This window comes from Ranitomeya variabilis, chromosome 1, assembly GCF_051348905.1.
Source record: "Ranitomeya variabilis isolate aRanVar5 chromosome 1, aRanVar5.hap1, whole genome shotgun sequence".
Taxonomy (NCBI): domain Eukaryota; kingdom Metazoa; phylum Chordata; class Amphibia; order Anura; family Dendrobatidae; genus Ranitomeya; species Ranitomeya variabilis.
The window spans coordinates 1,120,282,834-1,120,354,922 of NC_135232.1; positions in this window are offsets into that span (position 1 = coordinate 1,120,282,834).

Consider the following 72,089-nt stretch of genomic DNA (forward strand, 5'->3'; position numbering starts at 1 on the left):
ATGCACTTCCCCAGACGATCAGACTGATACCTAGCCCTGACCTATTCAAGCGCGCTTTGAAAACCCATCTCTTCAAACAAGCCTACCACATCAACTTCTCAGTAAACTAACTTTGCCCTGTTCCCTCCTTCCAAATATTATTCTGAATCTGCCCCCTACTATTCATCTGTCTCCACACCCTCCATGCACACGATTAACTGCACTTGATACTTGACTATTGCACTTAAACACACGGGCTGATGACCGGATCATGCAGCTTTATATGAAAATCCCTATGTATTATAATTGCCAGACCTGAAATAACAAGCACTTTTCACCTATTGTGTCCCCCCATTTCCTTGTAGATTGTAAGCTTGCGAGCAGGGACCTCACTCCTAATGTCACTGTTTAAATTGTCTTAAATTGTATTGAATTTATTGTCTGTACATGTCCCCGCTTAATTGTAAAGTGCTGCGGAATAATAAAAATCATTATTATTATTATTATTATTATAATTATTAATCATAATCAAACTAAATTTTTGGTCCAACACTCCTTGTCTGGGAAGGTGAACGCTTCGTTGAGTTTCCATTGTTCCAGAATGACGTTTTATGGGACATATATTGCTCCCCTAATTGATTTGATCTTAGATTGTTCTCTTATTAGGGCATTTATCACTGATTAATGCAGATTTAATAAGCCTGATTCCAGAAGTTCACATATATCTTCAGCCCTAACTTCACCACTAAGTGTCTCCATCAGTAAATCCTTCTCTACACAATCAATATTTATTTATTCAAACTGTCTACACAATTTCCTCGCTCACTGTCGTGATTTTTTCAGATGTATTTGCACTTTGCAAGAGTTTTTACACATTTTTATGCAACCGCTTAATTTTCACTATATTGTATTATTTCTATAACACTGCGACTCCGTGTACTTGTGTCTCTTCATCGGTTTGTCTCACGTTTTGCTTCTCTGTGTTTTGATTCACTTATTTTGCATTTACAGAATTTGTATTTTATTTTTTTATGTTTACGTTTTGCTTTTTGGTGACACATCTCTTGCGTAACAAATAAAGATCTTTGATCTAGCATTGTGCAAAAAATACAAAGAGCATGTGAGGCTAATATTACTTAGTATCATGTCATGTAGTTCTTGACTTATGCCCAGAGTAGCATGATCTTCGTTGAGCACAAGCTTGCATGCACCATTACATATTACTACAACTATGTAGGGTAGGGATAAATATTTAAATATTGCAAAAAAAAAAAAAGGTTTAATTAGTGTTTAGACTAATATTTACCTCCTTATCTTACTTGGAGTCTTCACATTTCAAAAAATTGTTTGTAACATCAGCAGCCGTAGCAACAGTAGGCACATAAGCCACGACAAAGACAGACTGCAATAACGCGAGATCAATACATGACACTAAAAATGAGAACCATCGCCTAGTCGGCCTAATCTGCAACTGGGATGCAAAAGTCATCGGACATCCATGACTTGTTCATTTTTATGAAAGTTAGGCAGTCTAGACTTTGAGGGGACAGCCAGATTTGCTTATCCATCGGGATGCCACCAACAGTGCTGAAGACACGTTTTGAGAGAATGCTGGCTGCCGGACATGACAAAATCTCCAAGGCGTGACAGGCAAGCCCAGGCCACTCTTCTATTTTTGAAGACCAAAATGGAAAAGGGTCTAAACCCCTCCCCTATGGCATTGATATTGAGCTCCAGATACTTCTGCACCATCCTCTCCTGTTGTGGCATAGGGCCACCACCAGGTTTGCACCATTATCGCACACGGCCTAACTCGACCTGGATACCTGTCCATAACTCTTGTCCTGTGTGACTGAGATCTCCAAGGCATATTAATTTAAACATTGCCTGATTGTGGTGAGCCATGGCTGCGCAGTATGGAGCTGAGGGAAATTCTATATGCACTGTTGGAACGTGTGTCTGCTAAAGGGAGAGTTGAGGGCACAGGTGAAGGCTGTAGAGGAGTTGGAGGAGGCAGGAGCAGAGAACGGTGTTTTGAAAACTTTGAATGGTGATGGAGGAGGAAGAAGCAGTAGATGGTGTTGATGGGACAGCCGGTGGTTGGTGAGGCCTACTAGTCCACATTTTAGCGCAGTGAGATTCCCACACTAAGGCATGATGATCGCATATGTGTCGGTTCATGCATGTAGTTGTCAAATTATTAGTTAGCAAAATATTTGCATCTACTGAGTTTTTTTTTCACAAATTCGACCAATAATGTATGTTGGGTCATCTTTTGCGATCTCACAAACACCCAGGTTAGGCAACCCTTGCCATCCTTGTGAACTGCACACTCGCAATCTGTGTTGGCCACAGCTATAGTTTGGGCTGAAGATGCGGTGCTTGTCTTGGTTGCATCACTTCGTGTCTGCGTGGCAAGCTGCAACATTACCTCCTCATCTTCCTCCTCCATTTCCTCTGTTCAGCTGCTTAGCTGCATACCTCTAGGATCTACAACCCTATTGTCATTCTTTGTTCTCACACTCCTCACCGTGAGAGTCACCCTCCTCCTCCTCTTCCTGCCCTGACACCACAGTATAGTCCACATGCGCCTCTGGTATCTGAGTCTCATCAGGATCACCTTCACTCTTCGTGGTTAATGACTGGTGACGAGGGTCTGGATTCTGCTTTTACCCTATTTCGTCCAGCCTGGGATTCAACATGAACAAATTTTGGGCATTGGTGCAGACACTTTCCTCCTCTGGATTCTGATTCTTTGGAGCAGACCTCTGATACCCATGGAATACAAAGTGTGATCAGCTCTTCAGAATGGCCCATCTGAGGTTCCCCATAGTCAGTTGGGCATTTGGAAATTTTTGGCATGGGGGGAAATGAGGGTAATTGGGGTGCCACCTCTGAGGATTGTACTGTGTGTGATGTTAAGATGGAGGAAAAGGAGGAGAGGCCACTTGATGCAGCGCTTAACATCCACTCGAGCACATGCTCTTTCTGAGCCTCATCTACATGTTGTACCGCTGTGCGGCTGCTAAAGAAATCGAGTCCATGTAGGCCGGTCTTAGCAGATGTTGTCAGTGGTCTTTGGATAGGATGAGACGGTGTTTGTTCAGTTGAGTTATCATTCACATTAACACCTAACCCACATACATGTCAAACACCAAGCCTATTCCCCCTTCCACCTCGACCTCGCTTTTTCCCCCACTCATGTTGTAAGTAGCCTTCCCCTCTTGTACCCTGCTGTTTCACAACCTTAGGCCCACAGCTGTCAGTTACCTGCCACCAAATGAACAATCACTATTTATTTTCTTTGTAATAATGTGCCTGAACCACACTATTATGCCTAACGATTTTTAAGTGGAAATCTGGCCTTTTGATTTGACACTGAAACAGTTTTAGCACAAACGATTAGGAGTAGCAAATGGGACCTCCAGAGAGTGCCACACAGTAGCTACACAATCTACTTTGATGCTGGAAGATCGATTTCACAAAGGACAAGATCCTATTAATTTTCCTTTGTTTCATCTCGCATTACCACCAGTGCTGCCCTTTTAATATCTTATGATCATGTTTAACCATGATATCTTTTATTATTATTTTATTATTTTTAATAAAGATAGACATTTTTTATGACTCTTTCGCATTTTGCTGATTATATTATTATTGGTGATATATGTACCTTTTGAAACAGCTATTTCCACCCTCTAAGCAATACTGATTGGTGTTTATTAAAGGGCCAGCACATGTACTGGTATTTTTTTGCCCAGTCAATGCCCATATGCTTTTAAGGGGTCCTATCGAATGCTATTTAACCCCTTTCTGCCATTGGATGGAATAGTACGTCTGATGGAAGTACCCCCGCTTTGATGTGGGTTCCGGCGATGAGCCCACATCAAAGCTGGGACATGTCAGCAGTTTTGAACCGCTGACATGCCCGCAATAGGTGTTGGTGGAATCGTGATTCACCCGCCGCTATTAATTAGTTAAATGCCGCTGTCAAACTCTGACAGCGGCATTTAACAAGCACTTCCGACAATCCTGCCACAAATGCGTGCACCAGTGACCCCGTCATACGATCAGGGGTCATCGGTGAATCGGCATGACAACGAGAGGTCTCCTTGAGACCTCTGTGGTTGTTGATGCCGGAATGGTAAGAGCGCCACCTGGTGGTCGGCGCTCATAGCAATGCAGTCATTCTGCTACATAGAGGTGATCTGAGCATCGCCTCTATGTAGCAGAGCCGATCCAATTGTGGCAGCTTCTAGGCTATTGAAGCATGCCAAAAGTAAAAAAATAAATAAAGTTTTTAAAAATATGAAAAAAAATGAAAGTTTAAAAAACCCTCCTTTCGCCCCATTTAAAATAAAACAGTAAAAAAAAAATCAAACCTACACAAATTTGGTATAGCTGCATTCAGAATCACCCGATCTATCAATAAAAAAAGGATCAACCTGATCGCTAAACGGCATAGCGATAAAAAAAAAGTCAAAACACCAGAATTACATTTTTTTTGGTTGCTGTGACATTGCATTAAAATGTAGAATGTAAGCCCGCAAGGGCAGGGTCCTCTTCCCTCTGTATCAGTCTCTCATTTTTAGTTTTGTTTACTGTTAGTGATATTTGTATTTTGATGTAACCCCTTCTCATGTACAGCACCATGGAATTAATGGTGCTATATAAATAATAATAATAATAATAAAAATACAAATGCAATAACAGGTGATCAAAAGATTGTATCTGCACCAAAATGGTATAATTAAAAACGTCAGCTCGGCATGCAAAAAATAAGTCCTCACCCAACCCCAGATCACGAAAAATGGAGACGCTACAGGTATCGTAAAATAGCGCAATGTTTTTTTTTTAGCGAAGTTTGGAATTTTTTTTCACCACTTAGATAAAAAAAGAACCTACACATGTTTGGTGTGTATGAACTCGTAATCACTTGGAGAATCATAATGGCAGGTCAGTTTTAGCATTTAGTGAAACTAGCAAAACAGCCAAAGAAAAAATAAGTGTGGGATTGCACTTTTTTTGCAATTTCACGGCTCTTGGAATTTTTTTCCCATTTTTTAGTATATATTGCTCTGTGGGCTGTGCTGTATATATTGCTCTGTGGGCTGTGCTGTATATATTGCTCTGTGGGCTGTGCTGTATATATTACTCTGTGGGCTGTGCTGTATATATTGCTCTGTGGGCTGTGCTGTATATAGTACTCTGTGGGCTGTGCTGTATATAGTACTCTGTGGGCTGTGCTGTATATAGTACTCTGTGGGCTGTGCTGTATATATTACTCTGTGGGCTGTGCTGTATATAGTACTCTGTGGGCTGTGCTGTATATAGTACTCTGTGGGCTGTGCTGTATATAGTACTCTGTGGGCTGTGCTGTATATAGTGCTCTGTGGGCTGTGCTGTATATAGTACTCTGTGGGCTGTGCTGTATATAGTACTCTGTGGGCTGTGCTGTATATAGTACTCTGTGGGCTGTGCTGTATATAGTACTTTGTGGGCTGTGCTGTATATAGTTCTCTGTGGGCTGTGCTGTATATAGTGCTCTGTGGGCTGTGCTGTATATAGTGCTCTGTGGGCTGTGCTGTATATAGTACTCTGTGGGCTGTGCTGTATATAGTACTCTGTGGGCTGTGCTGTATATAGTGCTCTGTGGGCTGTGCTGTATATAGTGCTCTGTGGGCTGTGCTGTATGTAGTGCTCTGTGGGCTGTGCTGTATATAGTACTCTGTGGGCTGTGCTGTATATAGTGCTCTGTGGGCTGTGCTGTATATAGTGCTCTGTGGGCTGTGCTGTATATAGTACTCTGTGGGCTGTGCTGTATATAGTTCTCTGTGGGCTGTGCTGTATATAGTACTCTGTGGGCTGTGCTGTATATAGTACTCTGTGGGCTGTGCTGTATATAGTGCTCTGTGGGCTGTGCTGTATATAGTGCTCTGTGGGCTGTGCTATATATAGTTCTCTGTGGGCTGTGCTGTATATAGTACTCTGTGGGCTGTGCTGTATATAGTGCTCTGTGGGCTGTGCTGTATATATTACTCTGTGGGCTGTGCTGTATATAGTGCTCTGTGGGCTCTGCTGTATTTAGTGCTCTGTGGGCTGTGCTGTATATATTACTCTGTGGGCTCTGCTGTATATAGTGCTCTGTGGGCTGTGCTGTATATAGTACTCTGTGGGCTGTGCTGTATATAGTACTCTGTGGGCTGTGCTGTATATAGTACTCTGTGGGCTCTGCTGTATATAGTGCTCTGTGGGCTGTGCTGTATATAGTACTCTGTGGGCTGTGCTGTATATAGTTCTCTGTGGGCTGTGCTGTATATAGTACTCTGTGGGCTGTGCTGTATATAGTGCTCTGTGGGCTGTGCTTTATATAGTTCTCTGTGGGCTGTGCTGTATGTAGTGCTCTGTGGGCTGTGCTGTATATAGTACTATGTGGGCTGTGCTGTATATCGTGCTCTGTGGGCTGTGCTGTATATAGTACTCTGTGGGCTGTGCTGTATATATTACTCTGTGGGCTGTGCTGTATATAGTGCTCTGTGGGCTGTGCTGTATATAGTACTCTGTGGGCTGTGCTGTATATAGTGCTCTGTGGGCTGTGCTGTATATAGTGCTCTGTGGGCTGTGCTGTATATAGTACTCTGTGGGCTGTGCTGTATATAGTACTCTGTGGGCTGTGCTGTATATAGTACTCTGGGCTGTGCTGTATATATTGCTCTGTGGGCTGTGCTGTATATATTGCTCTGTGGGCTGTGCTGTATATAGTACTCTGTGGGCTGTGCTGTATGTAGTACTCTGTGGGCTGTGCTGTATATAGTGCTCTGTGGGCTGTGCTGTATATAGTGCTCTGTGGGCTGTGCTGTATATAGTGCTCTGTGGGCTGTGCTGTATATAGTGCTCTGTGGGCTGTGCTGTATATAGTGCTCTGTGGGCTGTGCTGTATATAGTACTCTGTGGGCTGTGCTGTATATAGTGCTCTGTGGGCTGTGCTGTATATAGTGCTCTGTGGGCTGTGCTGTATGTAGTGCTCTGTGGGCTGTGCTGTATATACTACTCTGGGCTGTGCTGTATATAGTGCTCTGTGGGCTGTGCTCTATATAGTACTCTGTGGGCTGTGCTGTATTAGTGCTCTGTGGGCTGTGCTGTATATAGTACTCTGTGGGCTGTGCTGTATATAGTACTCTGGGCTGTGCTGTATATATTGCTCTGTGGGCTGTGCTGTATATAGTACTCTGGGCTGTGCTGTATATAGTACTCTGTGGGCTGTGCTATATATAGTGCTCTGTGGGCTGTGCTGTATATAGTGCTCTGTGGGCTGTGCTGTATATAGTACTCTGGGCTGTGCTGTATATAGTACTCTGTGGGCTGTGCTATATATAGTGCTCTGTGGGCTGTGCTGTATATAGTGCTCTGTGGGCTGTGCTGTATATAGTGCTCTGTGGGCTGTGCTGTATATATTACTCTGTGGGCTGTGCTGTATATAGTACTCTGTGGGCTGTGCTGTATATAGTACTCTGGGCTGTGCTGTATATAGTGCTCTGTGGGCTGTGCTGTATATAGTACTCTGTGGGCTGTGCTGTATATAGTACTCTGTGGGCTGTGCTGTATATAGTTCTCTGTGGGCTGTGCTGTATATAGTGCTCTGTGGGCTGTGCTGTATATAGTACTCTGTGGGCTGTGCTGTATATAGTACTCTGTGGGCTGTGCTGTATATAGTACTCTGTGGGCTGTGCTGTATATAGTACTCTGTGGGCTGTGCTGTATATAGTGCTCTGTGGGCTGTGCTGTATATAGTACTCTGTGGGCTGTGCTGTATATAGTGCTCTGTGGGCTGTGCTGTATATAGTACTCTGTGGGCTGTGCTGTATATAGTGCTCTGTGGGCTGTGCTGTATATAGTACTCTGTGGGCTGTGCTGTATATAGTACTTTGTGGGCTGTGCTGTATATAGTTCTCTGTGGGCTGTGCTGTATATAGTGCTCTGTGGGCTGTGCTGTATATAGTGCTCTGTGGGCTGTGCTGTATATAGTACTCTGTGGGCTGTGCTGTATATAGTGCTCTGTGGGCTGTGCTGTATGTAGTGCTCTGTGGGCTGTGCTGTATATAGTACTCTGTGGGCTGTGCTGTATATAGTGCTCTGTGGGCTGTGCTGTATATAGTGCTCTGTGGGCTGTGCTGTATATAGTACTCTGTGGGCTGTGCTGTATATAGTTCTCTGTGGGCTGTGCTGTATATAGTACTCTGTGGGCTGTGCTGTATATAGTACTCTGTGGGCTGTGCTGTATATAGTGCTCTGTGGGCTGTGCTGTATATAGTGCTCTGTGGGCTGTGCTATATATAGTACTCTGTGGGCTCTGCTGTATTTAGTGCTCTGTGGGCTGTGCTGTATATATTACTCTGTGGGCTCTGCTGTATATAGTGCTCTGTGGGCTGTGCTGTATATAGTACTCTGTGGGCTGTGCTGTATATAGTGCTCTGTGGGCTGTGCTGTATATAGTACTCTGTGGGCTCTGCTGTATATAGTGCTCTGTGGGCTGTGCTGTATATAGTACTCTGTGGGCTGTGCTGTATATAGTTCTCTGTGGGCTGTGCTGTATATAGTACTCTGTGGGCTGTGCTGTATATAGTGCTCTGTGGGCTGTGCTTTATATAGTTCTCTGTGGGCTGTGCTGTATGTAGTGCTCTGTGGGCTGTGCTGTATATAGTACTCTGTGGGCTGTGCTGTATATAGTGCTCTGTGGGCTGTGCTGTATATAGTGCTCTGTGGGCTGTGCTGTATATAGTACTCTGTGGGCTGTGCTGTATATAGTTCTCTGTGGGCTGTGCTGTATATAGTACTCTGTGGGCTGTGCTGTATATAGTACTCTGTGGGCTGTGCTGTATATAGTGCTCTGTGGGCTGTGCTGTATATAGTGCTCTGTGGGCTGTGCTATATATAGTACTCTGTGGGCTCTGCTGTATTTAGTGCTCTGTGGGCTGTGCTGTATATATTACTCTGTGGGCTGTGCTGTATATATTGCTCTGTGGGCTGTGCTGTATATAGTGCTCTGTGGGCTGTGCTGTATATAGTGCTCTGTGGGCTGTGCTGTATATAGTGCTCTGTGGGCTGTGCTGTATATAGTGCTCTGTGGGCTGTGCTGTATATATTACTCTGTGGGCTGTGCTGTATATATTGCTCTGTGGGCTGTGCTGTATATAGTGCTCTGTGGGCTGTGCTGTATATAGTGCTCTGTGGGCTGTGCTGTATATAGTGCTCTGTGGGCTGTGCTGTATATAGTACTCTGTGGGCTGTGCTGTATATAGTGCTCTGTGGGCTGTGCTGTATATAGTACTCTGTGGGCTGTGCTGTATATAGTGCTCTGTGGGCTGTGCTGTATATAGTGCTCTGTGGGCTGTGCTGTATGTAGTGCTCTGTGGGCTGTGCTGTATATACTACTCTGTGGGCTGTGCTGTATATATTGCTCTGTGGGCTGTGCTGTATATAGTACTCTGTGGGCTGTGCTGTATATAGTACTCTGTGGGCTGTGCTGTATATAGTACTTTGTGGGCTGTGCTGTATATAGTACTCTGTGGGCTGTGCTGTATATAGTGCTCTGTGGGCTGTGCTGTATATAGTGCTCTGTGGGCTGTGCTGTATATATTACTCTGTGGGCTGTGCTGTATATAGTACTCTGTGGGCTGTGCTGTATATAGTACTCTGGGCTGTGCTGTATATAGTGCTCTGTGGGCTGTGCTGTATATAGTACTCTGTGGGCTGTGCTGTATATAGTACTCTGTGGGCTGTGCTGTATATAGTTCTCTGTGGGCTGTGCTGTATATAGTGCTCTGTGGGCTGTGCTGTATGTAGTGCTCTGTGGGCTGTGCTGTATATACTACTCTGTGGGCTGTGCTGTATATATTGCTCTGTGGGCTGTGCTGTATATAGTACTCTGTGGGCTGTGCTGTATATAGTGCTCTGTGGGCTGTGCTGTATATAGTGCTCTGTGGGCTGTGCTGTATATAGTACTCTGTGGGCTGTGCTGTATATAGTGCTCTGTGGGCTGTGCTGTATGTAGTGCTCTGTGGGCTGTGCTGTATATAGTACTCTGTGGGCTGTGCTGTATATAGTGCTCTGTGGGCTGTGCTGTATATAGTGCTCTGTGGGCTGTGCTGTATATAGTACTCTGTGGGCTGTGCTGTATATAGTTCTCTGTGGGCTGTGCTGTATATAGTACTCTGTGGGCTGTGCTGTATATAGTACTCTGTGGGCTGTGCTGTATATAGTGCTCTGTGGGCTGTGCTGTATATAGTGCTCTGTGGGCTGTGCTATATATAGTACTCTGTGGGCTCTGCTGTATTTAGTGCTCTGTGGGCTGTGCTGTATATATTACTCTGTGGGCTCTGCTGTATATAGTGCTCTGTGGGCTGTGCTGTATATAGTACTCTGTGGGCTGTGCTGTATATAGTGCTCTGTGGGCTGTGCTGTATATAGTACTCTGTGGGCTCTGCTGTATATAGTGCTCTGTGGGCTGTGCTGTATATAGTACTCTGTGGGCTGTGCTGTATATAGTTCTCTGTGGGCTGTGCTGTATATAGTACTCTGTGGGCTGTGCTGTATATAGTGCTCTGTGGGCTGTGCTTTATATAGTTCTCTGTGGGCTGTGCTGTATGTAGTGCTCTGTGGGCTGTGCTGTATATAGTACTCTGTGGGCTGTGCTGTATATAGTGCTCTGTGGGCTGTGCTGTATATAGTGCTCTGTGGGCTGTGCTGTATATAGTACTCTGTGGGCTGTGCTGTATATAGTTCTCTGTGGGCTGTGCTGTATATAGTACTCTGTGGGCTGTGCTGTATATAGTACTCTGTGGGCTGTGCTGTATATAGTGCTCTGTGGGCTGTGCTGTATATAGTGCTCTGTGGGCTGTGCTATATATAGTACTCTGTGGGCTCTGCTGTATTTAGTGCTCTGTGGGCTCTGCTGTATATAGTACTTTGGGCTGTGCTGTATTTAGTGCTCTGTGGGCTGTGCTGTATATAGTGCTCTGTGGGCTGTGCTGTATTTAGTGCTCTGTGGGCTGTGCTGTATATAGTGCTCTGTGGGCTGTGCTGTATATAGTGCTCTGTGGGCTGTGCTGTATATAGTGCTCTGGGCTGTGCTGTATACTGCTGTGTGGGCTGTGTTATCTACTACACGCGCTGTGCTATATTATGCAGGCTGTGCTATATACTATGGGGAGTATATTATATTTTATGGGGGAGGCCATGTTATGTACTATGTGGCTGTGTTATATACTATTGTGGGGGTATATTATATTCTATGGGGGAGGCGGTGTTATATACTATGGGGGGCTGCATTATATTCTATGGGGGCTACATTATATATTATGGGGAGGTGGGCTGTATTATATTCTATGGGGGGTTACATTATACTCTGTGGGGTGGCTGCATTATACTATATGTGGGCTTCATTATACTGTATCGAGGACTATGGGGAATACATTATACTATATGAAGAACTATGGGGTGCATTATACCATGGGAAGTGAATTGTAGTACATGGATGACTATGGCGGTGCATTATACTATATGGAGCACTATGAGGAGTGTATTATACTATGTGGAGGACTGAGTAGTGTATTTTAATATGGAGGACTATAGGGAGTGTATTATACTATATGGAGGACTGTGGGGCACATTATAATATATGGAGGACTATAGGGTGTATTTTACTAAACAAGTAAAATGCTGCATATTCAGATTGTTCTTGCTGGAACAAAAATCCTTGTTCTCAGCAGCACATCGCGGGTGTAAACTGTAGATGTGCTGCTGATAACATGATACTGTATGATATTCTGTTAGTGATCTATTAGTGATCGTTCTGTCCCATCATTATTCCTCAGTTGGTGGAAAGAGGCAGGGAAACAAGCGTTGAACAACTTCCGTATTGTCGATCAAACTCACTTAGCGGCCTGAACTCAGCGCACGTAAATACAACAGAAATGCTTTTGTGTGATGTGCAATATGTTAGCATTTGGGGCCCCATTTTAAACTTTACCTAGGGCCCCACTTTGCCTAAAACCGGCCCTGCCTACAAGTGTACAAAGATATTATACAGTCACCATGTGACAAGTGGGCCTGTGTAACTTCAAATGCCAGGGCTGAATTTTAGTCCCAGTCCGGCCCTGTGTACAACTGTACTTTAAAGAGCTCATCGCCCTAGGTGGCCACCCACTGCACCTTCCCCTTGTCCTGGCCTGATGGGCCCATACTTGCCCCTTGTTTGCCTTCTGTGCATTCACAGAAAATATTGAGTTGCATTCTACATCTACTTTACTGTGTCAATTTATATCTAAAATACATAAAAAAGGTAATTAAATGCACTAAATTATACACAACAACGAAAATTCTGCAAACTGTTTTTTTTTAAATGTAATTTAATCTGCACGCTGTGTTTTTAATATAATGCGCTCACTAGCTACAACTCAGCTCTGACAGTTCATTTTAATAACTTGATTAGGAAAATATGCAAAATTACACAAAATAAGTGTGATGATGATATGTAAATGAGCTGCTCCTGACTGCCTCATGATTAATGCAGAGGATGCGGCTTATGGCGCTTCAGTCATTAATATTCTGGTTTTCTAGGTTTTTGTTAAAATTCTTTAATGCATTTATTTTCCTCTAAGTTCTCTTTTCTTCTTTTTTTTTTTTTTAGGAATCCTTATGAATTTCAGCTTTGTCTTAACCCTCTTTATAACCTGGTTGGTCAATGATGCATATGGCGCATTCAAGGCACATAAACGTAGGGAAGTAATTATGGAACAGCCCATGGAAGCTATACAGCAGTGATTGTAAAAAAAAAAAAAAAAAAAAAGAGAAAGAGAGGGAAGAAGAAAAAGGAGGAAGTAGAGGGAGGGAGGGGAGACAGGGAAGGGAGGAAGGAAAGGAGGGGAGGAAGGAAAGGAGGGAGGTGAGACAGGGACTGGGGAATGGAGGAAGGGAAAGAAGGGGAGGGAGAGTAAGGAAGGAGGGATGGAGGGGCGGAAGAGGGAGGGGAGGGAAGGGGGATGGAAGGAAGGGAGGGGAGGGAGAGTAGGGAAGGTAAGGAAGGGTGGGAAAGGGGGAGGGAGTGGATGGAATGCAGGGCCGGCGTCAGCACCCGGCATACCCGGGCAAGTGCTGGGGCCCTGGCGAGACAGGGGGGCTCATTCAGGGCCGGCGTTAGGGGCAGGCTGCCCGCATGGGCCCCTGAGGCAGGCATCTGCGGCCCGAGGTGCACGCTAGAAGAGAGGAGGCAGCACAGAGCTCTACAACTTTTGCAGCTGCTGGAGAGCCCGCGGTGCACGTTAGAAGAGAGGAGGCGGCACAGAGCACTAGGACTTTCGCAGCTGCTGGAGAGCCGCCCACAATGCGTCGCCATGGATACACAGAGTGACTTCCGACCGTCCAGTGCGCAGAGAATGAGCCGTGCGTCGCCAAACAGGAAGTGTGCAGCACCTGCCACCTGGAGCAAATGATTGCGGGGGGGGGGATGCAGAGCCTGGCTGGGAGGACACGGTATGGGCTCTTATATACTGCGTGGGCTGTGTTATATACTATGTGCGCTGCTATATGCTACATGGGCTGATATTTACTATGTGGGCTGCTATATACTACGTGGGCTGCTATATACTACGTGGGCTCAGCTGCTATATACTACGTGGGCTGCTATATACTATGTGGGCTGCTATATACTACATGGGCTGCTATATGCTACGTGAGCTCAGCTTCTATATACTACGTGGGCTGCTATTTACTACGTGGGCTGCTATATACTACGTGGGCTGCTATATACTACGTGGGCTCAGCTGCTATATACTACGTGGGCTGCTATATACTATGTGGGCTGCTATATACTACGTCGGCTCAGCTTCTATACTACGTGGGCTGCTATTTACTATGTGGGCTGCTATATACTACGTGGGCTGCTATATACTACGTGGGCTCAGCTTCTATACACTACGTGGGCTGCTATATACTACGTGGGCTGCTATATACTATGTGGGCTGCTATATACTATGTGGGCTCAGCTCATATATACTACATGGGCTGCTATATACTACGTGGGCTGCTATTTACTATATGGGCATCTATTTACTACATGGGCTGTGTTATATACTGCGTGGGCTGCTGTATACTATGTGGGCTGTGTTACATACTGCGTGGGCTGCTATATGCTATGTGGGCTGCTATATACTATGTGTGCTGTGTTATATACTACATGGGCTGTGTTATATACTACGTGGGCTGCTATATACTACGTGGGCAGTGCTGTATACTACTATGTGGGCAGTGCTATATACTACTATGTGGGCAATGCTGTATACTACTGTGTGGGCTGTGCTATATACTACTGTGTGGGCTGTGCTATATACTACTGTGTGGGCTGTGCTCTATACTACTGTGTGGGCTGTGCTGTACACTACTGTGTGGGCAGTGCTGTATACTACTATGTGGGCTGTACTGTATACTACATGGCTGTTCTATAAACTACATGGGCCATGTTATATACTATTTGGCTGTGCTATATACTATATGGGCTGTTATATGCTACGTGGGCTGTGCTATATACTACGTGGCTGTGTTATATGCTACGTGGGCTGTTATATACTACATGGCTGTGTTATATGCTACGTGGCTGTGCTATGTACTACATGGGCTGTGTTATATACTACATGGGTGTGTTTATATGCGATCATGAATCGTGGTATGTGTTAAAGGGGGCCCACTGAGACTCTTTCGCCCGGTGCCCTCAAAAACCTGGAGCCGGCCCTGGATGGAAGGGTGGAGGGAGGGGATAGAATGGGGAATGGGAAGGAGGGGAGAAGGGGGCAACATGGGAGGAAGGAAAGAAATCTGACCTTTTGATTCCAAGAGTTTTTTCTATGTTGGCTCCAATACTTAAAAATGAGAAACATTGTAGGATTTTATTTTTAAAACAATAAAGATGGGGAAAAAAACAAGAAAAAAAAAAGACAAGAAAAAAAGAAAGGAAAGAAAAAGATGCAAAGAAAAGGAAAGAAAAAGAAAGAATGAGACAGAAAGAAGGAAAGAAAGAAAAGAAAAAACATTTCACATATTTACTGTCACATTTGCATGTCCATAATAAATTGGAGAAATGATTTTCAAGTGAACGTATTTTGGTAAATTTTTGACAACTGAAATTCAATTGTCAAAATCTGGTCGGATTTACAAATCTTTAAGTTTAGCTGACTGATGTCTATAGAAAGACAAGAGGGAGAACGTCTCAGTTTCCTGTGTTCAGAATGAGATCTTCTGGTGCTCGGCGACTTCTGACATATCAGTTATCATGTCCTATGTAGGTGCACTGAGAAGTCTCATTGATTTGTCTTAATGTCCAACTCCGCTCAGCAGATGAAGTCACCAAGAGAGAAATAAGTATAGTAACCATGATTGGACTGAAAAAAATCCAGAATATGTGGAAAAAAGTGTCTATTCCGTATATAAAATATGAAGGGTCCTGGGGCATCTTTCTTAGGGGGCCCTCACACATTTAGTGCTGGTGTAGGGAGGTGGACTGGGCTAACGCTCCCTTTTGCATTTCCTGGGCTGGAACTGTTGGGGCTGTCACCATTATTCCTGGGGGAAGAGATTTCTGACTGGAGCAGGCCAGGACACCTGACAGAGGGGGTGGGGCCTACTTAAATAGAGCTGAGCACAAGGAGACAAGACTTTTGGCGGGGAATCAGCGTGTGAGTACTGAGACGGTTGACTCCCTCTCTACTGACCCACGCCAGCTATAGGGGCCGCTTTACAAGGTTAACAATCCAATCCAGACGAACCTTGCTCAGCCCAGAGAGACCCGTGCACTGCACTGTGACCGAGATGGAGCCCACGACCCCGTTCCGCTCAACCTCGTAGAGGCCCCGCTCAGTAATATTCCGGCGTTGCACGTTGAGTGCTGGACTGTGCCTGCGGTTGCTGTCGCTGAACTATGTGGCCTTGACTGCTGAACTGTTTGCTTCACCCGCTGTGCCGCGTACTGCCCCCATACAGCACCTCGTACGACTGACAAGTTGAACCATTGTTTCCTCTTTACTGTTTTCCCCTACACCCGTGAATCTATATTTACCCCCCTGCTTTTCTCATTGTTTATTATAAAGAAACCTGTTAACCCTTGTTCTGCCTCCTGTGTGTCACTGCATTCTACGCACCTGCTAGTTTCCTACACTGCATCCCTACTTCATCATCTACACCTGCTCTTACGATATGTGGTTGGCTCCAGTACCTAAAAATGAAAAGCATTAGAGCATTTCTTTTTGAAAAAGAGAGAACGAGTGAGTGAGAAAGACAGAAACAGAGGGAGAGAGAAAGAAAGAATGAGTGAGAATGTGAGAAAGAAAGAGAGGAATAAAGACAAAGAGTGCAAAAGAGAAAGGAAAAAAAGGAAAACTAGGAAACAATTAAAGAAAAATAGAGGATGAAATAAAGAAAGAGAAATAATTATTTGAACCCTGAATGGACTCATAAAAAATCCAGAATATGTGGAAAAAGTGTCTTTTTCATACAACAAATCATAAAGGCCCTCTTAAATCATTTGAATAAGAGACCCGCACACTGCTATGGACAGCTCAGTCATAGAGTGATATTTTATTTCTATTCTGTAGTTACAATATTCTTCATCTTCATCTTTTGGTCAGCACAATAATTGTGTAAGGATTCAGTAAAGGGAAATTTTCTCACAAGAAAAATCTGTTGTAGATCAGTCATTTCTAACAATTTCAAAATGTGAAAAAAGAAAGAACAATAGAAACACATTGATGTTGTTCCGGCAGATACATCCTTTTATTTTTTTCACAGAATATTCCCATGGAATCAACTACAAAAACAAACTGCCAAAGATGTGGAACAAAGTAAGGAAAAAAAGGCATCTGACCCCAGCAGTTTTCTCTACGTTGCCTCCAATACTTAAAATCCTCTAATATTTCTTTATTCTTATTTTGAAAAACAAAGAAAGAAAGAGAAGACAAAGAGAAAAAGAGAAAAAATAAACAAGACAAAGAAAAAGGTAGAAAAGACAAAGAAACAGAAAGAATTTTATATAGAATGAAAGGACGAAAGACAGGAGGAAGAAAATAACAAGTAGTAGAACAAAAAACGAAAAAGAAAATTTAAAAAAAGAAAAAAGAAATGTAAATAAGGAAGAATGAGACAGAGAACTAAAGGAGATGAAAAGAAAAAAAACAGAGAAAGAGAAGAAGAGAGAAAAAAATTATAAAGGTTATTAATATTAAATAGATAAGTGTTGTACTTCCACAGTTCTAATTGGTTATCAATATCATAATGTGTATGGAGCGAGGCCTCGCCCACTAGACGGTCTCTGGCCTGGAGCATGTGTAACTCAAACATACCCTCCAGTCCCGGTTCAGAAACCATTGAATCCCCACAGTGCACAGTCACACAGAGGGACTGAAGACTTTTCGATTTGGACCTGACAACCCCATTAAGCCAAATATCCCACTCTAGCTTGGGCGCATGGCTACTGGCGGTGGTAAAAGAAGGGCATTGTATGAATGCCAAGAGTGTGCAAAACAGTCATCAAAGCAAAAGGTGGCTGCTTTGAAGAACCTAGAATATAAGACATATTTTCAGATGTTTCACACTTTTTTAAGCATATAATTCCACGTGTTAATTCATAGTTTTGATGCCTTCAGTGTGAATGTACAATTTTCATAGTCATGAAAATACAGAAAAATCTTTAAATGAGAAGGTGTGTCCAAAGTCCAAACTTTTGGTCTGTACTGTATGTGGTTTTGCCATGTTCAGAAAAGTCTGATCTATCAAAATGTTAAAAGTAAAGGTACCATCACATTAAGCGACGCTGCAGCGATAGCGACAACGATGCCGATCGCTGCAGCGTCGCTGTGTGGTCGCTGGAGAGCTGTCACACAGACAGCTCTCCAGCTACCAACGATGCCCAAGTCCCCTGGTAACCAGGGTAAACATCGGGTTACTAAGCGCTGGGCCGCACTTAGTAACCCGATGTTTACCCTGGTTACCAGTGTAAATGTAAAAAAAACCAAACACTACATACTTACATTCCGGTGCCTGTCGCGTCCGCTTCCCGGCACTGTGTAAGTGCCGGCCCTAAAGCAGAGCGGTGACATCACCGCTGTGCTTTGCTTTCCGGCCGGCACTGACACATTCAGTGCAGGAAGCTCTGAGCAGCAGCGCGGACGCCGGGGGACGTGACAGACATCAGAGGGTGAGTATGTACTGTTTTTTTTTTACGCGGCCCTGCGCTTAGTAACCCGATATTTACCCTGGTTACCATTGTAAAACATTGCTGGTATCGTTGCTTTGGCTGTCAAACACAACGATACACGCCGATCTGACGACCAAATAAAGTTCTGGACTTTCAGCAACGACCAGCGATATCACAGCGGGATGCAGATCGCTGCTGCGTGTCAAACACAACGAGATCGCTATCCAGGACGCTGCAACGTCACGGATCGCTATCGTTCTCGTTGTAAAGTCGCTCAGTGTGACGGTACCTTAACTCAACACGATTGATAAACTAAAGAAAACTGTAAAGGCATAAAGTTCAAGAACAACAAAATTGCATATATTTTGGGTCCCTGCAATACCACAAAAAATGCTGTAAGAAGAGATTAAAACGGCATATCTATCCAAAATGGCAAAAATAAATGAAATCTTCGCCTCACAAAAAATAGGACGTCTCACAACTCCATCAACCAAAAAATGAAAACACTAAGGATGTCGGAAAATTGTGGCACAGCCCCCAACATTTTTTTTCCTGAATTTTTTGCCATCACTAAAATAATAAAAACCTGGACCCCAGCAGATAATACAGTACTAAAATGCAATACTGACTCCTAAACCATCTTTATGCAAAAATGTGTCATGGAAACATTTTCGTGGGTTTAGTTGGCTGTAATGGCTCACTGAAGGATTCTCAGTAAATTTATTCGGCATCCGGCGATAAACAGCACTGAGGCTATAAAAGATTAATAAAATAATGCACATTTTTAATACCAATTGCAAAAAATAGTTTTTAAACCCAACCAGATGTATTTAAGTAAAAAAAAATAGTCTGCAAAGGAAATACATTTTATTTTGCCGTATTATTACCATTCATGTCTTAATCCACACTGATAATTGCGGATCTTACATTACGGCATTAAAATGCATAGCGCATTGTATGAAGAGTCCCCGAGATCTTACTCAATCTTGTGTGTGAACAAGATATACCCACTGGCAAATTACATGATCTTTAGTAGTTATACATAAGTGCCCCGAAGCATTTACTATTAAATGTTGGTCCCATGAGAAAAGCTGATTGTGATATAATATCTGCCTGTGGGAATCCATGTGAAATGATTTACCCTGGGTTAATGAAATCATAGGATGTTAATATTTAATTCCTTTATGGTAATGAAATGTTATTTTTTTGTGAAAAGACTTCAATTGTATTTACTGAAAATTTACAGAGTATTAATAGTAACAATAGTAATGAAAATATGAAGAGCGCAAACGGGCTCCACATACAACCTCAATGAAAACCACTCATCCTCAATGAAGACTACTAAAATACATGAAGACTACTCATCCTCAATGAAGACTAGGGAAGAGCAGACCTGGGGTTGTTTGAACTGAAGTTTGACCCAAACCCGAGGAACTCGAAGTTCAGTTCGTTACCAGAACTTGACCATGAACTCAAAACTCATAAAACTCAACTTTTATGCTGTAAAATTATCATAATAAGAGCTAGGGCTGCAAAAGGAAACAAAATGGGGTTAAGAGCAAGACAATTGCCCTCCAAACAAATGTGGATAGGAAAATTACTTAAAATAACATAATTTTAAAAAAACATAATAATCTTGAGTTACGATTACAATTGGAGGAGTGGAGAAGTACCTTGAGTGTGTAGTTTACTGTATTTGTCAATAAATTAAACAAATGAATAAAAGTTAAGAGGTCCCCCCTATATTTGATGACCAGCCAAAGGAAAGCAGATAGCTGTGAACTGGTCTTATTATGCTGGGAAGAGGACAGTATCCATGGTCCTTCCAATATCAGCCCCCAGCTGCCTGTTTTGCCTTTGCTGGTTATTAAAAATGGTGGCCCCTTTTTAATAACCAGCTAAGGCAATGTAGACAGCTGGGGGCTCATGTTAATAGGCTGGGAAAAGCCATGGAGATCGGCACCTTCCCAGCCTAATAACTTCAGCCCTAAGCTACCCCAGAAATAGAGCATCCATTAGATGCCTTAATTGTAGCGCTTAACCTCAGCTCTTCCCAATTACCCTGGTGCAGTGGCGATCGGGGCAATGGGATTGTGATGTTAATGTCAGCAACTGACTTTATTAGGCTGCCAAACCCAAACAGTAACACGGATGTACAGTAAGAAGTCCATGTTTGGATTTCAGCAGAGGACGCTACATGTACAGCACGAACGCCAAACTTTACAGTTTGGGATTGCTCATCTCTAATGAACACATTACCACTTACATGAAAGTCATTCATCCTTAATAAAGACCAGTCACCCTACATGAAGGCCACTCATCCTATGTAAAGGTCACTTATCCAACTTAAAGGCCACTCATCCTACATAAAGGCCACTTATCCAACTTAAAGGCCACTCATCCTCATTAACTAAGTTTCAATGAAGACCATTTACCCTACACGAAGACCAGTCACCCTTATTACAGGCAGTTTATTTTCTTTGAACACCAATCATCCGCCATGAAGACCACTCATACTCCAAGAAATCCATCTCAATGTGGACAACTTATCCTCAGTAAAGAACACCAACCTTACAAGAACACTCATCCTCACTAAACACTACTCATCCTCCATGAAGACCACTAATTCATCATGAAGAATATGCATCCGTTATGAAGATTATTCATCCTCATTGTAGATGATTTATCCACATTTCTTTGTATTTTTCTGGCTAGAATCTATATTAAGACTTAACCTAAAGTATTTATTATCTAAGCTTTAAAAGAAAAAAATGGGCTGGCTGTCAATAGTTTGGTCTTGGTTTTCTTGGGTCCACCAAAGAAAATTTCTCAGCCTTTTAGGCTTGGTATGGTTTTAAAGTTTGGGTCCACCAGAGATTGGTGGCCTAGTCCAACACCTCAAGATTTTTTGACCTGAAAATTTTCAGTGTCCCAAAATTTTGTTAATTTAAGTAATTTAAAGGAACCCACCCAGTATATGTTATTGTCGACCATGTATGAACGTAGAGGTTGAATAATTACCTTTTCTGACCACTAAAACTCCTTGGTCCTCACAATATGATTGAGTAATCACCCGTGTGTTTTTGCACCATAATGACTTTTAGCTCATGCCTGTTGTGCTATGACACTATGGGTCTCTAGCAGGTTATTTAAGGATATATCTTGCTCTGTTTTTAAGCTACAGATGGGGTTGCACCAGTCACGTATCACAGATACTACCCTCTGCCTCGTTCCACATGGCTTCTAAACATCGTTCCCTTTTGCAGAATCCACGACTACCCAAAATGTTCTGAACAAAGGGAATAAGGTCCGAGGTCACAGAATGGCCAACACAGTTTCCAATCCAATTCATTGTCACAAAATGAAAACTGTCTCTTTGAAGGGCTACTGAACTTAGGATGTGGCAAAATACAACTGTAAAATATCTTCACATGGTCTAACTTAATTTTGCACGATACAGGATAGCACTGAATAACTCACACTTACTTGGGTCTATCATTCAAGAATGCACTGGATATTATTTCCCAGTCAACTTACTCTACAGCACATGGCTGAACAAGCCTTTCACCAAGTCTCAGGGCAACCAGTCTCGCAATATCCCCTGATGTGTTGGTGTCTCCAACTCCATAGCCATTGCGTACAGACTCTGTCAACTCACAATGCTGGCATGCTGGATCTTGTGGTCTTTACTGTAGCTAACTTGCGGTCTAATGGTCGCTCTACTGGAACAGCCTGCAGTGCTCAATTCAGTTCCTCATAACTTTGCTTTGACTATACAAGAGCCTACTCATTCAACCCTGGAATAAGATATTATAAGCAGTATGTTGCAGACCATGGAGAGCACATTTCTAGATGACACCTGATGTGTTGGAATATTCCAAGAGGTAGTTGACTTAGAATGCTGCTTTCTTGACGGCAGACAAAATAGCAGACTAGAACGCCTGACAGATAGTGCAATCTAAGATTGGTAAAAAAAATAAAGGGGAGACAAATAATTTCCTCAATTTTGTGTACAATTCTCACAGATTTAATTACATCATGGTTCTAATTTTCTGTATCTCCAACAGACTTGAAAAAACTAGAGGAGCCTACATGCATAGTCACCTTCTCTGATCTGCAGTTTCCCTCCAGTTTGGGAACCCATCAGTTAATTACTTGTATGTCCTTTTTATCTGCCATGAATGTCTATGGGAAGAAAACTTCTTGAAATGTATGTTCAACCTAGAAATAGTACACAGATTTTTATTACACGTACAAGTTTTTATTTATCCAGAGAGATGGAGAAAGTCAAACTTAAAGACTGCAGTGCAAAAAATGCATTATTATGGCATATCGGATATTATGTTAGCGGCATGTTGACCAGCAAAATGCTGGGATATTAGACTGCAAACAACAGAATTGTGAATGCAGCTCTGAATGAGACTGGAGTCGCTAATAGTTTGTGATGTGACGTGAGGTTGTTTATTGTTAAGTTCGTATCGGCAGGAGGATTTTTTTTTTGCATCGCTGGACGCTATTACCAGGTTCGGGAATGAAGCTGCTATTGACCCTTATAAATGATTGCACTTTCTCACTATTTCGGCTTTTCACATCTTCCACCGAGGTCTTGTTTATTCAAAAGAGATGGAATAAATGTTTGTTTAATGAAGCCAACGTCCAGTTTTAGAAGAGTTGGTTACATGGCAACCCTGGGGCTCATTATTAACAATTTACAACTGTGGAGATTACAAAATCCTGAGAAATTAGAGTAAAATTTGTATATTACGGTACATTATAAATTATAATATTTACTTAACTTATTTATTAAATATTATAAACAAGGGTTTTCACATAGTTGTATGATTAATCGTTAATGTAAAATTTTTTCCACATATACAGCATGTTAATGTAGGGCAGTATTATAGTAGTTACCGTATATTCTTGTACATAGGGGCAGTATTATAGTAGTTATATTCTTGTACATAGGAGCAGTATTATAGTAGTTATATTCTTGTACATAGCGGCAGTATTATAGTAGTTATATTCTTGTACATAGGGGCAGTATTATAGTAGTTATATTGTTGTACATAGGGAGCAGTATTATAGTAGTTATATTCTTGTACATAGGAGCAATATTATAGTAGTTATATTCTTGTACATAGGGGCAGTATTATAGTAGTTATATTCTTGTACATAGGGGCAGTATTATAGTAGTTATATTCTTGTACATAGGGAGCAGTATTATAGTAGTTATATTCTTGTACATAGGAGCAGTATTATAGTAGTTATATTCTTGTACATAGGAGCAGTATTATAGTAGTTATATTCTTGCACATAGGAGCAGTATTATAGTAGTTATATTCTTGTACATAGGAGCAGTATTATAGTAGTTATATTCTAGTACATAGGGGCAGTATTATAGTAGTTATATTCTTGTACATAGGGGCAGTATTATAGTAGTTATATCCTTGTACATAGGAACAGTAATATAGTAGTTATATTCTTGTACATAGGAGCAGTATTATAGTAGTTATTTTCTAGTACATAGGGGCAGTATTATAGTAGTTATATTCTTGTACATAGGAGCAGTATTATAGTAGTTATATTCTTGTACATAGGGGCAGTATTATAGTAGTTATATTCTTGTACATAGGAGCAGTATTATAGTAGTTATATTCTTGTACATAGGAGCAGTATTATAGTAGTTATATTCTTGTACATAGGAGCAGTATTATAGTAGTTATATTCTTGTACATAGGAGCAGTATTATAGTAGTTATATTCTTGTACATAGGGAGCAGTATTATAGTAGTTATATTCTTGTACATAGGAGCAGTATTATAGTAGTTATATTCTAGTACATAGGGGCAGTATTATAGTAGTTATATTCTTGTACATAGGGGCAGTATTATAGTAGTAATATTCTTGTACATAGGAGCAGTATTATAGTAGTTATATTCTTGTACATAGAAGCAGTATTATAGTAGTTATATTCTTGTATATAGGGGCAGTATTATAGTAGTTATATTCTTGTACATAGGAGCAGTATTATAGTAGTTATATTCTTGTACATAGGAGCAGTATTATAGTAGTTATATTCTAGTACATAGGGGCAGTATTATAGTAGTTATATTCTTGTACATAGGGGCAGTATTATAGTAGTTATATTCTTGTACATAGGAGCAGTATAATAGTAGTTATATTCTTGTACATAGGAGCAGTATTATAGTAGTTATATTCTTGTACATAGGGGTAGTATTATAGTAGTTATATTCTTGTACATAGGAGCAGTATTATAGTAGTTATATTCTTGTACATAGGAGCAGTATTATAGTAGTTATATTCTTGTATATAGGGGCAGTATTATAGTAGTTATATTCTTGTACATAGGAGCAGTATTATAGTAGTTATATTCTTGTACATAGGGAGCAGTATTATAGTAGTTATATTTTTGTACATAGGAGCAGTATTATAGTAGTTATATTCCAGAACATAGGGGCAGTATTATAGTAGTTATATTCTTGTACATAGGGGCAGTATTATAGTAGTTATATCCTTGTACATAGGAACAGTAATATAGTAGTTATATTATTGTACATGAAGCAGTATTATAGTAGTTATATTCTTGTACATAGGAGCAGTATTATAGTAGTTATATTCTTGTACATAGGAGCAGTATTATAGTAGTTATATTCTTGTACATAGGGGCAGTATTATAGTAGTTATATTCTTGTACATAGGAGCAGTATTATAGTAGTTATATTCTTGTACATAGGAGCAGTATTATAGTAGTTATATTCTTGTACATAGGAGCAGTATTATAGTAGTTATATTCTTGTACATAGGGAGCAGTATTATAGTAGTTATATTCTTGTACATAGGAGCAGTATTATAGTAGTTATATTCTAGTACATAGGGGCAGTATTATAGTAGTTATATTCTTGTACATAGGGGCAGTATTATAGTAGTTATATCCTTGTACATAGGAACAGTAATATAGTAGTTATATTCTTGTACATAGGAGCAGTATTATAGTAGTTATATTCTTGTACATAGGAGCAGTATTATAGTAGTTATATTCTTGTACATAGGAGCAGTATTATAGTAGTTATATTCTTGCACATACGGGCAGTATTATAGTAGTTATATTGTTGTACATAGGAGCAGTATTATAGTAGTTATATTCTTGTACATAGGGGCAGTATTATAGTAGTTATATTCTTGTACATAGGAGCAGTATTATAGTAGTTATATCCTTGTACATAGGAACAGTAATATAGTAGTTATATTCTTGTACATAGGAGCTGTATTATAGTAGTTATATTCTTGTACATAGGAGCAGTATTATAGTAGTTATATTCTTGTACATAGGGGCAGTATTATAGTAGTTATATTCTTGTACATACGGGCAGTATTATAGTAGTTATATTCTTGTACATAGGGGCAGTATTATAGTAGTTATATTCTTGTACATAGGGGCAGTATTATAGTAGTTATATCCTTGTACATAGGAACAGTAATATAGTAGTTATATTCTTGTACATAGGAGCAGTATTATAGTAGTTATTTTCTAGTACATAGGGGCAGTATTATAGTAGTTATATTCTAGTACATAGGGGCAGTATTATAGTAGTTATATTCTTGTACATAGGGGCAGTATTATAGAAGTTATATTCTTGTACATAGGAGCAGTATTATAGTAGTTATATTCTTGTATATAGGGGCAGTATTATAGTAGTTATATTCTTGTACATAGGAGCAGTATTATAGTAGTTATATTCCTGTACATAGGGAGCAGTATTATAGTAGTTATATTCTTGTACATAGGAGCAGTATTATAGTAGTTATATTCTAGTACATAGGGGCAGTATTATAGTAGTTATATTCTTGTACATGGGGGCAGTATTATAGTAGTTATATTCTTGTACATAGGAACAGTAATATAGTAGTTATATTCTTGCACATAGGAGCAGTATTATAGTAGTTATTTTCTAGTACATAGGGGCAGTATTATAGTAGTTATATTCTTGTACATAGGAGCAGTATTATAGTAGTTATATTCTTGGACATACGGGCAGTATTATAGTAGTTATATTGTTGTACATAGGAGCAGTATTATAGTAGTTATATTCTTGTACATAGGAGCAGTATTATAGCAGTTATATTCTTGTACATAGGAGCAGTATTATAGAAGTTATATTCTTGTACATAGGGGCAGTATTATAGTAGTTATATTCTTGTACATAGGGGCAGTATTATAGTAGTTATATTCTTGTACATAGGAGCAGTATTATAGTAGTTATATTCTTGTACATAGGAGCAGTATTATAGTAGTTATATTCTTGTACATAGGAGCAGTATTATAGTAGTTATATTCTTGTACATAGGGAGCAGTATTATAGTAGTTATATTCTTGTACATAGGAGCAGTATTATAGTAGTTATATTCTAGTACATAGGGGCAGTATTATAATAGTTATATTCTTGTACATAGGGGCAGTATTATAGTAGTTATATCCTTGTACATAGGAACAGTAATATAGTAGTTATATTCTAGTACATAGGAGCAGTATTATAGTAGTTATATTCTTGTACATAGGAGCAGTATTATAGTAGTTATATTCTTGTACATAGGGGCAGTATTATAGTAGTTATATTCTTGTACATACGGGCAGTATTATAGTAGTTATATTGTTGTACATAGGAGCAGTATTATAGTAGTTATATTCTTGTACATAGGGGCAGTATTATAGTAGTTATATTATTGTACATAGGGGCAGTATTATAGTAGTTATATCCTTGTACATAGAAGCAGTATTATGGTAGTTATATTCTTGTACATAGCAGCAGTATTATAGTAGTTATATTCTTGTACATATGAGTAGTATTATAGTAGCTATATTCTTGTACATAGGGAGCAGTATTATAGTAGTTATATTCTTGTACATAGGAGCAGTATTATAGTAGTTATATTCTAGTACATAAGGCAGTATTATAGTAGTTATAATCTTGTACATACGGGCAGTATTATAGTAGTTATATCCTTGTACATAGTAACAGTAATATAGTAGTTATATTCTTGTAGATAGGAGCAATAGTATAGTAGTTATATTCTTGTACATAGGAGCAGTATTATAGTAGTTATATTCTTGTACATAGGAGCAGTATTATGGTAGTTATATTCTTGTACATACGGGCAGTATTATAGTAGTTATATTCTTGTACATAGGAGCAGTATTATAGTAGTTATATTCTTGTACATAGGGGCAGTATTATAGTAGTTATATTCTTGTACATAGGAGCAGTATTATAGTAGTTATATTCTTGTACATAGGGGCAGTATTATAGTAGTTATATTCTTGCAAATAGTAGTATTACAGTAGTTATATTCCTGTACATAGGGGCAGTATTATAGTAGTTATATTCTTCTACATAGGGAGCAGTATTATAGTAGTTATATTCTTGTACATAGGGGCAGTATTATAGTAGTTATATCCTTGTACATAGGAACAGTAATATAGTAGTTATATTCTTGTACATAGGAGCAGTATTATAGTAGTTATATTCTTGTACATAGGAGCAGTATTATAGTAGTTATATTCTTGTACATAGGAGCAGTATTATAGTAGTTATATTCTAGTACATAGGGGCAGTATTATAGTAGTTATATTCTTGTACATAGGGGCAGTATTATAGTAGTTAAATCCTTGTACATAGGAACAGTAATATAGTAGTTATATTCTTGTACATAGGAGCAGTATTATAGTAGTTATATTCTTGTACATAGGAGCAGTATTATAGTAGTTATATTCTTGTACATAGGAGCAGTATTATAGTAGTTATATTCTTGTACATACGGGCAGTATTATAGTAGTTATATTGTTGTACATAGGAGCAGTATTATAGTAGTTATATTCTTGTACATAGGGGCAGTATTATAGTAGTTATATTCTTGTACATAGGAGCAGTATTATAGTAGTTATATTCTTGTACATAGGGGCAGCATTATAGTAGTTATATTCTTGTACATAGGAGCAGTATTATAGTAGTTATATTCTTGTACATAGGGGCAGTATTATAGTAGTTATATTCTTGTACATAGGGGCAGTATTATAGTAGTTATATTCTTGTACATAGGGGCAGTATTATAGTAGTTATATCCTTGTACATAGGAACAGTAATATAGTAGTTATATTCTTGTACATAGGAGCAGTATTATAGTAGTTATATTCTTGTATATAGGGGCAGTATTATAGTAGTTATATTCTTGTACATAGGAGCAGTATTATAGTAGTTATATTCTTGTACATAGGGAGCAGTATTATAGTAGTTATATTCTTGTACATAGGAGCAGTATTATAGTAGTTATATTCTAGTACATAGGGGCAGTATTATAGTAGTTATATTCTTGTACATAGGGGCAGTATTATAGTAGTTATATTCTTGTACATGGGGGCAGTATTATAATAGTTATATTCTTGTACATAGGAACAGTAATATAGTAGTTATATTCTTGCACATAGGAGCAGTATTATAGTAGTTATTTTCTAGTACATAGGGGCAGTATTATAGTAGTTATATTCTTGTACATAGTAGCAGTATTATAGTAGTTATATTCTTGGACATACGGGCAGTATTATAGTAGTTATATTGTTGTACATTGGAGCAGTATTATAGTAGTTATATTCTTGTACATAGGGGCAGCATTATAGTAGTTATATTCTTGTACATAGGAGCAGTATTATAGTAGTTATATTCTTGTACATAGGGGCAGTATTATAGTAGTTATATTCTTGTACATAGGGGCAGTATTATAGTAGTTATATTCTTGTACATAGGAGCAGTATTATAGTAGTTATATTCTTGTACATAGGAGCAGTATTATAGTAGTTATATTCTTGTACATAGGAGCAGTATTATAGTAGTTATATTCTTGTACATAGGGAGCAGTATTATAGTAGTTATATTCTTGTACATAGGAGCAGTATTATAGTAGTTATATTCTTGTACATAGGGGCAGTATTATAATAGTTATATTCTTGTACATAGGGGCAGTATTATAGTAGTTATATCCTTGTACATAGGAACAGTAATATAGTAGTTATATTCTTGTACATAGGAGCTGTATTATAGTAGTTATATTCTTGTACATAGGAGCAGTATTATAGTAGTTATATTCTTGTACATAGGGGCAGTATTATAGTAGTTATATTCTTGTACATACGGGCAGTATTATAGTAGTTATATTGTTGTACATAGGAGCAGTATTATAGTAGTTATATTCTTGTACATAGGGGCAGTATTATAGTAGTTATATTCTTGTACATAGGAGCAGTATTATAGTAGTTATATTCTTGTACATAGGAGCAGTATTATAGTAGTTATATTCTTGTACATAGGAGCAGTATTATAGTAGTTATATTCTTGTACATAGGGAGCAGTATTATAGTAGTTATATTCTTGTACATAGGAGCAGTATTATAGTAGTTATATTCTAGTACATAGGGGCAGTATTATAATAGTTATATTCTTGTACATAGGGGCAGTATTATAGTAGTTATATCCTTGTACATAGGAACAGTAATATAGTAGTTATATTCTTGTACATAGGAGCTGTATTATAGTAGTTATATTCTTGTACATAGGAGCAGTATTATAGTAGTTATATTCTTGTACATAGGGGCAGTATTATAGTAGTTATATTCTTGTACATACGGGCAGTATTATAGTAGTTATATTGTTGTACATAGGAGCAGTATTATAGTAGTTATATTCTTGTACATAGGGGCAGTATTATAGTAGTTATATTCTTGTACATAGGAGCAGTATTATAGTAGTTATATTCTTGTACATAGGGGCAGCATTATAGTAGTTATATTCTTGTACATAGGAGCAGTATTATAGTAGTTATATTCTTGTACATAGGGGCAGTATTATAGTAGTTATATTATTGTACATAGGGGCAGTATTATAGTAGTTATATTCTTGTACATAGAAGCAGTATTATAGTAGTTATATTCTTGTACATAGGAGCAGTATTATAGTAGTTATATTCTTGTACATAGGAGTAGTATTATAGTAGCTATATTCTTGTACATAGGGAGCAGTATTATAGTAGTTATATTCTTGAACATAGGAGCAGTATTATAGTAGTTATATTCTAGTACATAAGGCAGTATTATAGTAGTTATATTCTTGTACATACGGGCAGTATTATAGTAGTTATATCCTTGTACATAGGAACAGTAATATAGTAGTTATATTCTTGTAGATAGGAGCAGTATTATAGTAGTTATATTCTTGTACATAGGAGCAGTATTATAGCAGTTATATTCTTGTACATAGGAGCAGTATTATGGTAGTTATATTCTTGTACATACGGGCAGCATTATAGTAGTTATATTGTTGTACATAGGAGCAGTATTATAGTAGTTATATTCTTGTACATAGGGGCAGTATTATAGTAGTTATATTCTTGTACATAGGAGCAGTATTATAGTAGTTATATTCTTGTACATAGGGGCAGTATTATAGTAGTTATATTCTTGCAAATAGTAGTATTACAGTAGTTATATTCCTGTACATAGGGGCAGTATTATAGTAGTTATATTCTTCTACATAGGGAGCAGTATCATAGTAGTTATATTCTTGTACATAAGAGTAGTATTATAGTAGTTATATTCTTGTACATAGGAAAAGTATTATAGTAGTTATATTCTCGTACATAGGAGCAGTAATATGGTAGTTATATTCTTGTACATACGGGCAGCATTATAGTAGTTATATTGTTGTACATAGGAGCAGTATTATAGTAGTTATGTTCTTGTACATACGGGCAGTATTATAGTAATATTCTTGTACAGAGGAGCAGTATTGTAATAGTTATATTCTTGTACATAGGGGCAGTATTATAGTAGTCATATTCTTGTACATAGGAGCAGTATTATAGTAGTTATATTCTTGTACATAGGAGCAGTATTATAGTAGTTATATTCTTGTACATAGGAGCAGTATTATAGTAGTTATATTCTTGTACATAGGGAGCAGTATTATAGTAGTTATATTCTTGTACATAGGAGCAGTATTATAGTAGTTATATTCTAGTACATAGGGGCAGTATCATAATAGTTATATTCTTGTACATAGGGGCAGTATTATAGTAGTTATATCCTTGTACATAGGAACAGTAATATAGTAGTTATATTCTTGTACATAGGAGCTGTATTATAGTAGTTATATTCTTGTACATAGGAGCAGTATTATAGTAGTTATATTCTTGTACATAGGGGCAGTATTATAGTAGTTATATTCTTGTACATACGGGCAGTATTATAGTAGTTATATTGTTGTACATAGGAGCAGTATTATAGTAGTTATATTCTTGTACATAGGGGCAGTATTATAGTAGTTATATTCTTGTACATAGGAGCAGTATTATAGTAGTTATATTCTTGTACATAGGGGCAGCATTATAGTAGTTATATTCTTGTACATAGGAGCAGTATTATAGTAGTTATATTCTTGTACATAGAAGCAGTATTATAGTAGTTATATTCTTGTACATAGGAGCAGTATTATAGTAGTTATATTCTTGTACATAGGAGTAGTATTATAGTAGCTATATTCTTGTACATAGGGAGCAGTATTATAGTAGTTATATTCTTGTACATAGGAGCAGTATTATAGTAGTTATATTCTAGTACATAAGGCAGTATTATAGTAGTTATATTCTTGTACATACGGGCAGTATTATAGTAGTTATATCCTTGTACATAGGAACAGTAATATAGTAGTTATATTCTTGTAGATAGGAGCAGTATTATAGTAGTTATATTCTTGTACATAGGAGCAGTATTATAGCAGTTATATTCTTGTACATAGGAGCAGTATTATGGTAGTTATATTCTTGTACATACGGGCAGCATTATAGTAGTTATATTGTTGTATATAGGAGCAGTATTATAGTAGTTATATTCTTGTACATAGGGGCAGTATTATAGTAGTTATATTCTTGTACATAGGAGCAGTATTATAGTATTTATATTCTTGTACATAGGGGCAGTATTATAGTAGTTATATTCTTGCAAATAGTAGTATTACAGTAGTTATATTCCTGTACATAGGGGCAGTATTATAGTCGTTATATTCTTCTACATAGGGAGCAGTATTATAGTAGTTATATTCTTGTACATAGGAGTAGTATTATAGTAGTTATATTCTTGTACATAGGAAAAGTATTATAGTAGTTATATTCTCGTACATAGGAGCAGTATTATGGTAGTTATATTCTTGTACATACGGGCAGCATTATAGTAGTTATATTGTTGTACATAGGAGCAGTATTATAGTAGTTATGTTCTTGTACATACGGGCAGTATTATAGTAATATTCTTGTACAGAGGAGCAGTATTGTAATAGTTATATTCTTGTACATAGGGACTGTAATATAGTAGTTATATTATTGTATATAGGAGCAGTATTATAGTAGTTATATTCTTGTACATAGGAGCAGTATTATAGTAGTTATATTCTTGTACATAGGGGCAGTATTATAGTAGTTGTATTCTTGTACATGGAGACAGTATTATAGTAGTTATTATCTTGTACATAGGAGCAGTGTTATAGTAGTTATTTTTTTGTATATAGGAGCAGTATTATAGTAGTTATATTCTTGCACATACGGGGAGTATTATAGTAATATTCTTGTACATACTGGCAGTATTATAGTAATATTCTTGTAGATAGGGACTGTAATATAGTAGTTATATTCTTGTACATAGCAGCAGTATTATAGTAGTTATATCCTTATACATAGGAACAGTATTATAGTAGTTATATTCTTGTACATAGGAGCAGTATTATAGTAGTTATTTTCTAGTACATAGGGGCAGTATTATAGTAGTTATATTCTTGTACATAGGGGCAGTATTATAGTAGTTATATTCTTGTACATAGGGGCAGTATTATAGTAGTTATATTCTTGTACATAGGAGCAGTATTATAGTAGTTATATTCTTGTACATAGGGGCAGCATTATAGTAGTTATATTCTTGTACATAGGGGCAGTATTATAGTAGTTATATTCTTGTACATAGGGGCAGTATTATAGTAGTTATATTCTTGTACATAGGAGCAGTATTATAGTAGTTATATTCTTGTACATAGGGGCAGTATTATAGTAGTTATATTCTTGTACATAGGGGCAGTATTATAGTAGTTATATTCTTGTACATAGGGGCAGTATTATAGTAGTTATATCCTTGTACATAGGAACAGTAATATAGTAGTTATATTCTTGTACATAGGAGCAGTATTATAGTAGTTATATTCTTGTATATAGGGGCAGTATTATAGTAGTTATATTCTTGTACATAGGAGCAGTATTATAGTAGTTATATTCTTGTACATAGGGAGCAGTATTATAGTAGTTATATTCTTGTACATAGGAGCAGTATTATAGTAGTTATATTCTAGTACATAGGGGCAGTATTATAGTAGTTATATTCTTGTACATAGGGGCAGTATTATAGTAGTTATATTCTTGTACATGGGGGCAGTATTATAATAGTTATATTCTTGTACATAGGAACAGTAATATAGTAGTTATATTCTTGCACATAGGAGCAGTATTATAGTAGTTATTTTCTAGTACATAGGGGCAGTATTATAGTAGTTATATTCTTGTACATAGTAGCAGTATTATAGTAGTTATATTCTTGGACATACGGGCAGTATTATAGTAGTTATATTGTTGTACATTGGAGCAGTATTATAGTAGTTATATTCTTGTACATAGGGGCAGCATTATAGTAGTTATATTCTTGTACATAGGAGCAGTATTATAGTAGTTATATTCTTGTACATAGGGGCAGTATTATAGTAGTTATATTCTTGTACATAAGGGCAGTATTATAGTAGTTATATTCTTGTACATAGGAGCAGTATTATAGTAGTTATATTCTTGTACATAGGAGCAGTATTATAGTAGTTATATTCTTGTACATAGGAGCAGTATTATAGTAGTTATATTCTTGTACATAGGGAGCAGTATTATAGTAGTTATATTCTTGTACATAGGAGCAGTATTATAGTAGTTATATTCTTGTACATAGGGGCAGTATTATAATAGTTATATTCTTGTACATAGGGGCAGTATTATAGTAGTTATATCCTTGTACATAGGAACAGTAATATAGTAGTTATATTCTTGTACATAGGAGCTGTATTATAGTAGTTATATTCTTGTACATAGGAGCAGTATTATAGTAGTTATATTCTTGTACATAGGGGCAGTATTATAGTAGTTATATTCTTGTACATACGGGCAGTATTATAGTAGTTATATTGTTGTACATAGGAGCAGTATTATAGTAGTTATATTCTTGTACATAGGGGCAGTATTATAGTAGTTATATTCTTGTACATAGGAGCAGTATTATAGTAGTTATATTCTTGTACATAGGAGCAGTATTATAGTAGTTATATTCTTGTACATAGGAGCAGTATTATAGTAGTTATATTCTTGTACATAGGGAGCAGTATTATAGTAGTTATATTCTTGTACATAGGAGCAGTATTATAGTAGTTATATTCTAGTACATAGGGGCAGTATTATAATAGTTATATTCTTGTACATAGGGGCAGTATTATAGTAGTTATATCCTTGTACATAGGAACAGTAATATAGTAGTTATATTCTTGTACATAGGAGCTGTATTATAGTAGTTATATTCTTGTACATAGGAGCAGTATTATAGTAGTTATATTCTTGTACATAGGGGCAGTATTATAGTAGTTATATTCTTGTACATACGGGCAGTATTATAGTAGTTATATTGTTGTACATAGGAGCAGTATTATAGTAGTTATATTCTTGTACATAGGGGCAGTATTATAGTAGTTATATTCTTGTACATAGGAGCAGTATTATAGTAGTTATATTCTTGTACATAGGGGCAGCATTATAGTAGTTATATTCTTGTACATAGGAGCAGTATTATAGTAGTTATATTCTTGTACATAGGGGCAGTATTATAGTAGTTATATTATTGTACATAGGGGCAGTATTATAGTAGTTATATTCTTGTACATAGAAGCAGTATTATAGTAGTTATATTCTTGTACATAGGAGCAGTATTATAGTAGTTATATTCTTGTACATAGGAGTAGTATTATAGTAGCTATATTCTTGTACATAGGGAGCAGTATTATAGTAGTTATATTCTTGAACATAGGAGCAGTATTATAGTAGTTATATTCTAGTACATAAGGCAGTATTATAGTAGTTATATTCTTGTACATACGGGCAGTATTATAGTAGTTATATCCTTGTACATAGGAACAGTAATATAGTAGTTATATTCTTGTAGATAGGAGCAGTATTATAGTAGTTATATTCTTGTACATAGGAGCAGTATTATAGCAGTTATATTCTTGTACATAGGAGCAGTATTATGGTAGTTATATTCTTGTACATACGGGCAGCATTATAGTAGTTATATTGTTGTACATAGGAGCAGTATTATAGTAGTTATATTCTTGTACATAGGGGCAGTATTATAGTAGTTATATTCTTGTACATAGGAGCAGTATTATAGTAGTTATATTCTTGTACATAGGGGCAGTATTATAGTAGTTATATTCTTGCAAATAGTAGTATTACAGTAGTTATATTCCTGTACATAGGGGCAGTATTATAGTAGTTATATTCTTCTACATAGGGAGCAGTATCATAGTAGTTATATTCTTGTACATAGGAGTAGTATTATAGTAGTTATATTCTTGTACATAGGAAAAGTATTATAGTAGTTATATTCTCGTACATAGGAGCAGTAATATGGTAGTTATATTCTTGTACATACGGGCAGCATTATAGTAGTTATATTGTTGTACATAGGAGCAGTATTATAGTAGTTATGTTCTTGTACATACGGGCAGTATTATAGTAATATTCTTGTACAGAGGAGCAGTATTGTAATAGTTATATTCTTGTACATAGGGGCAGTATTATAGTAGTCATATTCTTGTACATAGGAGCAGTATTATAGTAGTTATATTCTTGTACATAGGAGCAGTATTATAGTAGTTATATTCTTGTACATAGGAGCAGTATTATAGTAGTTATATTCTTGTACATAGGGAGCAGTATTATAGTAGTTATATTCTTGTACATAGGAGCAGTATTATAGTAGTTATATTCTAGTACATAGGGGCAGTATCATAATAGTTATATTCTTGTACATAGGGGCAGTATTATAGTAGTTATATCCTTGTACATAGGAACAGTAATATAGTAGTTATATTCTTGTACATAGGAGCTGTATTATAGTAGTTATATTCTTGTACATAGGAGCAGTATTATAGTAGTTATATTCTTGTACATAGGGGCAGTATTATAGTAGTTATATTCTTGTACATACGGGCAGTATTATAGTAGTTATATTGTTGTACATAGGAGCAGTATTATAGTAGTTATATTCTTGTACATAGGGGCAGTATTATAGTAGTTATATTCTTGTACATAGGAGCAGTATTATAGTAGTTATATTCTTGTACATAGGGGCAGCATTATAGTAGTTATATTCTTGTACATAGGAGCAGTATTATAGTAGTTATATTCTTGTACATAGAAGCAGTATTATAGTAGTTATATTCTTGTACATAGGAGCAGTATTATAGTAGTTATATTCTTGTACATAGGAGTAGTATTATAGTAGCTATATTCTTGTACATAGGGAGCAGTATTATAGTAGTTATATTCTTGTACATAGGAGCAGTATTATAGTAGTTATATTCTAGTACATAAGGCAGTATTATAGTAGTTATATTCTTGTACATACGGGCAGTATTATAGTAGTTATATCCTTGTACATAGGAACAGTAATATAGTAGTTATATTCTTGTAGATAGGAGCAGTATTATAGTAGTTATATTCTTGTACATAGGAGCAGTATTATAGCAGTTATATTCTTGTACATAGGAGCAGTATTATGGTAGTTATATTCTTGTACATACGGGCAGCATTATAGTAGTTATATTGTTGTATATAGGAGCAGTATTATAGTAGTTATATTCTTGTACATAGGGGCAGTATTATAGTAGTTATATTCTTGTACATAGGAGCAGTATTATAGTATTTATATTCTTGTACATAGGGGCAGTATTATAGTAGTTATATTCTTGCAAATAGTAGTATTACAGTAGTTATATTCCTGTACATAGGGGCAGTATTATAGTCGTTATATTCTTCTACATAGGGAGCAGTATTATAGTAGTTATATTCTTGTACATAGGAGTAGTATTATAGTAGTTATATTCTTGTACATAGGAAAAGTATTATAGTAGTTATATTCTCGTACATAGGAGCAGTATTATGGTAGTTATATTCTTGTACATACGGGCAGCATTATAGTAGTTATATTGTTGTACATAGGAGCAGTATTATAGTAGTTATGTTCTTGTACATACGGGCAGTATTATAGTAATATTCTTGTACAGAGGAGCAGTATTGTAATAGTTATATTCTTGTACATAGGGACTGTAATATAGTAGTTATATTATTGTATATAGGAGCAGTATTATAGTAGTTATATTCTTGTACATAGGAGCAGTATTATAGTAGTTATATTCTTGTACATAGGGGCAGTATTATAGTAGTTGTATTCTTGTACATGGAGACAGTATTATAGTAGTTATTATCTTGTACATAGGAGCAGTGTTATAGTAGTTATTTTTTTGTATATAGGAGCAGTATTATAGTAGTTATATTCTTGCACATACGGGGAGTATTATAGTAATATTCTTGTACATACTGGCAGTATTATAGTAATATTCTTGTAGATAGGGACTGTAATATAGTAGTTATATTCTTGTACATAGCAGCAGTATTATAGTAGTTATATCCTTATACATAGGAACAGTATTATAGTAGTTATATTCTTGTACATAGGAGCAGTATTATAGTAGTTATTTTCTAGTACATAGGGGCAGTATTATAGTAGTTATATTCTTGTACATAGGGGCAGTATTATAGTAGTTATATTCTTGTACATAGGGGCAGTATTATAGTAGTTATATTCTTGCACATAGGAGTAGTATTACAGTAGTTATATTCCTGTACATAGGGGCAGTATTATAGTAGTTATATTCTTGTACATAGGAGTAGTATTATAGTAGTTATATTCTTGTACATAGGAGCAGTATTATACTAGTTATGTTCTTGTACATACGGGCAGTATTATAGTAATATTCTTGTACAGAGGAGCAGTATTGTAGTAGTTATATTCTTGTACATAGGGACTGTAATATAGTAGTTATATTATTGTGTATAGGAGTAGTATTATAGTAGTTATATTCTTGTACATAGGAGCAGTATTATAGTAGTTATATTCTTCTACATAGGGGCAGTATTATAGTAGTTATATTCTTGTACATGGAGACAGAATTATAGTAGTTATTTTCTTGTACATAGGAGCAGTATTATAGTAGTTATTTTTTTGTAAATAGGAGCAGTATTATAGTAGTTATATTCTTGTACATACGGGCAGTATTATAGTAGTTATATTCTTGTACACAGGAGCAGTATTATAGTAGTTATATTCTTGTACATACTGGCAGTATTATAGTAATATTCTTGAAGATAGGGACTGTAATATAGTAGTTATATTCTTGTACATAGGAGCAGTATTATAGTAGTTATATTCTTGTACATAGGGGCAGTATTATAGTAGTTATATTCTTGTACATAGGAGCAGTATTATAGTAGATATATTCTTCTATATAGGAGCAGTATTATAGTAGTTATATTCTTGTACATAGGAGCAGAATTATAGTAGTTATATTCTTGTACATAGGGAGCAGTATTATATTAGTTATATTCTTGTACATAGGAGCAGTATTATGGTAGTTATATTCTAGTACATAGGGGCTGTATTATAGTAGTTATATTCTTGTACATAGGGGCAGTATTATAGTAGTTATATCCTTGTACATAGGAACAGTATTATAGTAGTTATATTCTTGTACATAGGAGCAGTATTATAGTAGTTATTTTCTAGTACATAGGGGCAGTATTATAGTAGTTATATTCTTGTACATAGGAGCAGTATTATAGTAGTTATATTCTTGTACATACGGGCAGTATTATAGTAGTTATATTGTTGTACATAGGAGCAGTATTATAGTAGTTATATTCTTGTACATAGTGGCAGTGTTATAGTAGTTATATTCTTGTACATAGGAGCAGTGTTATAGTAGTTATATTCTTGTACATAGGGGCAGTATTATAGTAGTTATATTCTTGCACATAGGAGTAGTATTACAGTAGTTATATTCCTGTACATTTAGGCAGTATTATAGTAGTTATATTCTTGCACATAGGAGTAGTATTACAGTAGTTATATTCCTGTTCATAGCGGCAGTATTATAGTAGTTATATTCTTGTACATAGGGAGCAGTATTATAGTAGTTATATTCTTGTACATAGGAGTAGTATTATAGTAGTTATATTCTTGTACATAGGAAAAGTATTATAGTAGTTATAGTATTGTACATAGGGGCAGTATTATAGTAGTTATATTCTTGCACATAGGAGTAGTATTACAGTAGTTATATTCCTGCACATAGGGGCAGTATTATAGTAGTTATATTCTTGTACATAGGGAGCAGTATTATATTAGTTATATTCTTGTACATAGGAGTAGTATTATAGTAGTTATATTCTTGTACATAGGAAAAGTATTATAGTAGTTATAGTCTTGTACATAGGAGTAGTGTTATAGTAGTTATATTCTAGTACATAGGGGCTGTATTATAGTAGTTGTATTCTTGTACATAGGAGCAGTATTATAGTAGTTATGTACTTGTACATACGGGCAGTATTATAGTAATATTCTTGTACAGAGGAGCAGTATTGTAGTAGTTATATTCTTGTACATAGGGACTGTAATATAGTTGTTATATTATTGTATATAGGAGCAGTATTATAGTAGTTATATTCTTGTACATAGGAGCAGTATTATAGTAGTTATATTCTTGTACATAGGGGCAGTATTATAGTAGTTATATTCTTGTACATGGAGACAGTATTATAGTAGTTATTTTCTTGTACATAGGAGCAGTATTATAGTAGTTATATTCTTGTACATAGGAGCAGTATTATAGTAGTTATATTCTTGTACCTAGGGGCAGTATTATAGTAGTTATATTCTTGTACATAGGGGCAGTATTATAGTAGTTATATTCTTGTACATGGGGACAGTATTATAGTAGTTATATTCTTGTACATAGGAGCAGTATTATAGTAGTTATATTCTTGTACATAGGAGCAGTATTATAGTAGTTATATTCTTGTACCTAGGGGCAGTATTATAGTAGTTATATTCTTGTACATAGGGGCAGTATTATAGTAGTTATATTCTTGTACATGGGGACAGTATTATAGTAGTTATATTCTTGTACATAAGGGCAGTATTATAGTAGTTATATTCTTGTACATGGGGACAGCATTATAGTAATTATATTCTTGTACATAGGAGCAGTATTATAGTACTTATGTTCTTGTACATAGGAGCAGTATTATAGTAGTTATATTTTTGTATATAGGAGCAGTGTTATTGTACTTATATTCTTTTATATATGAGCAGTATTATAGTAGTTATATTCTTGCACATAAGGACAGTATTATATTAGTTATATTCTTGTGCATACGGGCAGTATTATAGTAGTTATTTTCTTGTACATAGGAGCAGTATTATAGTAGTTATATTCTTGCACATAGAGGCAGTATTATAATTGTTGTATTCTTGTACATAGAGGCAGTATTATAGTAGTTATATTCTTATACATAGGAGCAGTATTATAGTAGTTATATTCTTGTACATAGGGGCAGTATTATAGTAGTTATATTCCTATACATAGGGGCAGTATTATAGTAGTTATATTCTTGTACATAGGAGCAGAATTATAGTACTTATATTCTTTTATATAGGAGCAGTATTATAGTAGTTATATTCTTGTACATAGGAGCAGAATTATAGTACTTATATTCTTTTATATAGGAGCAGTATTATAGTAGTTACTAGCTATTGAACCCGTTCTACGCCCGGGTGGCGAGCATTTATATTGCTATATGGTCTCCATCCTGGTATGTGATGCTCCCATCCTGCACTTCCATCCTGTCATGTGCTGCTCCATCCTGCGTCCCCATCCTATGATGTGCTGCTTTCATCCTGCGCCCCCATTCTGTCATGTGCTGCTTCCATCCTGCTCCCCCATCCTGTCATGTGCTGCTCCATCCTGCGTCCCAATCCTGTCATGTGCTCCCATCCTGCGCCCCATCCTGTCATGTGCTCCCATCCTGCACCCCCATCCTGTCATGTGTGCACCCCCATTCTGTCATGTGCTGCTCCCATCCTGCACCCCCATTCTGTCATGTGCTGCTCCCATCATGCGCAACCATTCTGTCATGTGCTGTTCCCATCCTGCGCCCCCATTCTGTTGTAATGTGCTGCTCCCATTCTGCCTGTTCCTGTTTCCTTTCTGCCATATGTTGCTCCCATCTTTCTCTCTCCGACTCTTCTGCCCAAGTGCGGCTGTGCTAAGTGCGGGCGGCTGTGCTGAGTGCGGGCGGCTGTGCTGAGTGCGGGGGGATGTGCTGAGTGCGGGTGGCTGTGCTGAATGTGGGCGGCTGTGCTGAGTGCGGGCGGCTGTGCGTGGCTGTGCTGAGTGCAGGCGGCTGTGCGTGCCTGTGCTGAGTGCGGGCGGCTGTGCGTGGCTGTGCTGAGTGCGGGCGGCTGTGCGTGGCTGTGCTGAGTGCGGGTGGCTGTGCTAAGTGCGGGCGGTTGTGCATGGCTGTGCTGAGTGCGGGCGGCTGTGCATGGCTGTGCTGAGTGAGGGCGGCTGTGCATGGCTGTGCTGAGTGCGGGCGGCTGTGCATGGCTATGCTGAGTGCGGGCGACTGTGTGTGGCTGTGCTGAGTGTTGGTGGCTGTGCGTGGCTGTGCTGAGTGTGGGCGGCTGTGCGAAGCTGGGCTAAGTGCGGGCGGCTGTGCTGAGTGCAGGCGGCTGTGCGTGGCTGTGCTGAGTGAGGGCGGCTGTGCTGAGTGCGGGTGGCTGTGCGTGGCTGTGCTGAGTGCGGGCGGTTGTGCATGGCTGTGCTAAGTGCGGGCAGCTGTGCTGAGTGCAGGCAGCTGTGCGTGGCTGTGCTGAGTGAGGGAGGCTGTGCTGAGTGCGGGTGGCTGTGCGTGGCTGTGCTCAGTGCGGGAGGCTGTGCGTGGCTGTGCTGAGTGCGGGCGGCAGTGCTGAGTGCGGGTGGCTGTGCGTGGCTGTGCTGAGTGCGGGCGGCTGTGCGTGGCTGTGCTGAGTGCGGGCGGCTGTGCGTGGCTGTGCTGAGTGTGGGCGACTGTGCGTGGCTGTGCTGAGTGCGGGCGGCTGTGCTGTGTGCGGGCGGCTGTGTGTGGCTGTGCTGAGTGCGGGCAGCTGTGCGTGGCTGTGCTGAGTGCGGGCGGCTGTGCTGAGTGTGGGCGGCTGTGCGTGGCTGTGCTGAGTGCGGGCGGCTGTGCGTGTCTGTGCTGTGCTGAGTGCGGGCGGCTGTGCGTGTCTGTGCTGTGCTGAGTGCGGGCGGCTGTGCGTGGCTGTGTTGAGTGCGGGTGGCTGTGCTGAGTGCGGGCGGCTGTGCGTGGCTGTGCTGAGTGTGGGCGGCTGTGCATGGCTGTGCTGAGTGCGGGTGGCTGTGCTGTGCTGAGTGCGGATGGCTGTGCATGGCTGTGCTGTGCTGAGTGCGTGCGGCTGTGCGTAGCTGTGCTGAGTGCGGGCAGCTGTGCATGGCTGTGCTGAGTGAGGGCGGCTGTGCTTGGCTGTGCTGAGTGCAGGCGGCTGTGCGTGGCTGTGCTGAGTGCGGGCAGCTGTGCTGAGTGTGGGCGGCTGTGCGTGGCTGTACTGAGTGCGGGCGGCTGTGCGTGGCTGTGCTGAGTGCAGGCGGCTGTGCGTAGCTGTGCTGAGTGCGGGTGGCTGTGCTGTGCTGAGTGTGGGCAGCTGTGCATGGCTGTGCTGAGTGCAGGCGGCTGTGCGTGACTGTGCTGAGTGCGGGCGGCTGTGCGTGGCTGTGCTGAGTGCGGGTGGCTGTGCGTGGCTGTGCTGAGTGCGGGTGGCTGTGCGTGGCTGTGCTGAGTGCGGGCGGCTGTGCTGAGTGTGGGTGGTTGTGCGTGGCTGTGCTGAGTGCGGGTGGCTGTGCTGAGTGCGGGCGGCTATGCTGTGCTGAGTGCGGGCAGCTGTGCGTGACTGTGCTGAGTGTGGGCGGCTGTGCTTGGCTGTGCTGAGTGCGGGCGGCTGTGCGTGGCTGTGCTGAGTGCGGGCGGCTGTGCATGTCTGTGCTGAGTGCAGGCGGCTGTGCGTGGCTGTGCTGAGTGCGGGCGGCTGTGCGTGGCTGTGCTGAGTGCGAGTGGCTGTGCGTGGCTGTGCTGAGTGTGGGCAGCTGTGCTGAGTGCGGGCGGCTGTGCGTGGCTGTGCTGAGTGCGGGCGGCTGTGCATGGCTGTGCTGAGTGCGGGTGGCTGTGCTGAGTGTGGGCGGCTGTGCTGTGCTGAGTGCGAGCGGCTGTGCATGGCTGTGCTGAGTGCGGGCGGCTGTGCATGCTTGTGCCGAGTGCGAGCGGCTGTGCATGGCTGTGCCGAGTGCGGGCGGCTGTGCGTGGCTGTGCTGAGTGCGGGCGGCTGTGCATGTCTGTGCTGAGTGCAGGCGGCTGTGCGTGGCTGTGCTGAGTGCGGGCGGCTGTGCGTGGCTGTGCTGAGTGCGAGTGGCTGTGCGTGGCTGTGCTGAGTGTGGGCAGCTGTGCTGAGTGCGGGCGGCTGTGCGTGGCTGTGCTGAGTGCGGGCGGCTGTGCATGGCTGTGCTGAGTGCGGGTGGCTGTGCTGAGTGCGGGCGGCTGTGCTGTGCTGAGTGCGAGCGGCTGTGCATGGCTGTGCTGAGTGCGGGCGGCTGTGCATGCTTGTCCCGAGTGCGAGCGGCTGTGCATGGCTGTGCCGAGTGCGGGCGGCTGTGCGTGGCTGTGCTGAGTGCGGGCGGCTGTGCGTGGCTGTGCTGAGTGCGGGCGCGGCTGTGCTGAGTGCGGGCGGCTGTGCGTGGCTGTGCTGAGTGCGGGCGCGGCGGTGCTGAGTGCGGGCGCGGCTGTGCGTGGCTGTGCGCAGTGCGTACGGCTGTACTTACTGCCTGAGTGCGGCGTTGGCTATAATAGATACAGCACCCCAGCAGCCAGCACAGCGAGGGCTGACTCCGCCCACTCTCGTCACTGGTCACATGCTGGTGGCGACATAATCGAAGGTCCTGGTGCTCCGCTGGGCTCTACAGCTAACCTGACTGGAGCTGCAGAGCACGGAGCCCCCATGGATGGTATATTATGGGGGATACGCGGGTGTGTGGAGCCCCCATGGCCGGTATATTGGGGGGGGTATAAGTAACTTTGGCTGCGTCACTCTGGTCCAGACTGCGCAGGCACGGTGCGTCGCGCTTGCGCAGTAGTGATGGGCAGTCTGGCTCTTTTTGGTGGTCCGGCTCTCATGGCTCCGCTCACCAAAAAGAGCTGGCTCTTTCGGCTCACAAAACGGCTCTTTTTGGATCATAAATGGATCCCTATTGAATAGCTGTTCAGGCGTCCGAAACTCCGCCCACCTACCGCAGAAACTCCGCCCACTTCTTAGAGCCAATTAAATTGAAGAGTTGGCTGGGTTTTGCTCAGGTGGGCGGAGTTACGCCTCCCGAAGTCTGGGATTTTACGCCCAGTGAGAGCCATTCAGGAATTTTAGTGGCTCTCACTGGCATGCCGGCTCCCATCGTTCACAGCAGGGAGACGGCTCTTTGTGTCGACTAGTTCGCGAACGACACATCACTATTGCGCAGTCTATATAGGCTTCAGACAGAGTGACGCTCCCACCGTTATATTATAGATATTCTTGTACATTGGGGCAGTATTATAGTACTTATATTCTTTTATATAGGAGCAGTATTATAGTAGTTATATTCTTTTATATAGGAGCAGTATTATAGTAGTTATATTCTTGTACATAGGAGCAGTATTATAGTAGTTATATTCTTGTACATAGGGGGCAGTATTATAGTAGTTATATTCTTGTACATAGGGGGCAGTATTATAGTAGTTATATTCTTGTACATAGGGGCAGTATTATAGTAGTTATATTCTTGTACATAGGAGCAGTATTATAGTAGTTATATTCTTGTACATAGGGGGCAGTATTATAGTAGTTATATTCTTGTACATAGGGGGCAATATTATAGTAGTTATATTCTTGTACATAGGGGCAGTATTATAGTAGTTATATTCTTGTACATAGGGGGCAGTATTATAGTAGTTATATTCTTGTACATAGGAGCAGTATTATAGTAGTTATATTCTTGTACATAGGGGGCAGTATTATAGTAGTTATATTCTTGTACATAGGGGGCAGTATTATAGTAGTTATATTCTTGTACATAGGGGCAGTATTATAGTAGTTATATTCTTGTACATAGGAGCAGTATTATAGTAGTTATATTCTTGTACATAGGGGGCAGTATTATAGTAGTTATATTCTTGTACATAGGGGGCAATATTATAGTAGTTATATTCTTGTACATAGGGGGCAGTATTATAGTAGTTATATTCTTGTACATTGGGGCAGTATTATAGTACTTATATTCTTTTATATAGGAGCAGTATTATAGTAGTTATATTCTTGTACTTATGCCACAACACAAAGAGCTTGGAAGTGCATGTCCCTCATAACCAAGACCAGCCGCTGATAATAGAGTGGTAGCCCGTAACCTAGACAACACGCAGTAAACTATTAAATTAAATAACCATCTGCTCTTGAGAAGAGAGAGAATGTTTATTAAGTGTTAAGCTGCAGAGCGGCTTCTTTCTATATTCATTTTACAGTTTTACCTATATAACAAGATGTGACAGCCAATTTCATGGGAGCACTAACTTTTTAGTTATAGGAAGTTATCTATAGTTACATTTTGTTCGCTATGTGCAAGTACAGAAGGCATCTGGAAGGGGGAAAATGCTTTTGTTATATGACTTGTTCATGGAAATGCAATTTGGAATATCAGTGTATGTCACTCGGAGAACTAGTGTCCTGGCAGCACATGAAGGACTGTGTGGAGGCAGTGTGGATCCTGGAAAGAAGACAGATTCATGCGAAGCAACATTATGTTCCTTCCTAGAGCCTGTGATGTGACCACGCCAGGTCCATGCCGCCCCGCGCTGGCACAGCAGGATAATCTGAATATCCAAACATACGCCTCATAAACATGTAACTGAGCAGAAAAGTGTTCATGAATGATATATAGTATATACAGGAGCAGATGACACACAGGATTATACTATATACAGGAGGAGATGACACACAGGTATATGCTATATACAGGAGCAGATGACATACAGGTACATACTGTATACAGGAGGAGATGGCACACAGGTATATACTATATACAGGAGCAGATGACACACAGGTATATACCATATACAGGAGGAGGTGAGGTGACTTACAGGTATATACTATACACAGGAGGAGATGACACACGTATATACTATATGCAGGAGGAGATGACATACAGGTATATACTATATAAAAGAGATGACACATAGGTATATAGAGGAGTTGATGACATATACAGCAGGTATATACTATATACAGGGGAGATGACATACAGGTATATACTATATACAAGAGATGACATACAGGTATAGACTATATATAGGAGGAGATGACATACAGGTACATAGTATATACAGAAGAGATGACATACAGGTATATACTATATACAGGAGGAGATGACACATAGGTATATACAATATACAGGCGGAGATGACATACAGCAGGTATATACTATTTACAGTGGAGATGACATACAGGTATATACTATATACAGGAGATGACATACATGTGTATACTATATATAAGGGAGATGACAAACATGTATATACTGAGGGGAAAATGAGGTGTGAGGTGAAAATGAGGGGTGTGAGGTGAAAATGAAAAGGTGTGAGTGCAAAATGAGAGGAGTGAGGGAAAATAGTGGATTGATCGGAAAATGACAGATCTGAGGTCGAAATGACAAGTGTTAGGGGGGAATGAGAGGAGTGAGGGGGAAAATGAGAGGTGTAAGGGAGAAAATGACAGATGTGAGGGGGAAAATGAGAGGCGTGATGGGAAAATAAGAGAAGTGAGGTGCTATAACTAACCACAGAAATTTACTATGCCCAGGCAACGCCGGGCTCTTCAGCTAGTTCTGAATAAATCCCCAAGAGTGAAAAAGACCAAAAACAGATATCACTGGAATCCTAGACTACAAAACCAAACCACAACACAAGGATTCCTAAAATATAACTTTTAATGTATAAAGTTAAAATGACAAAGTTCTAAAATTGAGGACAACACAATACAGATAAATACCAAACAGGGGAGACAACTGACCCCTAACAAATACCCTACTCTTATCTCCTACCTACTAACGGGGGTAGGCACCCTAAGTTACTGCGGTTGGCGCCCCCGCTCCACGGAGACTGGCCCTGTTAGCCCTAAAGATCCCCTATAGTCCCTATAAGGTAGTATCACAGATATATGCTGACCCAAAAACCAAAATTATCATAAAAAATTAGCAAAAATGATTCGTATAAAGAATATGAAAAAAATAAAAAAAAAAAACCAAGCAAAAAAACAAAAATAGTAGTACAGCCAAAGGATGAGGACCCTTAATAAGGTATTAATATACAATGAATGGTTTTTCTAAAGTATACAAAGGAAAATATTATTATCCTATTCACATAGAACAATTAATCTACAGTGTATAGTTTTCAAAGGTAAACTCTTATTGTCCTATCCATACAGATCAATAAGGGCACATCCCAGTAATACCATAATGAACATATTATAAAAAATTAACAAAATAGTTTAAACAGATAATGTGAAAAAATTAGAAAAAATCAGCAAAACAAAAAAACAAAAATGATTATATAACCAACAGGCTAAAGGCCCTTAGTAGAATGATCATACGTAGATATGAAATATTTTTTAAGGTATAGAAAGGAAGATATTATTCCCTCATTTACAAGGAACAAGTCCATCAAGTAAAACCACTCAAAACACGGTGCATACCATTTTTGTTAGTTTTGGTGGCCTATTAATTTTTCACCCAGAAAAAATAACATATTATAAAAAATTAGCAAAAAAACTGTATGGAAAACATAAATAAAAAAATAAAGAAAACAAAACCAAACAAAAAAACTGAAAAAAGTCTTGTAGACCACAGCCTTTGTGTCCTTAATAGGGAGCTCAAGCAAAAATAACCTCTTAGTTTGGGGCAAATAGAGAGGGAAAAAAAAAATAATGTCCTATTTATGCACAAATCTCAGTTATGGGGAACCACTCAAATGACAGCAATATTGATATATCGGTCTCACACAATGGTGAAATCAGCCAAAGTTAGATACACACAGTCAATCTTCATAGACTGGCTAATTTTCGTTTAAAGTAGAATCATTATATTAGAGTGGAAACCCCAGAGTATCATGAAAAAAAGAGAATTCATATCCCAGGGAGATGTATAGCTAATAGTCAATTAGATGGACTCAACTTATGCAGTTCAAACAACTATTCAGCCACATAGAGCACTTTTCCACAGAAAAAAGAAAAAATGATGAAAACATGGCCTATCTGATCCATAGAAATCCTTCACTGCTGTTGTGGATATCAATCGTCATTGAGATATCCGCATCCCAGCACCTGGAGCAGTCATTGATTAATAGCAAGCACTATGGATATCAGTTCAATAATAATTTCAGTAACCAAGTCCTCTAGCGGCCATAATCCATGCAGATACAATATTCATTATGCCGCAACAAGCGCTTTTACTCATCTGCTTAATCGAAGTCCTTCAGTAGCATTTCGGATCCATTCAGCCACCAGCAGGCCTCTCCATAGGATAGTCGTTCGGCCATATCAACCGTCTTGCTCATCTGATACACGGAAGTCCTTCAACCGCACTGTAGGTATTAGTCCGGTCACTGACAAAACATCTCCGCATAGTAAAACTTCCCTATAATAATTGGGTATTATAGGGAAGTTTTCCTATGCGGAGATGTTTTGTCAGTGACCGGACTAATACCTACAGTGCGGTTGAAGGACTTCCGTGTATCAGATGAGCAAGACGGTTGATATGGCCGAACGACTATCCTATGGAGAGGCCTGCTGGTGGCTGAATGGATCCGAAATGCTACTGAAGGACTTCGATTAAGCAGATGAGTAAAAGCGCTTGTTGCGGCATAATGAATATTGTATCTGCATGGATTATGGCCGCTAGAGGACTTGGTTACTGAAATTATTATTGAACTGATATCCATAGTGCTTGCTATTAATCAATGACTGCTCCAGGTGCTGGGATGCGGATATCTCAATGACGATTGATATCCACAACAGCAGTGAAGGATTTCTATGGATCAGATAGGCCATGTTTTCATCATTTTTTCTTTTTTCTGTGGAAAAGTGCTCTATGTGGCTGAATAGTTGTTTGAACTGCATAAGTTGAGTCCATCTAATTGACTATTAGCTATACATCTCCCTGGGATATGAATTCTCTTTTTTTCATGATACTCTGGGGTTTCCACTCTAATATAATGATTCTACTTTAAACGAAAATTAGCCAGTCTATGAAGATTGACTGTGTGTATCTAACTTTGGCTGATTTCACCATTGTGTGAGACCGATATATCAATATTGCTGTCATTTGAGTGGTTCCCCATAACTGAGATTTGTGCATAAATAGGACATTATTTTTTTTTTCCCTCTCTATTTGCCCCAAACTAAGAGGTTATTTTTGCTTGAGCTCCCTATTAAGGACACAAAGGCTGTGGTCTACAAGACTTTTTTCAGTTTTTTTGTTTGGTTTTGTTTTCTTTATTTTTTTATTTATGTTTTCCATACAGTTTTTTTGCTAATTTTTTATAATATGTTATTTTTTCTGGGTGTAAATCCCCAACAGTGTCACCAGCAAAGCACCCCCACACCATCACACCTCCTCCTCCATGCTTCACGGTAGGAACCAGGCATGTAGAGTCCATCCGTTCACCTTTTCTGCATTGCACAAAGACACGGTGGTTGGAACCAAAGATCTCAAACTTGGACTCATCAGACCAAAGCACAGATTTCCACTGGTCTAATGTCCATTCCTTGTGTTCTTTAGCCCAAACAAGTCTCTTCTGCTTGTTGCCTGTTCTTAGCAGTGGTTTCCTGTGTGTGGAGGGTACTGTTATGGGAGAACTGTCTGTGGAGGGTACTGGTATGGGAGAACTGTCTGTGGAGGGTACTGTTATGGGAGAACTGTCTGTGAGCGATACTGTTATGGGAGAACTGTGTGAACAGTACTGTTGTGGGAGAACTGTCTGTGGAGGGTACTGTTGTGGGAGAACTGTCTGCGGAGGGTACTGTTATGGGAGAACTGTCTGCGGAGGGTACTGTTATGGGAGAACTGTCTGTGGAGGGTACTGTTATGGGAGAACTGTCTGTGGAGGGTACTGTTATGGGAGAACTGTCTGCGGAGGGTACTGTTAAGGGAGAACTGTCTGCGGAGGGTACCGTTATGGGAGAACTGTCTGTTGAGGGTACCATTATGGGAGAACTGTCTGTGGAGGGTACCGTTATGGGAGAACTGTCTGTGGAGGGTACTGTTATGGGAGAACTGTCTGTGGAGGGTACTGTTATGGGAGAACTGTCTGTGGAGGGTACTGTTATGGGAGAACTGTCTGTGGAGGGTACTGTTATGGGAGAACTGTCTGCGGAGGGTACTGTTATGGGAGAACTGTCTGTGAAGGGTACTGTTATGGGAGAACTGTCTGTGGAGGGTACTGTTATGGGAGAACTGTCTGTGGAGGGTACTGTTATGGGAGAACTGTCTGTGGAGGGTACTGTTATGGGAGAACTGTCTGTGGAGGGTACTGTTATGGGAGAACTGTCTGTGGAGGGTACTGTTATGGGAGAACTGTCTGTGGAGGGTACTGTTATGGGAGAACTGTCTGTGAAGGGTACTGTTATGGGAGAACTGTCTGTGGAGGGTACTGTTATGGGAGAACTGTCTGCGGAGGGTACTGTTATGGGAGAACTGTCTGCGGAGGGTACTGTTATGGGAGAACTGTCTGCGGAGGGTACTGTTATGGGAGAACTGTCTGTGGAGGGTACTGTTATGGGAGAACTGTCTGTGGAGGGTACTGTTATGGGAGAACTGTCTGCGGAGGGTACTGTTATGGGAGAACTGTCTGCGGAGGGTACTGTTATGGGAGAACTGTCTGCGGAGGGTACTGTTATGGGAGAACTGTCTGTGGAGGGTACTGTTATGGGAGAACTGTCTGTGGAGGGTACTGTTATGGGAGAACTGTCTGTGGAGGGTACTGTTATGGGAGAATGGTCTGTGAATGGTTCTTTTAAGAGGGAATTGTTTATCTGTGGTATTTTTGTTCATTTTTTTCTTTGTTCTTTAATGGAAAAAAATGTGTGGCTATCCATTGAGATTTGAAAGTGTTTTCCCATCACTGACCATTTAAGAAATTAACTGTTTATAGGGCTGTATGGCATGGAGCTTTGGTAGCAATATTTACTGGTACTTTTGATCTGCCCCAATGTCTTCAGTGAAATAGAAAATCATCAAGAAAAATGTAATCATTGCAATTGTGGATCAATTCCTAGAATGACTTCTCTGAGAAAACAGTTACCAGAACACGCGAGCGTCCTCTTTCAGAAGTGCTATCTCCGTCCCTCGACAGAGCTTTCCGCTGATTCCTATGATAAAGCCAATTCTATTGCAATTTCCACCATCATAGTGAATGAAAATAGGGACAGGAGCAGCAGAGCAGCCAAGTGTGAAGATAAGTCACTTATCATCACTGGAGCCACAGTGACAACATACTATCATCTCATCACATGAAGAGCCAGCCAACACTTTCTAATCAAATCCCTATATAGCTGCTTAAATGTTGCACATTGAATCCCTCTGTGGCTGTGATGAAGACGATGGAAAAGAACAGCAATTATTTTGTGGGAATTACAAAACAATTCCAGTTCAGTTAAGTTTGATGGTCACCGAGCATGGACAGCCCTCTGTAAGAGGGTGGTGCTGTTATGGACAGTAAGAAACACACTGTCACTTAATGAGGCTGCACCCTCTTGTCTGGTGTGATGGTATGTTCTGCTTCCCCCCCCCGCTCTTATCGTGGTTATGAACTGGTCGGTGCTCTGTGCAGGGGTGGAGCTGAAGCAGCGTGTGTGAGAAGAAGAAGCTGCTAGAAAGAACAGAGAGAACTGTGAGCTGTTTTGGATGCAAGAAAGATTACACAGCTTGAGACGAACTGCGTTTGTGAAATAGACTTTCCCGGTTACAGCAAAGGTGGCTGTTCTGTGCTAGTTTGTGAAGCCATGAAGATACTGAGAAAGGGACTTACAGTTTCCAGGAGCATCTCTAGTATCCGGAAGCAAGGAGAAGACCACGCTTCGCAGAGCTTACAGGAATCCGTGCGCACCACCATTTTGGACTTCTGGGGGCCCCCTGGGACTGGACCTGAGTCCCCAACATCACCGTGAGTCTGTTCCTGTATGGTGCACCAGTTAGGGCCTAGTGTAGGCTTCAGTAGTGAGAACACTGGAGCCATGTGGCCTGCTTAGTGAAGGCCAGGGAGGTTATACACAGAGTAGCATCGTTATTGGTTTTTTATTGTTTAAAGTTGCTTGTGAGATGAATTTTGAGTCTGTAATTGTTGGAGAACCGTGCTATTTTACAGACAAGATTACTTATTTATATTGTCTTTTGCTATTGTTAACCCCTGTTTGCATCTTCCTCACTCCCCTCATTCCTTGCCTCCCAATAAATCTACCCTTTTGTTGTTTGCACCTCATCTTGTGTACAGTAGTCTTCCTGCACAGTGGTGGTCCCCCGGCCATCGCTTCAAGTGGCGCTGCGAGCAGGGTACTGTCACCAAGATGGAGGCAGCAGACAGCAATGGCGGGAAAGCTAACATTAATGGGGATGCTGTGGGCATTGGTGGAACCCCTGCAAGGACACTCCCTATGGGCACCATATTTAGTGTGCTACCAAAATTTGACGGCAAGAATATGCCACTGTCCGACTGGGTGTCCCGGCTGCAAAGCACCCTGAAGATTTATAACATCAGCCCAGACCTTGAAGCGGACATTGCTTTAACTGCCCTATAGGGGGAAGCCCGCAGAAACGTCTGCCTACAACCAGAACTCACCCGCAGTACCCTGAAGGAGCTAGTGAAGTTCCTGGAAGAGATCTACAGCGAGACTGCTAGCGCGGGACATCTTCGCGCCAAATTTTTCTCTAGGCTGCAGCGGGAAGAAGAAGGAATTTCTCAGTATGCAACAGCACTGCAAGAAGTGTTCGCAGAGGTGCAGAGAAAGGAGGCAGATGGATTTGGCGGCATGGGCTCTAAAGACCGGATACTCCGGGAGCAATTCATTCTGGGACTACACAGCACATCCTTGAGGCGAGCACTGTCAGAACGGGTCCGGGCAGATCCAGCCCTTACGTTTCGTCAAGTCCTGGCGGAAACAGTGGCCAGAAGAAAAGAAGAAAGCTACTGTATGCGTCTGGGGTGATGCGTATCCAGGGCGCCAATTCCAGAGGGGACCCAAACCAACAAGAGGTGCTGGTCCAGGTAGTGCAAGACTTGCAGCAGTCCCTTGTTAACGTGCAAGAGAAACTGACCCAGATGGAGCGAAAAGTGGGGGAACTACAAGAGACTGACCCACCATACTCATGCAACCATTCTTCAGCCCGATCGACAAGGGATCAGTGGGAACAAGCCCCTCCCATCAGGCATCGGAGGCATGAGGGCAGGCTCGAAGTACCCCCTGGCGAGGAGGAGGCATTCAATGCTGGGAGTGTGGAGGACGGAGGCACCTTGCCAGAGACTGTCGGAACTATACTCAAGGCCAGCGGAAGCCGCCGTTAAACTACCAACCCCCGCAGTACTGCGGCACTCTGCGGGGGAGGCGAGAAGAGAAGCCGCTCCATATCATAATGAACACTTGATTGCTGGGAGCCCCATCCTACGTGATGAATTTGAAGGAGTTCTGGTGGATTGCCTGGTAGATACCGGGTCACAAGTGACAACGATGCCAGAAGCGTACTTCAAGCAGCATTTCCAGGACCTGGCCAAGCCAGAAAAAGAGACATTGATTCGGTTGTTTGCTGCCAACCAACAACCGATTCCGGTCACAGGGGTCATGTGGATGAATATTCGAATCTGTGGGCAAGAAGTTGGGAGAAAAGGGATCCTGCTAGTCCCTGAGCCTATCAAGGAAGATGTGCCTGTAGTACTGGGAATGAATATCCTACGTGAACTCGATCAGATTATGTTTACCAAACGGGGACCTGGATATTGGAAGAAGGCTACTCCACATAAGCCTACTCAGGAAGCCCTTCAACGACTGATCCGCGTCTGTGGGACGCAGAAGAGTGTGTCATCTTATCAGATGGTAGGGGTCATCAGGGCTCCTGGTAAAGAACCTGTAATCCTACCTCCCGAGCGAGAAACTATAGTATACCTTCCAGTGGGGACTCACCGCAACCTTGATGGGTTGGAAGTGGTTGTTCAGCCTGTGGTAGGCGGAGGAGTGGACCAAGAAGTCATGATAGCTCGTACGATAGCTGTGGTCCAGCGAGGACATGTCCCCATAAGAGCTTTGAATGTGAGCCCCAGGGAGGTCACCTTGCCACGAGGGACAGATCTGGCCCTGGTGTACTTAATAAGGGGGAAGTGGTGAGTCAGAAGGAGATGTCTTTATCACCGAAAGAAGGCGTGGGGTGGACCCTAGCAGTTGCTGCGGGAGACGAAGAGACACCATCCCCGGAGTGGAGTGGACAGGTCATCCTTGAAGAAATGGAAGTGGATGTGAAGGCTATGGGCCCTGAGCGTGTACAAGCAATAGAAGCTATGCTGTGGGAAAATCAGGCCGCATTCGCCCGTCACACCGAAGTTATCGGCTGTACTGAAGCCATCACGCATGAGATACCGACTGGGGAAGCTCATCCAATTCGAGAACGATACCGGCAGATCCTGCCCAAGATGTATCAAGAGGTGAAGACATTACTGAGGCAGATGCTGGATTCAGGAGTGGTGCAGAGTAGTCAGAGTCCTTGGGCAGCCCCGGTGGTGCTCGTCAAGAAAAAGGATGGGACCATCCGGTTCTGTGTAGATTACAGGAAACTCAATGCCTGCACTGTTCGAGACTCGTACCTGTTGCCCCGCATCGAGGAATCCTTGACAGCGTTGGGGAAAGCCAAGTACTTCTCCACCCTGGACCTAGCAAGCGGATACTGGCAAGTAGCCGTGGCAGAGAAAGACAGAGAGAAAACCGCCTTCGTCCTCCCTATGGGGCTGTTCGAGTTTAACCGGATGCCCTTCAGGCTCTCCAATGCTCCAGGCACCTTTCAACGGCTGATGGAAAAGTGTTTGGGAGATTTAAATTTTGAGGCTACCCTGATCTATCTGGATGACATCATTGTGTTTTCAGCCTCATTCGAAGACCACCTTGCCCGGCTTGGACAGGTACTCGGAAGACTGCGGGCTCATAACCTGAAGGTGAAGCCAAAAAAAATGCTACCTCTTCAAGAGAGAGATCGAGTACCTAGGCCACATAGTGTCACAAGATGGAGTTCTACCCTCGCCAGAAAAAGTGGCTGCTATCCAGAAGTGGCCATTCCCTCAAACAGTGAGAGAACTCCAGGCCTTCCAGAGACTCGCTGGGTACTACCGCCGGTTTGTTAAAGACTTCGCGAAGGTGGCAGGTCCTCTCAATGAGTTGCTGAGGGGAACCACGGGAGTGCCGAAGACACAGCACATCCCCTGGGCACAGGGACAACACAAGGCCTTCCAAGCTATAAAGAATGCCCTTACTTCGGCCCCGATTCTGGCCAACGCAGACTTCGATCAACCGTTCCTGTTGTACACCGATGGTAGCCTTCATGGACTCGGTGCAGTACTTTCTCAGATACAAGATGGACATGAGAGAGTCATCGGGTATGCTAGCAGGTCCCTGCGAGACAGCGAAAGAAACCCTCACAATTACAGCTCCTTCCGGTTAGAGCTCCTGGCCCTGGTGTGGGCCATGACAGAAAAGTTTGCAGGCTTCCTGACAGGTACAAAAATTCAAGTTTGAACAGACAATAATCCCCTGGCCCACCTTGAGAATGCTAAATTGGGGGCCTTAGAACAATGGTGGATGGCTCGCCTAGCCAAGTTCGACTTTACCATCTGTTATCGCTCTGCTACCGAAAACGCAAATGCGGATGGGCTGTCAAGAGTGCCTGTGGAGACTCCAGTGGGGGATCTTGATGAGCAACTCGAAGAGGAGGAAACCCCAGACTTTAATAAGTTTAAGCCCCCAATGGTTGTGGCCCAGTCAAGAAGGGAGGCCAGCACATTACCCCGGTCCCTGGGGAGAACCAATGAGGAATGGGGACACGTTCAGAATGAAGACGAAGGGCTGAGACAGATGAAATGGTGGGTAACGCAAAAGCGGAAGCCTGGCAAACAAAAGAGAGATAATCTGGACTCTGAAACGAGGAGTGTGTTGCACCAGTGGGATAGACTGGAAGTGCGAGAGTCAGTACTATATCGTAAGAGGCAACAGCCAAAAGATATGACAGTAAGGTGGAAAGTGGTCATCCCAGGAAGAATGGCTCAAGAAATAGCTAAAGAAGCCCACGAATTTGGAGCGCACTTCGGCCCCACAAAGACCTACCAATGGTTGCAGCGGTATGTGTATTGCCCCCGGTTGGAGCTTGTGGTGGAAGAGGTTTGCCGGCATTGTCGAGTTTGTGACCTCATTAAGTGTACTGAACAGAGGGCACCCATCCAGACCATACAAACTAAGGAACCGCTGGAAGTCTTGATGATCGACTATCTCCTCGTGGGACACTCAGCCTGGGGGCTGCAATACTGTTTGGTGATGACCGATTATTTCTCTAAGTTTGCAGTAGTCACTCCGACTAGAGACCAGACTGCAGAATTGACGGCGCGAGCCATCTGTCAAGACTTCATCCGGTTGTATGGGTGCCCAAAGCGCATCCACTCCGACCAAGGTGCATGTTTCCAAGGCAAGGTGATGGAAGAATTGTATCGCATGTATGGCATCGAGCGGTCCCAGACCACCCCTTACAACCCTCAAGGCAATGGAGCTTGTGAACGCTTCAACAGAACCTTGCTTTAGATGCTGAGAATGTTGGAGGAGGATAAGAAGGCGTGTTGGCCAGACTATCTGCCAGAATTGGTCTGGACCTACAACAATCGGGTCCACTCCACCACGGGTTATACCCCCTATCTACTGTTGTTTGGAAGAGCTGGACGAGAGATCATTGAGCTGAATTTGGAACAGCCAGAGGAGCTGATGGAGCGAACTGTCACCTCATGGGTGAAAGAGCACCGGCAACGATTGCAAACGATACAGCGGTTGGCGGGTCAGCAACTGCAAGAAAAAGAACATACGGCCCGCAAACCGACTCAAGAGTTACCGCTCCAACCTGGAGACCGAGTATTGGTCAGAGAGAAACGCCCTAAGGGAAAACTAAGTGAGAGATGGGAAGTACAGCCGTACAAGGTTATCGAGCGAGTGTATGCTAACGGCCCTGTCTACAAGGTACAGATTGAAAATGGGACATCCGCCCCTAGAGTACTTCACAGAAATATGCTGCGGCCTTGCCGGTCTGAGGTCTGTTCTATGCCATTGTCACCTGAAGGCGCCACTCCACTTCCTGAATCTGTCATGCCTGATGGTCAAATCGATGATGAGTGGTGGACCGTCCCTGACACAGTTGGGGGTCCTCAGCCGCCCAGAGACGGTAATCCCATGGATGTACCAGTACCGCCATGTGAGGATGAGACCAGACAAGAGCTCACAATGTCCCCTGCAACAGGTGTTCCTCTGGAAGATAGTCAAGCCTTGCCTGACAGCCAAGAGCTTCGGAGATCCCAGAGGTCTAATGCAGGGGTTCCACCAGTCCGATATGTAGAACAGTGTGCTCTGTCTATTTTTACACCTTTGTTGCCTCCTCCATTACACTTTTACCCTGATGCTGTGATGGCCGAGGACGATCATCATTAAGAAGGGAGGCATGTAAGAGGGTGGTGCTGTTATGGACAGTAAGAAACACGCTGTCACTTTAAGAGGCTGCACCCTCTTGTCTGGTGTGATGGTATGTTCTGCTTCTCCCCCCTGCTCTTATCGTTGTTATGAACTGGTTGGTGCTCTGTGCAGGGGTGGAGCTGAAGCAGCTTGTGTGAGAAGACGAAGCTGCTAGAAAGAACAGAGAGAACTGTGAGCTGTTTTGGATGCAAGAAAGATTACACAGCTTGAGACGAACTGCGTTTGTGAAATAGACTTTCCCGGTTACAGCAAAGGTGGCTGTTCTGTGCTAGTTTGTGAAGCCACGAAGATACTGAGAAAGGGACTTACAGTTTCCAGGAGCATCTCTAGTATCTGGAAGCAAGGAGAAGACCACGCTTCGCAGAGCTTACAGGAATCCGTGCGCACCACCATTTTGGACTTCTGGGGGCCCCCTGGGACTGGAGCTGAGTCCCCAACATCACCGTGAGTCTGTTCCTGTATGGTGCACCAGTTAGGGCCTAGTGTAGGCTTCAGTAGTGAGAACACTGGAGCCATGTGGCTTGCTTAGTGAAGGCCAGGGAGGTTATACACAGAGTAGCATCGTTATTGGTTTTTTATTGTTTAAAGTTGCTTGTGAGACGAATTTTGAGTCTGTAATTGTTGGAGAACCATGCTATTTTACAGACAAGATTACTTATTTATATTGTCTTTTGCTATTGTTAACCCCTGTTTGCATCTTCCTCATTCCCCTCATTCCTTGCCTCCCAATAAATCTACCCTTTTGTTGTTTGCACCTCATCTTGTGTACAGTAGTCTTTCTGCACAGTGGTGGTCCCCCGGCCATCGCTTCACCTCTTCAAATGATCCCACAGATATTCATTGATATTCAGGTCTGGGGACTGGGATGGCCATTCCAGAACAGTGTAATTGTTCCTCTGCATGAATGCCTGAGTAGATTTGGAGCGATGTTTTGGATCATTGTCTTGCTGAAAGATCCATCCCCGGCGTAACTTCAACTTTGTCACTGATTCATGAACATTATTGTCAAGAATCTGCTGATAATGAGAGGAATCCATGCGTCCCTTAACTTTAACAACATTCCCGGTGCCGGCATTGGCCACACAGCCCCAAAGCATGATGGAACCTCCACCAAATTTTATTGTGGGTAGCAAGTGTTTTTCTTGGAATGCTGTGTTTTTTGCCGCCATGCATAACACCTTTTTGTATGACCAAACAACTCAATCTTTGTTTCATCAGTCCACAGGACCTTCTTCCAAAAAGAAATTGGCTTCTCCAAATGTGCTTTTGCATACCTCAGCTGACTCTGTTTGTGGCGTGCTTGCAGAAATGGCTTCTTTCACATCACTCTCCCATACAGCTTCTCCTTGTGCAAAGTGCGTTGTATAGTTGACCGATGCACAGTGACACCATCTGCAGCAAGTTGATGCTTCAGCTCTCTGGAGGTGGTCTGAGGATTGTCCTTGACTGATCTCACCATTCTTCTTCTCTGCCTTTCTGATGTTTTTCTTGGCCTGCCACTTCTGGCCTTAACAAGAACTGTACCTGTGTTCTTCCATTTCCTTACTATGTTCCTCACAGTGGAAATTGACAGGTTAAATCTCTGAGACAGCTTTTTGTATCCTTCCCCTGAACAACTATGTTGAATAATCTTTGTTTTCAGATCAATTGACAGTTGTTTTGAGGAGCCCATGATGCCACTCTTCAGAGGAGATTCAAACAGGAGAACAACTTGCAAGTGGCCACTTTAAGTAGCTTTTCTCATGATTGCATACACCTGGCTATGAAGTTCAAAGCTCAATAAGGTTATAAAACAAAAAAAAAGTGCTTTAGTAAGTCAGTAAAAAGTAGGTAGGAGCATTTAAAACAAGAAAATGATAAGGGTGCCCATACTTATGCACCTGTCAAATTTTGTTTGAATGCAGATTGCACATTTTCTGTTAGTACAATAAACCTCATTTCAAGGCAGAAACATTACTGTGTCCAACAGTTATTAGATATATGAAACTGAAATAGCTGTTGCAAAAAAAAACAATTTTTATAAAACATTAAGCTTAAGATTAATAGGGGTGCCCAAACTTTTTCATATAACTGTATAGGAGGAGATGACATACAGGTATATTGTATATACAGGAGGAGATGACATACAGCAGGCATATACTATTTACAGGGGAGATGACATACAGGTATATACTATATACAGGAGATGACATACAGGTGTATACTATATATAAGGGAGATGACAAACATGTATATACTGAGGGGAAAATGAGGTGTGAGGTGAAAATGAGGGGTGTGTTAGCAATTTTTACTGGTACTTGATCTGCCCCAATGTCTTCAGTGAAATAGAAAATAAATAGAAAATCATCAAGAAAAATGTAATCATTGCAATTGTGGATCAATTCCTAGAATGACTTCTCTGAGAAAACAGTTACCAGAACACGCGAGCGTCCTCTTTCAGAAGTGCTATCTCCGTCCCTCGACAGAGCTTTCCGCTGATTCCTATGATAAAGCCAATTCTATTTATTGCAATTTCCACCATCATAGTGAATGAAAATAGGGACAGAAGCAGCAGAGCAGCCAAGTGTGAAGATAAGTCACTTATCATCACTGGAGCCACAGTGACAACATACTATCATCTCATCACATGAAGAGCCAGCCAACACTTTCTAATCAAATCCCTATTTAGCAGCTTAAATGATGCACATTGAATCCCTCTGTGGCTGTGATGAAGACAATGGAAAAGAACAGCAATTATTCTGTGGGAATTGGTGTAAAAAGATCTTAAAATTCAATTACCCAAAAGTAACATATACACTGCTCAAAAAAATAAAGGGAACACTTAGACAACAGAATCTAATTCCAAGTAAATCAAACTTCTGTGATATCAAACTGACCACTTAGGAAACAACACTGATTGACAATCAATTTCACATGCTGTTGTGGAAATGGAATAGACAACAGATGGAAATTATTGGCAATTATGACACCCTCAATAAAGGAGTGGTTCTGCAGGTGGGGACCACAGACCACATCTCAGTACCAATGCTTTCTGGCTGATGTTTTGGTCACTTTTGAATGTTGATTGTGCTATCACACTCGTGGTAGCATGAGACGGACTCTACAACCCACACAAGTGGCTCACGTAGTGTAGCTCATCCAGGATGGCACATCAATGCAAGCTGTGGCAAGAAGGTTTGCTGTGTCTGTCAGCATAGTGTCCAGAGGCTGGAGGCGCTAACAGGAGACAGGCCAGTACACCAGGAGACATAGAGGGGGCTGTAGTTGCACAACACCCAGCAGCAGGACCGCTACCTCTGCCTTTGTGCAAGGAGGAACAGGAGGATCACTGCCAGTCCCTGCAAAATGACCTCCAGCAGGCCACAAATGTGCATGTGTCTGCACAAAGGGTTAGAAACTGACTCCATGAAGATGGTCGGAGGGCCCGATGTCCACAGATGGGTGTTGTGCTCACAGCCCAACACCTTGCAGGACACTTGGCATTTGCCACAGAACACCAGGATTGGCAAATTCACCACTGGTGCCCTGTGCTCTTCACAGATGAAAGCAGGTTCACACTGAGCACATGTGACAGATGTGACAGTCTGGAGATTCCATGGAGAGCGATCTGCTGCCTGCAACATCCTTCAGCATGACCGGTTTGTCAGTGGGTGAGTAATGGTGTGGGGTGGCATTTCTTTGGAAGGCCGCACAGGCCTCCATGTGCTCGTCAGAGGTTGCCTGACTGCCATTAGGTACCGAGATGAGATCCTCAGACCCCTTGTGAGACTATATGCTGGTGCCCTTGGCCCTAGGTTCCTCCTAAAGCAGGACAATGCCAGACCTCATGTGGCTGGAGTGTCAGCAGTTCCTGCAAGATGAAGGCATTAAAGCTATCTACTGGCCCTCCTGTTCCGCAGACCTGAACCCGAGTGAGCACATCTGGGACATCATGTCTCGCTCCATGTACCGTCACATTGCACCACAGACTGTCCAGGAGTTGGCGGATGTTTTAGTCCAGGTCTGGGAGGAGATCACTCAGGAAACCATCCATTGCCTCATCAGGAGTATATCCATTCATTGTAGGGAGGTCATACAGGCACATGGAGGCCACACAATACTGAGCATCTTTTCCTTGTCATGAGGCATTTCCACTGAAGTTGGATCAGCCTGTAATTTGATTTTCCACTTTGATTTCGAGTATCATTCCAAATCCAGGCCTCCATGGGATATTCATTTTGATTTACATTGATAATTATGTTTTATTGTTCTGAACACATTCCACTATGCAATGAATAAAAAATTGCAACTGGAAAAATTCATTCAGAGATATCTAGGATGTGGTATTTGTGTTCCCTTTATTTTTTTGAGCAGTGTATATTAGTATTTAAGTGTGTGAGGCAAATAATGGGAAATGGTCACAATGCAATGACATTTTTGGAGACAGCAATACGTAGTGGACACAGTTATTTTACTATTATGCCAAACTTTCCTGTATTATCAAGATGCAAAAAAATGTGCCTAAGAACTGTAGTTTAGGCGCAAACAATTTTGGTAGAATTGTAGTTGTGATTTAGGAACCTTTGGATAGTTTCTCACTGAACAGGAGTCTGTCAGCACAAAATGACTGTTCAAACTAAGCACAGGTGCCTGAGGCACAATTGATGTGGCCAAATGGTTCAGTTTACATTTCTATCACCTTGTTTTAGGTCTATAAGTGCTTATCCCTAAACTAGAATATCATCAAAAAGTTCATTTATTTCAATTCTTCAATACAAAAGTGAAAATCACGTATTATATAGAGTCATTACAAACATCACATTTGAAGTGACATTGGGGGTATGTTGGGCGCACGGCAGGGCTCAGAAGGGAAGGAGCACCATTTGACTTTTTGAACCCAAAATTGGCTGGAATCATTACACGATGTTAAGTCACGTTTGGAGAGCCCCTGCTGAGCCTAACCAGTGGAAATCCCATTTTGAAAACTAAACCCCTCAAGGAACTTATCTAGATGTATGGTGAACACCTTGAACCCCCAGTTGTTTCACAAAATTTTATAATAATGAGCTGTAGAAATAAAAAAAATCACATTTTTCCCACAAATTGTTTTTGAGCCCAAATGTTTTTATTTTCACAAGGGTAATAGGAGAAAAAAACACCACAAAATTTGTTGTGCAATTTCTCCTGAGTACGCCGATATCCCATATGTTGAGCAAAACTACTGTTTGGGTGCATGGCAGGGCTCAGAAGGGAAGAGGCACCATTTGACTTTTTAAACACAACATTGGCTGGAATCGTTAGCAGATGCCATGTGGGGTTTGGAGAGCCCTTGATGTGCCTAAACAGTTGAAACCCCCCACAAGTGATGCCATTTTGGAAACTAGACCCCTCCAGAATGTATCTCGAAGTGTGGTGAGCACCTTGAACCCATAGGTATTTCATAGAATTTTACAATGTTGAACTATGAAAATGAAAACATACATTTTTCCCTCAAAAAATGTTCGGTTTGTCCCAAATTTTTGATTTTCACAAGGATAACAGGAGCAAAATGGACTATACAATTTGTTCTGCAATTTCTCCTGAGTACACAGATTCCACATATGTGGTCGAAAACTGCTTTTGAGCCACAGTGCAAATCACAGAAGGGAAGAAACGCCATATCGGAGTTCAGATTTTGCTGGAATGGTTTGATGGTGCCACGTCACATTGGAAGAGCTCCTGAAGTGCCAGAACATCAGAAACCCCCCGTAAGAGTACAAACTACACCTCTCAATGAATACATCTAGGGGTGCAGTGAGTATATTGACACCACATGTTCCTCACAGAAATTTATACCATTTTGTGGTGAAGAAAGAATAATTCCATTTTTTCTGCTAAAATGTTTTTAGCCACAATTTTTTTATGTTTATGAAGGCTAACAGAAAAAATTGACCTCTCAGTTTTATGTGCAATTTCTCATGAGTGTGTCAATATCTTACGTGTAATCGGGAACTACTTTTGAGGCACAGTGCAAAGCTCAGAAGGGAAGGAGCGTCCTATTATAGTGCAGATTTTACTGTTATGGTTTGCGAGTGCCATGACCCACTAAGAGAGTCCCTGAGGTGCTAGAACAGCAGAACCACCCCAATAAGAGACCACATTTTACAAACTACACCTCTCAAGGAATTCACACAGGGAAATGGGTAAACATGGCACCAAAATTTGTCACATTATATTTGCTGAAAGTAGCAATACCTCATACGTGGCTCTACAGTACTGCTTAGCACCAGACCCAATAATGCAGATGAGCTGAGGGCTTCTATCAAAGCAACCTGGGCTTCCATAACCCCTCAGCATTGCCACAGGCTGATCACCTCCGTGCCACACCGCATTGATGCAGTAATTGATGCAAGTATGGAGGACATTGGCTGAACATACATTTCAGTAGGCCAACATTTCAGATTTTAAAATCATTTTTCAAGCTGGTGTTATATAGTATTCTAATTTACTGAGATAATGACTTTGGGGTTTTCATTGGCTGTAAGCCATAATCATCAACATTATCAGAAATAAACACTTGAAAGCGTTCACTCTGTTTGTAATGACTAGTATAAGAATTTCACTTTTTGTATTGATGAACTGAAATAATTTAACTTTTGGATCATATTTCGTGAGAAGCACCTGTATATTATGTACTTTTTTTTAACATAAGCTGCAGTAACAAGAGCAGGAGAAGAACCTGTTATACCTGTATAATAGTAAGTGTCACAAAATTATATCTCTAAGACATCTGGTAAAATAAAGATAATGTGATGACCCCTGTACCTCATTCTGCAGCCAGAAATATAAAGTATAATATAGTGGCTATAGGTGGCAATTGGGGCAAAATGTTTAATGAAACCAAATAACAAAAATGATTTTTAGCCCCAATTGCTTGCATTTAAGTAAGAAAAAAGTCTCTTCAGGTGGACAACCCCTTTCAGGAGTATCTTTACCTCTCCAAAAGAAATCATTAAAGACAAAGCTTGTGTGAAGGTTGTTTCAGGTCTACTTAGGCCATACTTGAAATCAAGGCCTCATTATATCCATCCACAAGAGTCGGGACTGGTACCACCCAGGCAACTAAAGAGACATGTGTCAGCAGCAACCTCACACCTCACAAATCCGGCGAGACTGTTCAGAATTTGGGGAGCTGTCTACTGTTCTGGGAGGACGGGTTAAGTTCTATGATTCATAGCTGTAATGCTGTCAAAAACTGATTCTACAGGGATGACAAGTGAGAAAAAATTGTCCCACCTGTCTGCATGAAAATTGGACCAATTTTTTACACTGACACAAGTTTAACAATGTAGGTAATAGAAAATGTGTTATTCCTCCACAGCTCAGTCTTTGTAAAGACCAAAGGTTCTGCCAAGACTAGAAGTGAAGAGAAGAGGAGCAGGACACAGCAAACATGTGTATGTGTGTGTATATATTTATTTATTGATGCACCGGAGTTGTGGATGTACGCATTTGCATTGATGTAGCAAAGCTGTTTGTGTATGTATTGATGTAGCTGAGCTGTGTGCATGTATTTATGTAGCAAAGGTGTGTGTGCATGTACTGATGTAGCTGAGCTGTGTGTATGTATTTACGTAGCAAAGCTGTGTGTGTATGTATTGATGTAGCTGAGCTGTGTGTATGTATTTACGTAGCAAAGCTGTGTGTGTATGTATTGATGTAGCTGAGCTGTGCGTGCATTCATTTATGCAGCAGAGCTGTGTTTATATGCATTTATATGCATTTACATAGCAGAACTGTGTATGAATGTAGCATAGCTGTGTGTATGTATTAATGTAGCATAGCTGTGTGTGTATGAATGTAGCTGAGCTGTGTGTTTAATTTATGATGTGTTTGTATTAATGTAGCAAAGTTGTACGTGTATGTGTTTTGATAGAAAAAATATATGAAAAAATGACATCAGAAATAGATAGATATGAAAAAGAAAGAAACTATATTGAGACATAGATATTAGATCGCAAAATACACTGCTCAAAAAAAATAAATGGAACACTTAAACAATGTAACCCCAAGTCAATCACACTCCTGTGAAATCAACTTACAATTACGAGGCAACACCGATTGTGAACAGGTAGAAATGATCGGCAATTAGCAAGACAACCCCTATAAAGGAGTGGTTCACCATAGTGGAGTTTCGAGTGTGACTGTTTGAGGTTGTGGACAGGAGCCATTAATACAGGTAATGAGTGGAGGACAGAGGAGCCTCTTAAAGAAGAAGTTACAGGTCTGTGAGAGACAGAAATCGTGAATGTTTTTAGGTGACCAAATACGTATTTTCCACCATAATTTGCAAAATAAATCTTGCTAAATCAGACAAGGTGATTTTCTGGATTTGTTTTCTCATTTTGACTCTCATAGTGTCAGGACTCTGAACATTTTTTACCTTTTGTGCATTACTGCCCTTTTCCAACATGGCATCTTTGGTCTCATGTGCACTTGTCTTCCTGCTATAAAACTCCACCCCAGCCTTCAGTCTGTGCTAGATTATTCTGCTTTGCATCCAGCTCTTGATTACTCCCTGGCCTTGCACCTGCACCTGCTCCTGTGAACCTGTGTTGGAGATCCTGCCACTCTGCTCTGAGTTCCTGCTGCATACACCAGTGTTCAGTAATCCTCCTTCATCTGCTGCTTGTGTTACTTCCATCTGGATTTGTTGAACATGTAAGCTGTTTGCTGCTCTGCAATAACCTGAGACTATTAACCAGGCCTCCCTGGTTGAGCTAAGATATGATTTGAACTGCCTTATAAGCTTATCTATCTGTGTCTGGACTAAGTCAAGGATCTATTTGTGTCAAGTTTCCTCAAGAATAACCGTGCTTCATAGACTTTCTGTTTGTTTGCATCTACCTCTGAAGTTTCCTATTGACTGCTAAGCTGCGTTTATTATTTGCACCAAGTGTTGTGGATTTGAGTTTCTCTCTGCACCTGTTTGAATCACCGTGTGATAATATAAACTTTACCACTTATAAAACTGTGTCCTGTTGTCTTGTTCCACGCAAAGAGTCTCCTGAATTATCCCCTATAATTATTACAGGATAATCTAGCCATAAAAAAAAGGAGACTGCTGGAACAATGACTGCAGAGAGCAGATTAGAGCAGGTGTTTTCCATAATTAGATCACTGCAGAAAGATGTGGAAGGTCTGCAAAAGAAGTTTGGGAGCTTTGAACACAATCCACAATCAACAAGTGTTTGGACAAACTTTGCAGGACTTAAGCAATCGCATGGCAGCCCAGAAAAACAAACTTGCTGGCATAGAGTCCCAGTATGGACGGGCTTTTCAGGACATAAGCACGCAAATAGCTGCACAAGTGACTTTACCCTCTGGGCAACCGCCACCAGCTAGCCCACCTAAGTTGCCCCCATTCAGATTAATGGTGATCGCGACAAATTTCGTGGCTTTGTGAATCAATGTATGCTATATTTTGATGTGCATGCTGACCATTTTCCTACTGATAGATCCAAAGTATTGTGTGTAATAATGCTACTGACCTCACGAGCGCTCGCCTGGGCGAATCCGATGATTGAGTCTCGTGACCCACTGTTAAATGACTTGGATGATTTCTTGGCCACTATGGCATTAATGTTTGATGACCCTAATCGCCATGCAACCGCTGAATCTGCTTTGTTGTCTTTACACCAGGCTAGACGTTCAGTTATTGAGTATGCCACTGAATTCAGGAGATACCAATGGCAGTAGATACCAATTGGGACAGTTATGCACAATTGCCTATTTTTAAAAGGGGTCTGTCTAGTATTATAAAAGATGAACTAGCTCGCTCGGAGTCACCACAAGAACTAGAGACATTTATACAGCATTGTGTGCGCATAGACATTCACCTTACTGAGCGTAGGCAGGAGAAATTTGCTGCATATAACCGTATTTCTAACTTTACCCTTCCTTCCAAAGAGCCTGCAGGTAAAACATCTCGGGAAGTGGAGGAGGTGCCCATGCAAATTGATTCCGTTCAGAGACGCAAGATCAATGAGCGCCGGGAGCATCGCCTTCGTGAAAGTCTATGTTTCTACTGCGGCCAGTCTGACCATTTCTTGATCAATTGTCCTAAGTGTCCTAGACGGCCTAACAAGGTGCTAGCAGCAATAGGGGAGTATGACAACTGTGATGATGAATCTGACATCTCTGAATGTAGCCTGCCTTTAAACGCTGTATTCCATTCACTTTCTATGACTTCACCCCCCAAGGAGCTGAAGGAAAAGAACTCTCACTGTTCTCTCCCTATTAAGATCCTGTGTTCAGGACAGTGGATTTCCAGTTCAACTATGAATGACTCTGGTGCAGGTGGCAATTTCATGGATATCACATTTGCCATGGAACATGGTATTAAAATTCAGCAAAGAGCCTCTCCAATTACCATGGAAACAGTGGATGGGTCACCTTTAATCTCTGGGCCTGTGGATCAGGAGACCGTACCCCTTGAAATTTTGTTGGAGCCTAATCATCAGGAGCAACTTTCTTTCTTGCTAATTTCTTCTTCTCATTTTCCTGTGATTTTAGGCATTCCTTGGTTGCGTTCTCAAAACCCAATTATCAACTGGGAGACAAAGGAGATTATCTTTCCAACAAGGAGCAACTCAGCGTTAACAGAAGCTGTCCCTGAGTCCACGGCTACGAAACCACATGTACAGGTATTTTCTTTACCTCCAGCATATAAAGAGTTCTCTGACCTCTGTGACAAGAAGAATGCAGATCAGCTTCCTCCACACAGGCATTATGACTGTTCCATTGAGTTGCTTCCTGGGGCAGATATTCCTTTTGGTCACGTATACCCTTTGGCGGCACCTGAGCTTCAAGCCTTGAAGGAGTATATTGATGAAAATCTGGCCAAAGTCTTCATACGTCCTTCTTCCTCACCAGCAGGGGCACCCATTTTTTTTGTAAAGAAGAAGGATGGGACCCTGAGACCCTGTGTTGACTATCGGGAACTCAATAAGGTAACCGTACGAAACCGTTACCCTTTGCCTCTGATTCCCGAATTACTGGAAAGAGTCCGCCATGCTAAGGTGTTCTCTAAGCTGGATCTTCATGGGGCTTATAATTTGGTGTGTATTCGTCCAGGGGATGAGTGGAAGACAGCATTCCGATGCCGGTATGGACACTTTGAATCTCTTGTGATGCCCTTCGGGCTTTGTAATGCCCCTGCAGCATTTCAACACCTTGTTAATGACATCTTCAGAGATTTGTTGGACCAGTTTGTGGTGATCTATTTGGACGATATACTAATCTTTTCTGACTCTCTACAGGAACATGAAGAACATGTCAAAACTGTTTTAAGACGTCTGAAAGAGAACCAACTGTATATCAAGCCGGAGAAATGCGAGTTCCATCATTCTGAGATACAGTTCTAGGGTTATATCATCTCTCCCCAGGGGCTGAACATGGAATCTGGTAAGATTCAGGCTATCCTTGACTGGCCGGCACCCAAGAACGTTAAGGAGGTCCAACGTTTTATTGGTTTTGCAAATTTCTACAGACGCTTCATTCGAAATTTTTCTGATATTGTCCGTCCCATTACTTCCTTGACAAAGAAGGAAAAGCCCTTTAAGTGGTCATCACAGGCTCAAGAAGCTTTTGATCGGCTGAAGATCTGTTTCACATCAGTACCGCTGTTGATACACCCAGATCCAACACATCCTTTCATTGTGGAGGTGGACGCTTCTGATAATGCTTTGGGGGCTATTCTCTCCCAAAGAACTGGAGAGAAGGGTCTGCTACATCCTTGTGCTTTCTTTTCCCATAGACTAACCTCAGCAGAGAAGAATTACGACGTGGGAGACAAGGAATTGCTGGCTATAATTGCGGCTTTCAAAGAATGGAGGCATCATCTGCAAGGAGCTGCACAACAGATCATAGTGCTAACTGACCATCGCAATCTAGAGTTCCTTAGATCCGCTAGATGTCTTTCTCCTCGTCAGGCTTGTTGGAACTTATTCTTAAATCAATTTAACTTTGTTATCTCGTACTGTCCAGGTTCTCGTAATGGGAAGGCTGATGCTTTATCCCGAATCCATGCTGCGGATTCCGTGCCTGGAGCCCCGTCCAAGACCATTCTATCTGATGCCAATTTCATCGGAGTTATCCACGATCAGGACTTGTGGAAGGAGTGCAGGGAGGCCTATGAAGGTGATGTATTTCTGGCCAACCCACCTGTGGATATTAATCTTGTCTTTAATGGTGGCATGTGGTTCAGATATCGACGTATCTACGTCCCGGAGGTCGTCCGTCTGCAGATCCTCAAGTTGGTACATGACTCCAAGTTGGCTGGTCACAGGGGGGTACAGAAGACACAAGAGTTCCTGAGCCCATTCTTCTGGTGGCCAAATTGCCTGAAGGATACCAAGGACTATGTTCTCTCTTGTGAGGTATGTGCCCGTTACAAGACTCATGTGGCACCTACGGGTCTTCTACAACCATTACCTGTTCCATCCCGCCCTTGGGGGTCTATAGCAATGGACTTTATTGTGGAGCTGCCTACATCGGGGGGCATGAATACAATCATGGTGGTAGTTGATCGCCTGACTAAAGCTGCTCATTTTGTTCCGTGCACTGGCCTCCCCTCAGCTAAAGATACAGTGAACTTGGTTATACAGAATGTCTTTCGGTTGCATGGGGTGCCGGGTGAGATCATCTCTGACCATGGAGTACAGTTCACTTCAAGATTCTGGAAGGGGTTTTGCTCTGCACTCAATATTAATGTCTGTCTCTCTTCTGCTTACCATCCCCAGACAAATGGTCAGACTGAGCGTACCAACCAGATGCTGGAACAATATCTAAGATGCTATGTCAGCCATCTCCAGGATGATTGTTTGGAGTTGCTGCCATTAGCCGAATTTTCATATAATAATTCTCAGAGCGCCTCCACTAAATTTACACCTTTCTTTGCCAATCTGGGTTATCATCCGTGTATTTTACCTAGGTCTCCAATTAATTCTCCGGTTCCAGCAGTGGAGGAAAGGCTGACTGCGATGAGACAAAATCTGGAGGTTCTGAAGGAATCCCTGACCACGGCTCGGGAACGTTATAAGAGATCGGCTGATAGATTCCGTAAACCTTCACCCATGTTCAAGGTAGGAGATTCCGTGTGGTTAGCAACTAAGAATCTGAAGTTAAACGTTCCTTCACAAAAACTTGGACAGAAATTCATTGGCCCTTTCAAGATCAACGGTATTGTGAGCTCTGTGGCCTGCCGGCTGAAGCTACCTAGGACAATGAAGGTACACTCAGTTTTTCATGTATCTTTACTAAAGCCTGTATCTCCTAATACCTTCCAGGGACATGTTGTGCCACCTCCGCAGCCTGTGTTGATTGATGGGCAAGAACAATTTGTGGTGGAGGAAATTATTGATTCCAGGATTCACAGGAATCGGCTCCAATATCTGATAAGATGGCAGGGATATCCCCGAGGAAGACTCTTGAGAACCTGTGGAAAACATCAATGCCCAACAGAAGATTTCTCATTTTCATCAGAGATTCCCTGAGAAACCAGGTCCAGGATCGTCCTGAGGCCGCTTCTAAGGAGGGAGTAATGTCAGGACTCTGAACATTTTTTACCTTTTGTGCATTACTGCCCTTTTCCAACATGGCACCTTTGGTCTCATGTGCACTTGTCTTCCTGCTATAAAACTCCACCCCAGCCTTCAGTCTGTGCTAGATT